At 39.5% G+C, this 61,848-nt stretch overlaps 1 protein-coding gene across 2 annotated transcripts; it reads right to left on the reverse strand.

Annotated features, from left to right (window-relative positions):
- Positions 1–584: 584 nt before the first annotated feature.
- ELOVL4 (ELOVL fatty acid elongase 4) lies at positions 585–36,303 on the reverse strand. 2 transcript variants are annotated; one of them, XM_048934906.1, is made up of 6 exons: positions 35,999–36,303; positions 17,822–18,009; positions 15,070–15,150; positions 7,662–7,833; positions 5,788–5,915; positions 585–5,081 (listed from the first exon to the last, which is right to left on the reverse strand). In XM_048934906.1, exons 1-6 carry the CDS (start codon positions 36,096–36,098, stop codon positions 4,806–4,808), a joined length of 945 nt encoding a protein of 314 aa, XP_048790863.1. In that variant the 5' UTR covers positions 36,099–36,303; the 3' UTR covers positions 585–4,805. The 2 variants fall into 2 exon arrangements, with proteins under 2 accessions (XP_048790863.1, XP_048790865.1); XM_048934908.1 differs by lacking the exon at positions 35,999–36,303 and adding an exon at positions 35,372–35,848.
- Positions 36,304–61,848: the final 25,545 nt, after the last annotated feature.

Consider the following 61,848-nt stretch of genomic DNA (forward strand, 5'->3'; position numbering starts at 1 on the left):
TTAAATTGAGTGCATTTTCACTTACCACCACCTTCTTAAATCAGATGTAAGACTGACTGGGACTTTACAGAAAGAACCATTTATGCCTATGTGTCCAGGTGTTGCACCCACCTTGCACCTTGCTGATTGTTCTTCCCCTCTCCTGCACACCCAGAGCAGGAGCCCGGCACTGCATGATGCTGGGAGCATAAGAGAAACACCTTTCACCCAACCTTCTGTTTCTCCCTGACTGGAAAGAACACATAGACCACAACTGAAGCTGATACATGTGCTGCAAAGACAGAATATACCCCAGGAGACACGTAGGATAAGTGGACATCCTGTTTTCAGCTAGTTCTGCCAAGGGACTGCAGAGCCAGTATGCTATCCTTTCAGGGAGACATCCAACAGTAGAGAATCTCCAAACTTCAAATGAGAAGGGATGTATCAGAAAAACGTCCCTTGAACCTTTGGGCTATCTGACAGACACCATCAATGCAAAGCTTTGAAATTAGCATGTAATTTAAAGATGGGACAGAATGTTCTGGGGGATGTATTAAATCAAACTCCAGACAGCATGAAAAAAAAAAGTAATGTTTATTTTTCTTGTTTACAAAAGCATTAACACCTTATGCAAAAGCAGCATTCTGACCCATATATTTCCCTCATCCTCATGGGATATTGGCAGAAAGCAAGTATTTTTTTTCTGTTCTTTAGGGTTAAACACACTCTGGTGATGTAAACAGGAGCCACCCTGATTTCCAGAGCTCTGACTGCTTACACTAGCAAAAGGGAGACCTGTCAGAGCACAACACACTGAAATGTCATGGTGGTGACTTGCTCCAAGTGCCAAAATGTCATAACCTGTGCTTCAAGCAGAGTGAACTATCCAGATTCTTCATGACCTCCCCATTCTCTTCAATTTCAAGTGAAACTGATCCAAGTTCTGTTTACACATGATGACTGATACCATGCTAACGTGACGTGAGGCTTAATTTTGTGTACCATGAACAATTTTTCTCAAGTTTTTAAAGGACAGCAAGTGTGCTCAAAAACATTTTTAAGAGTGAGTTCTTTGAGCACAGCAGTTTTTTACTCTTTTCTTACCTGTCTCCCCCACATCTGGATGTCAAATGCTTACTCTAGAGAAACAAGATTAACCCAAAAAATGCGCAGTATTTTTATTTTGCCTTCATCTTTTCCTCTTGATCTGGTAATGGTCATATACTCAAATAGTCCATGCTTTTGAATCTGTAGATAAACTTTTATTTATTTATTAAGGGTTCTCGTAAAGTATGTGATTGCAATGACTTCAGAGACTTACCTGGAGCAGATTACTCACACTGCTTCCCACTAGAAGACAGCATCATTCCTCAGCTCCTCTGAGGAATTGCTACCTCAATTTATTACACTGGGAGAAACAGCTCTGGCTTGTCCACCACTCTACATCTAAAATGACTGACAAATACTATCCATGTATATAAGACTGATATTGGATCTATAGATCAATGAAAATTGCTTTATTTCAGTGCTCGAGTTGTAGGAACTATGCTATTAGTTCCTGCCAACCTCACGCCAAAGAAATATAATTTACTTCACACTCTGAAAGAACCTGCTAAGAACTCATGTATACATACATAGATACACACATGTATGCACACATACTATATGTGTGTGTATGTGTATACACGCAGAATTTGTTTTATCTTTGTACACTGAGCAAAGTGCTAAAAGAATCCAACAACTGTCACCACTAGAGATGAGGATAAGTGAATTGGTATCACTTATATGGCATCAAATAATTGTATGGTTGGTCCAAGAGTTTTGAAACTGTTAGCAAATAATTATAATTTCAATTTCAATTCTGCGTACAGCAGAAACATTTTTACACATACACGTACTTTTGTGGCAAAATTCTGTGGAGCCTTGGACTAAGTGATGACTTTAGCAGAACTGGCAGTATCTCACATATGCAAATCTTGAGAGAGAGAAATCTGCATAGTCAGAAACAGTGTAGCAGGAGAAGGACTCAAAACAGCAGCGTTGCAGAAACTCAGTGTGATTTTTTTTCCCCATAGAACTGCCAATCTCTCAAGCTGGTTTTATTCACATGTCCAGACATGATGTGCATCTATGCATGCATTCTCCCCAAGCATTGTCTGTCTCTTTTTTTTTTTTTTGTATCAAATGACCCAGAATTTGAGGGCAGGATTCCATGTGCGCTGAGGGGAAGAGAGGATTTGACTTTCAACTCTTTTAAGTATTTGCCAACATGCAAGACACAATTCTTACTTTATGAAGTGCAGCAAATGTAGTCAAACTTGTACTACAATATTTCTTGGTACGCTCTTTTTGGAGCCAGATCACATTAAACCTATCAGGTTATCCAATCTGGCTTACAGAAAGAAAGACAAAGTAAACAACCAATTTAACACAAGACAAGGAATGATACAAACTTAATGGTTAGCTGTCCACATCCCATATCAAACAGAAAGAAGCTACTCTTTATCAAAGTGGAGTAAGCTACCTGGAATTAACACTAGGGTGAGAGTACCCACACCAGCCATTAACCTGGAATGGCAGGTGTGCTGTAAATCTGCTGTCCAACTTGCTTTGTAGTTATTTGCTCCATTAGCCATTCCAGAGCCAGCCAACTTTTTGGCTTGTAGTGGCATCTGTGCAAGAAAGAAGAATAGAGCATGTTCCCTCTTCCTCATGCCATATTGCATAAATGCATAAGAATCATAGAAATGAAAAAAAAATATAAAATAAAAGCATCGTTACAAAGGCTGGAAGGAAAATCATGAGACATAACACGTAGGAAAACGAATGGTCACGTTACAGCTCAGCACAGGCATTCTCTCCGAATCCTATATTCTGCCATAAAATCCACAGCAGCGGATATTACTGATGAACCACTCTGGCAGTCGAATGAACTCCAGCACTAGGAATTATTTCCCAGTAGAACAGATCATAACCAGCCCTTTTTTTCCTACAACCCATTTTTTAGGCTTAGATAGTTTTCATCAAAGTGACAAGCTACAAACCCAGGACAGAAAAAACGTCCATATTGTGCAAAATAGGTCACAACAGACAAAATGGGTATTCGAGATGCATGAATGCGTGCCACGTGTGTAACTCTCTATACCTAGAGCTGTGTGTTCTTTTGTCCCTCAATAACGTCACCACTTCCTCCATGTAAGTTCATCACTGACAATGAGCGTTTCTGGACAGAGCTGGGCAAAGTGCATTTCAACAGCAACAGTGCAGCTCCTGCAGTGATGAATAAGGACCCTGAGAGTTCAGGATGTGGTTTCTAACTCCACTTGCATTATACTCACCACATCTGCAGCAACACAAAAACTCTGTCAAAATTTTCATTTTGTGTGGAAGGGAATTAACTTGTATCCATGTTTACTTCACCAAAGGAGTAGGAAGAAGTCCATTAATGCATCAAGTAAGATGAAAAGCTACTAAAAGAGGCTTGTAGTAGCAGTTATGACTAAAATCTGATTAGCAGAATCACTTTGTCAATCAGGTTGAGAAGAACCAAGAATATTTAGGGACCAGATTTTCAGAAGCCCAACTCTGATATTCACATTAAAATGGTGGCCTGACTGCCAGCAATATTTTGCCTGCAAGTGTCTAGTAGGCAAATCATCAATCGAGTATCGATGGGCATCAAACAGTAGCAGCATTTTCAGCATTGTGTTTGCTGTATTTAGAACTTTATAATTAAATTCTCTTTCCCCCAGTAAAGTACCTGTCCTGTTGTTAGCATGACACTACATACTGTACTTTTGAACGGATGTCAATCTTGTTTTCTCTCCACCATAATGTTATCTTACAAGTTTCAATGTCAATCAGCACCACAGGGTTAATGTAGGTCACAGATAACAAAGCCACAGGCCTGTTTAAATTGCTTGCTTCACACAATGACCATCTCATATTTATAAATTCTTAAAATGTTTTCTTCACTTAGCCATGCTAAGCACACCACTCCAAAACTTGAGTTCACATCAAATGAAAATATTGATGATTTGACCCAAAATACCTGGAAATAAAATCTCTTTTACTCTGAAGGAAAAATTTCCTCCTCAATTATGTTAATGGATATTTATATTAGAAGACTCTGTATTTCAGAAATCAGTTATTTAATGCTCAATATTCTTTTCAGCAGATGAAGAGGTAGGTATATTTCCACACAAGGAAAAAACAAAAACAAAATAAAAAAAAAATCAAAAAAAGAAATAAAAAAAAAAAAAAACAAAATAAACCTGTAACAGACACTAAATTAAATCAAGTAATTTCTGAAAAGTCAAACACTGTTCTGACAATACATAAACATGATGTTTCTGAAGATACTCTTCAAGGAGGACAAGAAAAGTTGCGCGTTCTGGTTAGATAATACACTGTAAATTGAAATTTAATAAATTTCTGGAAAGAAAACACAAGTATTCAAACGCTACTTCCTTCCCCCCTCCCTTCCCCAGAGAAATGTGGGTGCCAACAAAGCTGGTTGCATCAATGGTAGTTTTAACTTTTGGACTGCTAAACATAGAATTAACTGCAATTCTTCCTTACATTCACCAACACCAGCAGTCTACAAGTTTACACAGAGATCATATGCATGATAATTACATAATTACAATAGAAATTCAACTTTAAGTTTTGTTCTTAAAACAATCTTCATAAATAATGAAAATATCTGTGTTCTAGCTCTTCAGTAACCTAAGGTTAATTGGTACAGATAGTGTTTTTTTCTTCCTTTTATAAACCAAACTGTAGGTTCCTCACAGCCAACAATGGTTAAGGCCTGGATCAAGTTACTCTCCTTTTGCTTTTCCCTTTTTCTGCTTTTTTCCATTTTCCACCACTGGATTATTTTCTGGTTTGCTTACTCCATTTGCAACAGCACCGTTTGCTACTTTGCCATTCTTTACAGGTTCCTTGGGCAGCTTATATGTCCGATAGTAGAAGTTACCAAACAAGAAAATGAAGGTGATAGCATAGAAAATTACACCCCAGTGCATCCATTTAGGAAAAGGACAATCAATATAAATAGACAAAGCTGTGTGGCCGATAGTCACATGGAACTGCACCTGAAAGACAGAAAGCACGTAATCAAAAAGGTTTGGATATATTTTGTAGGTCTGCACCCGTGCATGCTAATGTATTAACTCATGAAAACTGAGAAACAGTGAAGCAGGGGGAAACCATATTTGGCTGTCACAATACGCAACCTACTAGCTCTAAAGTGGATTTGAAAACTCAAAGAAACAAACAAACAAATAAATAAAAACATGCAGAGATATATTCAATTGTAATAGATATTCCTTTAGATTTTTCCTTAAAACACAGTGGTGATTTCATGGTACTCAGAATAGGATAACCACATGCTTGGTAACTGACTGCTTGCAGATATGAGTGTTGAGGAGAGTTGTTAATGCCAGTCTGAGGTTGAGCTGTGAAGTCATCTTTAGCCCTTTTCCAGTCTCATAATGACTCTTATTATGCCATTAATAAATAAGTCATTGTTTGTTGAAAATAAAAACCTCTTAGAGCTTAAAAATGCCCATGATCAGTAATAAGTATTTAAGAAGACTTCTTCACACAACAATGGTTGTATACTTAAGCAATTACTTTAACTGCTTAATTACATTTAAGAATATAATCATTTCTAACTAGAATTGTGAGTATAGGACAGCTAAGAACTTTAGATAGGGACAGCACCTGTTCCAAAGCTGTACAGAAGCAAATCTACTCAGAGGCAATAGCTCCTCAAACGAATGGAGAAATTTTACTTACCAACTGCAATATAGTCAAGTACCGTTTCCACCACAGATATTTCTGAACTTTAGGGCCACAGGCAGCTAATCCGTAATACATGTACATAATAACATGAATAAATGAATTCATCTGAGCTCCAAAAAAAGCTGTCCAGAAACAGAAGGAAGATTTCCATGTAATTAAAAAAAAAAAAAAAAGAATCTATTCTAGTATTATTCACGCGATAGTAAGCATCACAAAGCACAGGGCATGCTGGACTTCCATCTTTGAAACATTCGGTTGTGTAGTGCAGACCTCACTGATGACATGCATTGAAATAGCTGTTTGTGCAAGTAGGTGTCACTGCTCTCATGGAATTACTTAAGCAAAAGCTTTTTATAATGTTTTTGTTGAATAGATTGAAGTCATGCATTACACGTTAGTTATTGCAGTGTAAATGCAATGGCTTTGCTAAGGGAGCTATTAAAAGCAGTATTCAACAGTGTAAAGTATAAAGCAGTTGCATCTGAACTTCAGTTTGTTAAGCTGTAATGAAATGTGTAAAGTTAACATCTCAGCAAGACATCAAGAAACCCACATGGAAGTTTGAATAAAGAGGCCAAAAAACAACACAAAGCAAAACCTCACTTGTGGCTGTAAGACTTTTAAGAGAGTTGCAAAATTAGTTTGTTTAGATAGCTCATCTCTGGTTTTTTTTGTTTATGACTTACAAAATCCAGCATTCTTACATAAAAGTATAGTACTTTTTCCAGGATGATCCATGCTGGAAACAAAGATCAGTGTTCATGTTTGCATTAAGATCTCTTTGCTCTTTGCATTGAACAGTGACAAACTAGATCATTTTCAGGTCTTGTTACTCTACCAGAGAGGCTAAAAAGGGAGGTGATGTATAAGATCAAGATAATGCAAAGAGTAGCTGCTGAAATCAGACAACTTGGATACTCATCTGTGGCAAACTACTAGGATAATCTAAATGTTTGATAATTTATAACAGCTCTATCTAGGCATACAATATCTCATCTACAAGCATGAGATATTTATAGTAAATGAGAGCCATAAAGTTTTAGGGTGGTTTGACAAAAAGTTACGTATGGAGTTTACTGTATGTTATTCTAAGTATCTTAAGCCTAAAAGCACATTAGTAACAGAATTGGGTATTTTCCCCAAACCATCAGCTCTGTAGAGCATATAATTTGAGACAAACAACAACAAAAAAACCCCACAACAAAAAAAAATGGCAAAGAAGGTACAATTTAGGAAAGAGAGGATGTGGCAGGAACAATGGAATAAAATTCATTGACATAGGTCTTAGAAGGTAAGGACAAAAAAAAGGCTGATAATGAAATACAGACTTGTGTCATGAATAGGTTTTAGAAGTTAATTGATGGATTTATTGGTTCACCTTCAAGGGAAGGTTTCAGAACTTTATATGTCTCTTTTTACAAAAAGATAGCAAACCCCAAACTCAGACATAATGACAAAATAACATCTCTGTTAACTTCATTACATTTGCACACAGATTGTTGTTCATAATTAGATTTTGCAGTTCTTTGTATCTGCAAAAATTGAAGTTAGGCAAGACACATTCATCTTTCTATTTCATACAGAACAAAGACAGTTTTGAAAACAGAACTTCATGCTTGCAGTTGATGCCCACGAGGAAAAAAAAAGAAGTTTTGCAATTCATTAGACTATGGGCCCTGGTATCTTTTCCTCCCCCACATTTCCCACAGAGGAAGATGATACACATTAAAGTTACTGCACTTCTTCAATGCTATTTAAACAGCCTTCTACATAATAATCCTAAGTCCAGTAGAACTTTTTTCCATTGGTTATAAACAACAATAATTCTGTTATACGTCCACTCAAAATACGGGAGGATGGAAACTCACCTTGTCCACCTGCAACCCACTTAATACCAATCCACCACAAAGTGAACATGGTGAAATGGTGATAGACATGAAGAAAACTAATTTGGTTGAATTTCTTCCTCAGGATGAAGAACACTGTATCTAGGTATTCAATTCCTTTCGAGACATAATACCACCATAAAGCAGCAGCTATCTGTAATGAGAAAATAAATAAATAAATCAGTGGTTTCAATTTACAGTTTGAATGGAATTAAATTATCTCCAGCTATCTAATGTAAGAGAAGAACATCTCTTCCATCTCCCCAAATCCTGGAAAGTGTTGCTGTAGAATCATCAAACATCTGAAAGTACAAGAAAGAACAAAACCATACTCCATTCATCTACTCTGGATGTAGTAGTAGTATTCTGAGTGCACTGCTCACAAATCATTACCACAAAAAAGAACTAAAAGTATTAAGAACATTACTATCTCTGAACAGTTCACCCAAGGAGTCTGAGTCCTCATTCTGAATCTTGAGCTTTGTGGGAGACTACCACAGAGCTTCCCATACTTACAGAGCAACACTGATACAGTCAGAACAATGAGGCTGAAAATTCATGGTGAAATGAGCTGCAAAGGCTGAAACTTCATATTAAGTTTTTCAATGTCACAAGTACATGGATGGGAGGACACCAAATCATTCAACAAGCTAGGCTGAGGTAAAGATTTCACATCTGTTAGGGAAATACTCTACTTAGTTTCTTCTGGTCTATTCAATAACACTCTTTGGAAATCAACATTCCCCTAGTGGCTGTATTCCATTCAGGGAATGGAAGAAATGAGATCATGGCAGTCACACAAGCCACACATATAACCCATCTATCCAATACAGTAGTGTAGCACACCTAAACTTCCCCCACTCTCAGTCCACCAATTGCAGCAGATAAAACATGAACACGGCCTCCTGTTGAAACCAGAATATTGCTATACCAGGTTTAGCACAGAAGTTCTGTGTAGTAATTTGCTAATACAGTGATGTTGGAGTACATTGTTTGTGGGGACTCCCTTCCAGATCATGAAGCATAGCAATGACTGTAGTTCCTGGCACTGCAAGTCGACTAGTTTGATATGCAAGGGTGGGACCAGAATGTATCCCAGATGGTGACTCATAAATAGAATTTCAAAACAAACAAACAAACAAACAAAAAAGATGGAAATGGCACCACCTGCAAGAAAAGCAGGCAATGTCATAACACACCTATTTGCAAGAAGCGTACATCATTTTTCAGGACTCATCTGAAGGCAAATCACGCTTTCTTACCTTAACGTGTGAAATAACTCCACCACCCACTCAGTCCCCAGGGAAGATAGATAAAAGAAAAAAATTAATAAGAGGGCAGCAGCTTCCCTGATGGGGATATTTAAGAGTATGGCTGAGTGAGACAATAGAAACTGGAAGAATAAGCAGCAGAGAACAATCACAGAAACATGAACGATACAGCCCTATCTGCTGTTTTCCTTTATGTCTCCAAAAGAGCCAGAAAGAAATATATCTCTCCTCAGAATAAGCTTGTCACAACCATAAGTGGACTGGGAACATTTTAAGAAATCACAGCAGAAGCCCAAAAAAAAAAAAAGAAGGCAGAAGAGTGCCGCAGTTCTGCATTGCAGACTGCAGTTTCCCAAAGGGACTGCACAACTTACCGATGCCAAACTGCAGACTTCTGTGTAACTGTTACTCTACACCCTTCTCCCTAGCAGACCCAGTACAGCTCAGATCTCAGGAAGAAGACACAAATGTTGTCAATTTTGTATCAAAAGATACATGGCAAAGTTGAAGAGATGCTTGATGAGAGAGAAAGGACGCCCACAGATAGTGGAGCTCCCAGACGTGCATGCAAGTCGCAAGAACTATCAATACATGTTACCCAATACCCAGTACAGTTCTGCCTCTGGGACAAATAGGCATGTGTACAACAACACCCACATCAAGGCTTTGTCTCACACCCATGGATTAGCATTATAGCACAGCATCTTTTACAGATCTTTGCTAAAGCTGCATCTTTTAAATAAATTAAGATAAACATCTTTACATCTCATGAGTTGACAGTAAACACTTTGGACTGTATCCATGGACAGACCAGCACTCACACTCGTTGGAAGTGCTGCCTTCTGAGAAAACTGCAAAGAATCAATAGGTCAGCTACAAGCAAACTGCCTGAAAAGCTCAAAGCTGCTGTGTATTTTGTTAAAGAAACTGTGGAATAACTGGTAAATTTACTGCATGACATACAGCAAAATGTATGAGAAAAATCCAACATTAAACTACTTTATGTCCAGGATGTTTCTGGAAAGTCATTTAGCACTTTATTTCTCCTCTTTTTAATTCTAACTGTCTTGCAGAGAAAGCAATCACAGCACGTGGATCGAAGTCGGCTTAACTTTTTATCAAAATGCTTCCCATTACTTAAGAATAAAAATAGCCTCCTTTTCTCCACAGGATAATAACTGCTGATTATTATGTTTATATAGATTTTTTGCCTGAAAGCTCTTTTTTTTTGTCCTCCTGCTTTCCATTCTGAGGTTTTACTACTATTTATTCTTACAATGGACAGGTTTCAGGTACTGATCTAATCTCAGAGCTCCCAAAGTTTTATGAAGGCATTTTGATCATTAGCTTACAAATGCAGAAAAAAATCAAACGGATGTTACATTTGTTCCCCAAAGACGTGCAAGCTAGCAGTGACAGAAGGTGGAAAGTAGAACAATAACTGACATGTAAGCTATTTAAGGAGTGGATGGTTACTGTAAAACTTGTCCTCTAAAGCATCAAAAGTTATGACCTAATCCATAGTCTTTCTTTGGACATAGCATGAAAGAAAGATATAGCTTAAGAGAAAAATATGCATTAAAACAGATGTACTCCTGTAATGAATAATACTATTTATGACCATACAATTTCTGTCAGTTTTCAGACGCATCAAATGTAAATCTATTAAAACACCAGATGGCACAAAAGATTACACTATAGCCTAGGATTAAGGGAGTCAACAAGAGGTCCAATCCTATGAACTCTGCTTGCTGCAGGGTTTTTGAACAGAGGGCTGTTTTAACATGGAACTCTGCTCCTGAACCCTCTTTTCTCGTTTGAGGTTGAGGCAGCCATCCAGAAAGGGGGTGTAGGGAACAGGACTTCTTTTTTAAAGAGAAGTCATATTCCTTCTGCTTCATTTATTAGAATTTTATTTATAGAACCACGGGGCTTATTTTATTAAAATTGAAGTTCTCTTTTCACAGAAATTTAGAGGAAACTACTCAATCTGTAGACTCATTTAAAGAATGCAAGTAAAAGCAAGCAGACTACAGTTACAACCACAACTCATCATTGCGATTATGATTAGCACACTTAAAACTAAAAACTAATTCACTGCAGATTCTGACTTTTAATTCTCATCTCTCCAGAAATACCAACAGAAGATATCAACCTATTCTGCAAAACAAGAACATGCATGCATAAGCAGAGGGTGCAAGTGACTATTCACAGACATTAAAACATCTTAATTCACACAGAATTACGAAATCCTTTACACCAAATACTGGAGCATCTAAAGGAGAACTCCTTGCCTGGATTTACAAGGGCTGCTCTGAAATTAATGTCTCCTATGTTATTACGTTGGGCCACAATGTCAGAGGCAAGCGTTGGTGGGATGGCAGTAGAGGTTGAGCCTTTTCGCCAATATTCCATTACATTTTGTTGCTGTGCAACAGATGGCAGCAGAGGGGCAGTCTGACAGAATGGCATCTGACATGGAAGTGCATAAGAAGCAAGTGAGTACCACTGAATTTCTCCATGAAGAAAAAATGACACCCATTCACTGAACGTTTATGGAGACGAAACAGTGGAGGTTAACAAAGTGAGGCAGTAGATGGTGCATTTCAGCAGTGGTAACATGAAAGACAAACCATGTTCTGGATGGCCATACAGAGCTGTCATACCATGAAATATCATACCATGTCTCCATCAGCTCATCTGTGCAGATTGGTAGATTACGAACAGGGAACTGTACACTGAGCTTAATATTGACTTCAATGCCTTGGAAACAATGGTGACAAAGTTTATGCCAGGTGAGTCCCACAAACACTCACACAGGAACAGAAAGAATACTATATGCAAGTCTGTCAGGACCTACTGAACCAATATTAGGCTGAAGGTGATGGTTTCCTGAATCACTGTCATTAACAGGGACGAGAAACGGTGTTACCACTACCAGCTGGATCAAAACTGCAGTTCACAGAGTGGCAACATGTGAATTCCCCATTGAAGGAAAAGTTCAAGACATAGCCCTCTGGGGGTAAAATAATGTGCACTGTCTTTTGGGATAGGAAAGGGATGATCTTTCTGGATTTCTCAAAATATGGACAAACCATCAACTCTGATTGCTACGTTGCAATGCTGACTAAGCTGAAGGCTCAAACATCCAGTGTCAGGTCAGAGAAGACAACCTTTCCCTTGCAACACAATAATGCCAGGCTCTATATCAGTTTGAAGACCATGGAGCACACTGCCAAACTTGGCTGGACTGTTTTATCACACCCACCACATAGTCCTTATTTGATACCTTCTGAGTTAAATCTCTTTGGACTGATGAAAGATTGACTGTATGCACAGCATTTTCCTAGCAATGAAGTCATCATAGCAGCTGTGAAACAGTGGGTCACCTTTGCTGGTGCATATGTTTATGAGCATGGTATGGGTATGCAGGATCCTGTTCATTGCTGGCAAAAATGCAGAGCTAATTGTGGTGAATATATTGACATTCAGTGCTTTGTAGCTGAGAATGTGCTCTATCAAATGGTGTTATCTTGCTCTTTGTACTTGGTGTATTTTCATAAATAGGAAATAAATAGGAGGCATTGCTTTCAGAGTGAGCTACATCTCACCTTTTTGCTTTTATTTACTCTGAAATTATAATCAAAATATTCCTCTAAGATGCAGCTCCATCAAAAGCCCCTGTTGAGGATTTTTCCCCATTTTTTCTTGAATGCTGTTTTTTTAAAAAAACGAATAATGAAACACAGTCCTCAACAACCCACCAGCACAGTAAGATGGCTATCCACTATATCCAGAAGATATTTCTGCACTTTTGAAGTCTAGTTTCCATCCCCTGCTAGCTCCAATTGCCCACTCCCTCTTGTAGGACAAGAGCCAGTCGAACTCAGATGAGATTACAGTATAGATAGAGGTTCAAAACACTAAGTAGTGGACCAACTTCTTCACACTATGTGTAAACTAACTGAAGAATTAACTGTCAGTGGATGTCAGAAGCCTGGTAAAGTTAAAGAAAACATACAGACTAATTCATGGAAGCACACCCCCTGAAGAATCAGGGAAACAAAGAGACTATCTCTGCCTCAGGAGGTCTGTAAGCTGTGGATTGCTGGCACTGCACTCCACAGGGCAAGTGCCACCACATGTCCTGTCTTACACTGCTCCCTTGAAATAACCTCTGGTTATTTGTCTTAAGACAAAAGTGGTTTGGAGAGGAGAAACAAAATATCCCTCTGTCATCCAAGACTGCCAAATCTTTGCTTTGGAACCGCTAACCAGCTCTCTGGACTCCCTGTAGGCAAAAAAGATCCTTTGAGCAGGCCACTACATGGCGACTTCGTATTTGCACTTTATCCAGAAATGATAAAGATACAGAGAAGATATCAGGACTTCTAAATTTCCATTCAGATTGCCACATGCAATTAGTTTGACAGTATTTGTTCCAGCTTCCCAGCCTCTGTAATAAAGCATGATACTCTGAGAAGTTGGCCAGATGCTTACTTTAGACTCCTTGGTTAAATTCAGTACAAGTGTAGAAGTATAGTTTTCTACTCACTGCTTATTGCCTTAAATTGAGAATTTACTCAGAACTACGAGATTATGATCATGACAAGGGTCTTGTCCAATAGCAGATTAAACAACTACTGAAACACTTCAGAAAACTCAGCATTTTTCCCAACTCATCATTGCAAATTGAGCATATTACAACCTAGAAGTTTAGAAATGAAGTTTATGCAAATCCACAAAGTTGCGAAATCTTAAAAAGCTGAGAAATAAAAAGAATCTTGGCCACACATACCATAGGCAATTAATATATTGTACTGGTCATTTTGTCTTCATTATTTAATAATCCTTTGTTCCTCATAATAAACAAATTAGAAGACAATTCTGTTGATCGGGTCTCATATCTGTACAGCCTGTCTACGCATACACCTGAAAGTGAAGCTATTAAATAGCTTTCATGTACAAACTGCTACATCTTTTCTGCTTAACTATAATAAAAATGCCTTTAATTTATTTCACCACAGTCCCTCGCTATCATTCAGCTGAGTATCAGGGCATTCTATTTTGCTTGTCTATTGGAAAAAGAAAAAAAACACAAATAAACAACAACAACAAAAACCCTCAAGCATTTTTTACACTTCAATTATTTGCTTTTAAACAACAGAAGTATTTAAGTGAACAACACAATGAATCCACAATACTGGTAAAGACAAAAGACAAGTGACTATCACTGCTGTTCTTCAATATCAGCCATTATACAGAAGTTTTAAGACACCAAGTTGTCTTTCTCACTACCACTCCTGCCACTTACACAGGTGTTTGAGTACCCATGAACAGTCATTTTGTTGAAACAGTTTTTTCAAGATGTGCTATAGCCATCCAAGGTTCTTAGATCACAACACGCTTCCATTGCATTTTTAGGAACATGTTATAATCTGTAGTGGATGAAACTTGCAATGACAGCTGCAAGATTCTCAAGAGTCAGCTCTGCTGGAAGATAAGGTTTAACACATGAGCTAGTCAACAGAATTACTTAAGCTAACAAGCATCCGCACTTTGATTTTAATTTGAATGCTTTCCAAAATACACGCATTTGAAATCTAAGCTTCTGCAACAAAATATACTGATAAAACATTTGCCAGAAGCTAGCAAGAGTTCATGAAGCCAAACACAATAAAGAAGACAAAAAGTTGCCTCACCAGTATCAGTGAAGTGCAACCACAGTATGTGCTGACAAATCTTACCTGCTTTGATCTAGAACTACACCTTTACTGTGGTTACACTGCATCATAAACTGCAGCATAGGCTGGCAACCAAAGCACGCACACAAAATTTATCCTGGCTCATGCAACAGGGGCTGAGGCCAGGGATGGTATCTTTAAGGCTACGCTTCCTTGCAGCAGTCAGATGAAAGTTAATGCAAACACACTGATGTTTGTGATTAACCCAGCTATGTGTAACCTAATCAAGCCTGAAGCAGTCTGAGAATGTAACGGGATACAGTATGGCTGACAGCACGAGTTTGGAAACTGTATTTTCAGACAAAACTTATAAGATGGTGTTATATATTACACACACACACACACCAATAATAATAATAATAAAGAAATACTCACCCTAACTTCGTAAACATTATCTGAATAATCCACAGTCTGGCAGACATAGCTGTACCCTCGAGCTCTTGATGATAAAAACAGCTGAAAATATTAAAGCCATGCATGAGGAGGAAGATACTATATAAACCAGGTTCAAAACAGTTAACAAGTTTCTTGCTGCAACAAACTTACCTGTATATAGTACTTCAACTGTCCTAATTTGTCTTAATAATGAAGAAAAACAGTATTTAGTTTTAACAATCTAACACTGAGAATTTTTTCCCTATTATATTAAAAGTACTAATTTCCTTGCATGTATTTCACCAGATAATTAGAGACCTGAACAAATACAACCTTAAGATACTCAAACATGATTCTTCTCTTAGAGGGCTGTCGATTCAGAAACAAAAGACACCTAGTTGCTTTCATGAAGAATGACAGAAACACAAATGCTGTGACAGCTCAGAGAAAAAAGAATTCTTTCCAACAGACAGGGATTAGACAATCTGCATCTACCATTCTTAGAACAATGTACCAATCAAAATCCAGAAAAAAATCCCTGAAAAGCCAATGCTGAGCACCCGTAAAACATATTTAGAGACACTGCATGAAGAGAACTGCCCCAGTTTGTGGCAAGTTTGGAATGGCCTAAAGCATATCATGTGCTCCTGTAGAGCCATGCCAAATAAAGTGTATTGCAATAATCAAAGCAGGAAAAGATAAACTTGACATTTGAGCAAGTTTTCATTGGAAAGAAGAGCACTTGCCTAGAGCTGTACAAGGTTCAAGTAATACTTTTAATTTTGATGTTTGCATATGCCATGATCCAAGATTGTTTATAGCCGGGTAATTCCACTCTGTTAAGGTGCAAAAAGATAACATAACTTGTAAACTGGGAACTGTTACAGTAAAGAAAATTAATGCAAGAACATCTCCAAAACAATCAAAGATCTCAAGAAAGAAATTCAACTATTTCTGTGTCACCAAAGCTTGTTTACAAGCTACTGCAAAACCACTACTCTTCCTGTGGTTCCACATGGGCATGAGCACATCTGAACATATGAGAGAACTACAGAATAGCTTTGTGTGCATCGTTACAGAAACTAACCATTTTCTACTGTGGTCTGTGATAATTAGGTAATTTCTCCAAAGTTCACTTGGCAAAGGCAATAATAAATTTACTTCCCTAGCCTGAAGCTACTTCTTCAAAATGGAGTAAGAAATACATGATTTTGTGGCAAAATGGGGCTCTGCGCCAGAGACTTCTGAGTGTTTGAAGATAAATTTGCATCTAAATCTCAATCTAAAGTTGAGACCAATATATGAGAGTTTTGGACTGAAAAATCTAGCAGCATTTTAGGATTCATCATTTTAATCTATGTTATCAAATTGAACAATGCACTTAGTAACCAGGATGAATATTTAAATAACATTTAAATTTAAAAACAAAATCTATGGATCTTATCAAAAGCACTTCACATTCAAATCCTATTCTTAGCAATACACAGAAACTTCAGCCATTCACAAAATACAAATAGAGTGTCATTTTAGCTGTATCAACTACATTACTCATGACAATTACAACAGGAGCACATAGGTAATGTGAACCTCATATGGACTGAAGTAGAAGTTGCCTGGCTAAAGACAACATTTGAAACTTGGATACTTGTATCAGTCCCTAAGACTGAGAAAAGTCACTTCTTATTACAAGCGTTGTATGAACAGCTTGCTTGGTTTAACATCCATTGAATAACCAATTGGACCCATTTGAAATAGCAGGAAATTAGAACCTCTGTCTGCAGCTGGGCAGTTACATTCATTTCTATATGAATTCAGTGGTTTGGCAATGCTACACAAATACATTTATTATCTTAAAAGCAACAGAGCTTTGAATATGAACTGACCATAAGCTTGGTGTAATTCAGCTTATGGATAATACAGACTCATTAAGAAAAAAGTGAAAGGAAAAAAAAAAAAAGCAGTGAACTCATTTCAGAGGAATTTCAGTTTTAACCTGCCAAGACGCCTCATCAATTTTATCCATTTTCACAATTATCTTTAGGTGACAGCACTAAATTCTGGGTTATCTGCAATATCTTATTACACATCTGAATAGTGCAAGGGGACAATTTAGAGGAAATTATGACTGAGGTGTTACGGCAAAGAATTATGACTTAAAAAAATCAACTAGTACGAGGATTTGGAGAAAGGTCAATATAAAGAAAAATCCCATTTTCCTGGCAAAAGTGTTGAACAGGCCATCTTGAAAAGAAATTCTGTAATTTTAACCATGTTATCTGTTTCCTTATTTCTGGAAATACATCTTGTAAATCCACAATCTTTCAGGATCCACAGTCTTTCAGGAAGGCCCTTAACCCACATGAGCAAAATCACAGTAACAAAAACTACTTCTTAGGATCATATGTATTCTGAATCAGTATTCTAGAAAAAATGATTTCCAAAACTGTTAAATAATTCCCCTTAAATCTTTATGGATTCCATTTATTCTCCCCAGTATTTACGTTAACATAAATCTAAGAAAATCTTGGTCTAGATAGTGTACAAATTCTTTATATATATCCATCTAGGTATTTTATTCAAATCACAATGTACCTAACTACCTAAATGCTCACGTGAAACACAAATTCCGTTTTAAAAATCTGGGCCAAACCCCTTACAACAGACATAAAACGCATAAGATTATTTTAATTTTGCATCTGTAGATGCCTTCAAACCTTAGTAGGAACTCCGTCCTGTAAGAGTGCATACACACCTCTTTGAAAATGAAGAAGTTGAGTAGAACCATTCCAAAGTTGTAAACAACCAACAGGAAACGTAACTGGAAGGGCTCTCTTGTCTTCATCCATTTGGGGCCCAGCCAAACAGTGAGGAGATAAATAGTGCTTATAGTCAGTGTTGGAAATGGAGACTGCATCAAGGGCCAATCATCGACACGTTTGTCTGGGGAGGATGAAGCAAACAGAAGGAGTCAAACTCTAAACAAATTTCATCATCATTTTAGGCATTGCATTCATTAAATATTATTTTCTCCTAGAATACCTGCATCACATAGCAGAAACACAATATATTCATTCTAAAGGACTTAAAGAAAATAGTTTAAAAAAATCACATTACTTCGTATAGAGATTCATTAAGCTAAACAAGTTCATTCCAGTTCTACAATCCAAAACAGTAAAAAAAAACATATCAGGTAGCCCAAACTCAATCCAGTAATCCCCCCAAAAGCATTTTACTTACAATGATCGGTGACCGCAGCAGCAATATAACCAAATATTCAACACCATTCATTGAATCATAGAATATTCAAAGTTAGAAGGGACCCACAAGGATCACTGAGTCCAACTCTCAGCTCCTCACAGCACCATCCAAAATTCAAACCCTATGTCTGAGGCCACTGTCCAAATGACCCTTGGACTCCAGCAGCTTGGGGCCATGTCCAGTGCCCTGGGCAGCCAGTTCCAGGGCTCGACTACCCTCTGGTGCAGAACATTTTCCTAACCTGACCCTCCCCTGCCACAGCACTATACCATTCTGTCAGGTCCTGCTGCACTCACAGAGAGCAGAGCTCAGCGCTGCCCATCCGCTCCCTGTGAGGAGCTGCAGCCACTATGAGGCCTCCTCCCAGCCTTATCTTTTCTAAATTGAAGATATCTAAGGGACCTCAGCTGCTCCTCAGAGATCTTACCCTCCAGATCCTTCATCTAAATCCTTTGGATGCTCTTTAACAGTTTCGCATCCTTCTTATATCTTGGTGCCCAAACCTGCACCCAGTGCTGGAGGTGAGGCCACACAGCACAGAGCAGAACAGGACAAAACCCTTCCCCTCACCTGTTGGCAGTGCCTGATACACTCCAGGGTATGGTTGGCCCTTTTGGCTTCCAGGGCACACTGCTGGCTCATGTTCAACTTTCTCTCAGCCAGAACTACCAGACTTCTTTTCCCATGGGGCTGCTCTCCTGCATCCTCCAGGGCTATACATAGAGACTGCCCTGTCCCAAATGCAGAATCCAGCACTGCTCTTGTTAAACTTCGTGTGGTTGCTGATTGCCCAGCCCTCCAATCATAGAATCATTGAGGCTAGAAAGGACCACTAAGGTCATCTAGTCCAGCAGTAGGTCTGTCACCGTAACATCCAATAACCATGTCACTATGTTTCTCAAGAACACTCTGCAAGATTTCTCTACTCTCAAGGGAAACAACTGCTCCTCCCAATTTAGTATCACCTGCAAACCTACTTTGTACACATTTGAGTCTTGAGACTAGATTGTTTGTAAAAACACTTTTAAGAAGTGTTTTAAAAAGAAGAGAACTTCTGCAAATGAAAGACACATAAATTTGGCAAATGCTGATAAAGTTAACAGATTTCTTATTTTAAATTTTGGCATAAAAATCTCCCACTATATATACTTTATATAGAGTATATGGTGTGAAATAACTTTCCTATTTGACGCATATCTGTCTGACGTGTTTCAGACAAAAAAAAAAAAAGTAATAACATTATTGAAAAAATACTAGATAGAACAGTGCAGAATGCTCAGCTTAGAGTAGTCTATGCTTCTGTACTGGAGACAACAGGGTTTTTTTAAACTGCCTTAGAGTCACTCTTGGGATCTAGCATTGCACATACTCTAGGGCCCAGAATTTGCTATATAAAGTCCTGGATCTATGTCAAAAGAAGCATTCAGCCTGAGGAACCAGTGAAATTCAGGATTAAAAGATGTCTTTGCCACAGAGGAAGGATGGAAGTGACTACAGTAATGTCTCTTTCCTCATTTTCTCAGTGTTTTCTTCTGCCCTTCTTATGAAGGGTAATCTCTGGCTATAGCAATAGATAGAAAGTAACTGTTCCATTACTAACAGCCTGGCAGATGCTGAAGTCGGTGCAGAAGGAGAGCAAGAGGTGTTCCAGGCACCCACAAGCACCACATGGAGTGGATCTCCACATGCAGTCACAGAGGAGCCCACAGTGCAGTGGTGGATGAGGCCCAAAGGAGCCACAGGCATGGATACCCCCAGAGAAGCAGCCAGACCAGAGCTGCAACCTGTGGGGAGCAGCCTGTAGTGGGGTGGGAGAGCTGGGGGAGCTGCACTCCTGGGGAGCAGTGCCCAAAGGGTGGGCCCTGTGGCATGGAGCCGTGTTGGCGCAGTGCTAAGAGAGCTGTAGCCCATGGGAAGTCCACGCAGGATCAGTTTGGGAAGGACAACATCCCATGGGAGGAACCTTGTGGAACATGGGCAGAGAGTGACCATGAGGGAGTGGCAGAAACCAAACACTACAGACAGATTTCAGTCCCCATTTCCCATTCCCATGTGTCACCTGTGGGGAGAAGGTAGGTAAGGGTGGATAGGAGGAAGGTGTCTGTAGTTTGCTTTTAGTTCTCACAGCTCTGCTATATTATCAGTAGGTAATAAATCACACGAATCTCTCTAGACTGAGTCTGTTTTGCACAGAACTCTGGGGCAATGAGGTAGGAACAGAACAGCACTGCCATTCCTTCTCATTCCATTCTCCAGCCACCTTGCCTTGGTGGTTAAGAACATACATTAGAACCATATTTTTAGAAGCAGATGTCAGGAGACTTTCTGTATTTCTAATAAATCCCACACATTGTAGTCTACAGGAAGACAGCATGTACGGCACTGACTCATCTCGCTTCCTGTTGATTTTACAATATTTAACCTGCAAATTGCAAATACAGTGCTTTTTAGGACTGAAGCCATCAGTCTTAATAAGAAGCGGAAAAGGAGAAATAGAAACTAGCCTAGCTGCTTCCATTATGACTGTTAACAAAAGAGACAAACAAGAGAGAGGCAGCGTTGTTTTTGTGCATGGAAACCTGCAGTGAGCTGGATGCTGCCAGAGTGATAGCAGTCAGACTTGGCACTGCAGCCCCTGACAGAAGCCACAGGCAAACAGAGCAAGGAGCATGGGGAGGACTGGCAAAAAAAAAAAAATCTGGCTGTGAAAATAGAGGCAGTTAAATACAATGGAAGAAAAAAAGAAAAGTTGCCTTTTACACTTCAGCAAGTCCCTGGGGCAGACAATTCTATTGCAATATAATGTACTCTGTGTAAAATAACTGCTGTCCAGTATAGTACAGTGAGTTGACACAGAAAGAACTGCCCCATTTTCCACACCTCATAGAATATTACCTACTGAAACTGAAATGACACTGCTGTGTTGCAATTATTACACTATGATCTCCCTTTTAATTCAATTTCCTCTTGCTTTTAGTGATCACCCAACAAAACTTTGCTAAAAAACAACAGTTTTTTTTAAAGACCATTAAAAAAAAAAAACATAGTAAAGGAGATTGTCATTTCCACATGATATGAGGCAGTGGGCAGAGATTTATTTCTGCCAAGTAAGGAGAAAGATTTCACTTCTTAATTAAGACAGTTCAGGAATAGTCAACGTGACAAGCTTTAACAAATCTGCATCTTGCTTCAGACACTACAGTGCACAAAATGTAAAGAGCAAGAAATGCAAGAGGCTTTCCCAGTCTCCTTATATTGTCTAAGCAGTATAAAAAGTCAGGGACACAGTGGCTTCTATTTTCTGACCTGGCATTTCATTGCATCCTAACTGCTAAAGTGATGACTCTGAAGACATGAAAGTGGAAGATTTGAGATGAACAGGAGATGAACATTATTGCCCACTGCCCAAAACAAGAAAGCATAATCTATCTCAGATCTCTTTCTGTGTCAGGAGGCAAAGATTATGCCTGTAGGTGAAAGGAAGGGAAACAATGAAATCTTTTATGAAAGCCCACTCGCAAGTCGGGTCCTCCTCACGCTTCATCAGAACTGTCAACCAATATTTCACCCACTTTGCTGGAGAAAAAAACCCTAAGAAATATATAAGTACATCTCCCAGCATAGAAGCGGATGGTATACTTCCATACCTGCATGTTTTCTTGTTACCTTCCCTCTACATGGGGTTCCTGGTCTGTGAACCGCTACAGCTCAAATACCAGCCTTTACAAAGCACAGATTGCACATCCCATTGCCCTGGGAAGGCACCTGACTAGCATTTGAGCCTGACCTCTCCTAGGATAACTAAAAACATTCTCAGCATAACACACCCGTTTGAAGAGAAGACTCAATATTACAATAGTCAGTTCACTTCTGAAGCGTATCATAGATAATCAAAACAGAAACACTGCATTTATTTTAAGGGCATTTGAAAGACTCTATATCTGACTACTTTTGATTAACTTGATGGTGTTAGAAAACATGGTAATTTTTATCCCAGAAATTCTAGATATAAACAAACAGACATACAAACAAAACAACGTGAAACAATACAAATTATTCATCCTACTATCTTGCCTGGACAATACAAAGTAACTAGTTAACTTTTAGATCAGCTGAATATATCATTCTTGTTGCACAGAAAGCATTACAAACACAGTTTCCTTTCAGTTTACTGGGCAAGACTTCCTACCCAAGATCTATGCAGAAAACAGTTACACACACAGCTTTTCCCCAGATTTCCTTTCAGGATAGTAAGATAAACTCTTTCAAATCAAGAGAAATTAAATCATCTGTTTAAAGTGACAAATCTTCCAACTTACTCAAAATAATAATAACCTCACCCCACCCTTGTTTTAGCAAAAACAGCAGAATTTTGTGTCCCATTTATTCTCTGGTACAGACGGCCACAAAGGATTTCTGCAAATTACAGAGAACTGTGATAGTTTGAAAGGACATACAAGGGTGCCAAATCCTGCATTATTTTACATGTAATAGGTGCATTATTACCTGAAAAACAAAATAAATGAAAAAATAAACAAAAACAAAATAAACAAAACCAAAAAGCCCAGCTCCCCATATTAAAAAACAAAGAAACAAACAAACAACAACAACAAAAACAAAAAAAACCCAACCCCTCCAATTGCCTGGAAGCAAAATGAGCAATGCCTTCACCTGATTAGAATTGACAGAGAGTGACTGCATCTTTCAGGGGATTAATGCGTTTGTCTTTCAAATCCTAAGACCCAGATTCTAATTTGATCACAAATGAAATGATTGTTGTGATGGTACAACCTGTAGTACAGTGCTTTGTTGTAAGGTGGTACAAGCTTTGTAGACCAGACATTTAAAGCAGTACTCAATTGCAAAGTGAATCCAGAATAAAGGAAGGCATCTTTTAACAGCACTTTTCTAACAGGAACGTGTTATGTAAGGCAAGAATCTTCACATGCATGAGATTTACCTGCCATTTTGCATATACACATTTTTAAGTCTCACATTGCAAAGGCAACACAAGAGAGAGGAGAACACACATATTTGAAATTGCCTCAAGGCATCTAATTTTTTCAGGATTTATATCTTTATTGTGTGAGGCAATCAACAGGAAATATATGCAAGGTTGAGAGTAGAACCATTAAAAGGACTGAATATTCTACCATCCACTGTTTGAACAGGATGTAATTGCCCTATATACCTATACTGAAATATAGCAGGCAAAAGAAGATGAACTTCACAAGCAAGGCTGTACTGACAGAGACCTGAATTTAAAATCATTAGAAATGTCTATGAAGAGCACTGTATGTGTTTTAATAAGCAAATGCTTCTATTATGTGTGATTCAGCCTTTCCTTGTCAATCGAGACGGATTTAGGTCATCACATTTTCTGTATGTTACTGAGCCTATGATTTTTTTTCCCCCCAATGAAGAAGTACAAACTTTAAAAGTAAGCAAAAAATGCACAGCACAGTAACTTGAACACCCATCAGGAGAAATCCTGAACCGATACAATGGTGACTACCTCTGCATTTAATATTAGCTTTAGAGGAAATACAACTAAAAGATGTGACTTCTGAAATTCCTTGCACTCACATTTGTTTTATAAAAATAAAAACAATAAAATCAATGCAAGTTTTTAGCTCAACGACATGTGTACTCCTTAGCTATGAGGTTGCTACTCACTAATTTATCTGGAGAGCCTTTCGAAGTTATTAATAGCTATTGATACTATTCTCAGCGCAAAGACACTTACAGTGCCAATCCAGCACATCCATCTGTCCAATCACATTTCTAAAGACACTGCAGAAATGACGGTGGCTGTTTAAAAGTGCTTCTTAGCAGTGAGAGTTCTCTGCAGATCAGGCTGTTTATTTCAAATGAGAAGCCCTCCCAAAGCCCCATCACATGTTTGAAAAAGAGTTCCTCAAAGAAGTTAAATTTAGGCTCTGCAAGGTAAGGAAGGCAAACCAGTAAGCAGTATTTAATTGTTCTATGAAAAACTCTGTGGTATTAATCAAACAATTTCGCTTGTCAGCTCCAGTAGCACTACAATTCAGAGTTCTGATCTGTGTTTTCATTTTGTATGAAAACACGTGAGAAACACCTTCGTGCACCTTGTAACATAATGCATACAAAGTTACAGGATTAAATTCCTTCATAGTATTCCAGCGTTCTTCTCTACTTTTTATTTCTGGTGATGATTAATAATGTCCTATACTACATATTTCTCTTCCTACTTTTGTGTTAAAACCACTGGCTCAGCCCCTTAAATGCTTACAAATGAATAAAATACTCACTGTGGCTACACAACCACTTGCAGACTAGTTCAGCTCAAGTAAACATCTCTGTGGTTAGAGCCCAGGCTTTTTAAATTAATTGGAGTAACACATCAGAACCACTGAGCAGTGCATTTATCATTACCAGTTTGTGGAGATTCCAAGTAAATACAAATAAGCAAAAACCACTACTTCAGTCTGACAAACTGAAGCCACAGAACACACAAATGAAACAGCTGAAGCTACAAATGTAAGCTATACAATGGTAGAACTGCGTGGGCTCCATAACCTGAGACTGCAAATTGCACACTCAAAACAGGTTGATTGAATACCAACAGAAATAAAAGATTTGTATGCATTTATTTATTGTAATTTCAAGAAAGCATCTATACAGTTTGAAATTAAATATTCTTTTAAAGTCCTCCAGCTCTTGAATTAGCTTGTCTGTTCTGATGCAGATTACTTATTACACATATTCATTGCGCTCCAGTCCTCAAATGCCTCAGGTTATCAACCTTCCTCATGGAAAATCCTACAATAAAGGACCAAAGCCAGAGCACAAACATGCCCATACCACATCTGATTCATCAAAAACTCTGTATAGATTCCCAGGTGGGGAAGTGCAAGAAAGCAGAAGGGCTGGGACACCGGGAATGCCTAGTTTATGCTTCTTGCCTTTATCTCACCCATCATATTCAGTGATGTCTGCAGTCTGCAGGCACTACAGGTATTTCTAAAGGAGTCTGACAGGTCGAAGATACCTGTATTTGTTGAGGAACACAGATATGCACTATTCTTTACAAAACAAAGGCCTTCCAATCTCCTTTAACTCATTTGTTCTAGCTTAGATACCTCCCTGAGAAAAATTTCTCATTTTACTTTCCAGTATGTATTTCCAGAGGCAGAGAACCCTAAAAAAATCTATTGTTATAAACTGTCAATTACACCTACTGCAAAAATTAGAATTAAGCTTGAAGCAGTCAATTAATCATAATTTTCCATGTTGACTGAAGACTCATCATTTTTCCTCTCATTAGTGTACTTACAAGCAGTTTTCATCTTGCTCGCATTTTTCCCCCTGTTCACTGAAAGGCATATTCTCAGATCTTTAACCATTCTCATAGCTCTACTCTGGCTAGTCTCCAAACACTGAAATTAGCCTAGCACCTGTTTGATGGGAAAATGGCCACTGTGCCAATCAAGTTTGAGCCACTTTCCCTCACAGTAGAGCTCTGTATCATCATGCACACGTGCATGGTCAGAGAATTGTTTGAGTTGGACGTGACCTTTAAAGGTCACCTAGTTCACCTCCCCTGCAATGAACGGGACACCTTCAGCTAGATCAGGTTGCTCAGAGCCCCATCCAGTCTGACTTTGAATGCCTCCAAAGGATGGAGAATCCACCACCTCTCTGGAAACCTGTTCCAGTGCTTCCTTACCCATGCTGTAAAATATTTGTTTTCTTAGACCCAATCGTTATTTCCCCTTTTTCCGTTTGAAAACATTTCCCTTTGTCCTATCACAACAGATCCTGCTAAAGAGTCTGTTGCTGTATGGACAACACTTCCAACAAGGGAGCACAACAGCAGGCTTCACTTTGGTCCCTTTTTAGCACACAACGGTACAACAAAGATGTCACATTCACTTAGATCTTAGAGAATAAACAGGAATATGCGAGTCAAGTATTTCATCTATGCTCAAGCTTTAACAAGAACAATTTAATCTCATAGAATCAAAGAATAATTAAAGTTGGAGAAGACCACTAGGGTCATCTAGTTCAATCACTGAATTTGGTTGGGTTGAGAATAAAGAAGCATCACAATTTCATGGTCAAGTGTTATCGTTATAACAAGCTTTGAAACACCAAGATGCAAGAAGAAAAAAACGTTCTTCTGTAGCACAACAAATAATAAAAATATATACTCCAAAACAAAACAATCTCTCCTCCTTCTCCTCCCCCCTCCCCCCCCAAAAAAAAAACACCAACAAAAATAGATTTTAGAAATTTGCAGGCAAAACTGAATACTGTTTCATCCAGAAATTAGAGGTGCCTGCCCAAACCAAAAGAGGTATAGACAAGACTAACAGGTACTGCACGCAACAAACTGTGGTTTTCCTTTGTACTTCAGGGCTTTGCAATTGACTACTTATCCTAATATAAAACTATACACAGCAATACATAAACCTAATATAAAATCAAGATACCACACAGGTATGAAGAACATCTCCTGCAGCTACTAAACATCAGGGCAACATGCATATTTCATAAACTCCCATTAAAGTAACAGGACGCATAATCCCATTTTGTTGTTATAAGGTCAGGTGTGGTGTAACTGGTATTGTAAGTAGCATCCTAGTCTTCTTGGGACTCCTATAACTCAGCTGCTAGTATCATACCACCTTTGAGCCTGTGCACAGCAATTACAGGATGCACTTCTCTCGAGGCAAAGATTGAAATGAAATTAAGCTCAGGAGTCACATCAGTTCAGCATTTCATCAGGATTTTCAAGTCAACAAGACTGCCTTGTTCCAATTATTTTTTATTTACCTCCTCCATTGATTATGATTACTCGTGGGGACTACAAAAACTCTGCTTCAAGGAATAATAAAAATGTAATCCTTGCAAAAGCTTACACAAGATGCGCAAGATAATAAGCCCTCAAGGCTTGTTTTCATTCATTTGTCAAATCTGACTTTCCCAACCATCACAAAAGCAAGATACATTCCCAACACAGTGACACCTGCATGCCTTTCCTGAAAGGTTACAAGATACAGATGCAAACAGAACAAAAAACAAAATAGACAAACAAAAAACACAGGCTGCAATTTTATGAACTAGGTACACAGTGCTGTGATCAAGCATGTCTCTCTATTTCTACAGAAATATGTGCAGCATGAAATATACTTTGAAAAGATCTTCTTCTGCAATGTTTTCCTTATCAGAACTTCTCTTTAAACCATGTTCTATCTTTTAGTACAATTAAAATACCTGCATGAGTATTAGAGTATTAGTAAGCAGTCATACAAACATACGATGTACACACATTCAGTGTTGCAATAGCAGACTGGAGTATTGGCCCACCTCGTACAAACTGGGGCTTTTGTAATGGCAAAGGGTAGATGACCGCAGAACAGATTTTCTCCATAGACAGATCTATATTAGATTCCCTCAGATAGAAGCTAACATCCTTGAAAATTAACTGTTATTAATAATCCTTTAAATTAAAATCTCTGCAAGGCCTTACCCACTGTAGAGAGAAGTTACATACTCAGCACTAATGGGACATTAAGTGCAGCACTGAAATATCTTGCTGATATGCTAACACAGCAGAAGCATACAGTTGCTTAACTACACAGCGACTGCAAACAACTTACAGTGTTGTTCTCATAACTAAGAATGATTTGGGATTTCAGATGAGTATTTAGAGACTCCTAGATGCAGTGCGCAAACATGTCGGAGGACCAGGAATGGCAAATGAAATCTATTTAAAAAAAAACAACGAAAGAAAACAGATACCAGAGAACATTTGCAAGGAGCTGCACAATAAATCCTGCTGATAAAACTGCCTGCTTTTGTTTGCATCAGCACGAGGGTGCTGCTAACTAACTTGGTTGTAGAAGGATAAACAAGGTCAAAAGTTTGTTTGGAGTACAACTGCATAAGAAGATATTAAAATGCATCAGCTCTTATCTTCCAAATTCAAGGGCAGAAGTAAAATTTACAGTAGTGAGGTATAGCAGGTCTTCCGTTGGTACATCTGCCTCCACAAAAGAATCCCTCACAGAACAATAACACTATAAGCCTCAACACGCTTTCAATATCAGCAATGACAAATCCAGGGGAAAAAAATAACAATTCTGGAAAAGTTGTTTTTGAAAATGTAAACTGAACAAGAAAGTGTTCTCCTGCCTAAAGATGTTCAGAACAATTATAAATATCGGAGTCTTTCACTAAGTATACGAGTAGAAAAAACAATGAGTTTGGCTGCTATGTAATGCCATATCCAAATGACTGCCACAGTTCAGTCTCTCTGCTTTTCATGGTTATCTTTCACGGTCACATATGGTCCCCAGATCTAAACTTTGATGATTTCTGAAATACTTTCTCACCCTTGATCAAAAATTCATAGATCACTGACACAGTGGTTAGACAGTATATAAAAGAAAATTTGGCCTAAGTATCAAAGTCCATCAGGGCACTCTGCATGAAGTACTTCAAAGGGATGCATTTGTTCCTAGCAAAATATTAAGTATTACATGCAAACCCAGAAAATGCAATAAAACGGTCTCTTATTTTCAGCCCAGCTATTCAAGTTAGCACCTGTATTTCTTTTTTATTTTTTCCTATAGAGTGGTATTTTAAACCATCTTAAAAGGAAGTATTATAATTATGATATAGGAATAGAAGGACACAATAAATTTTTTTTTGCAAAGACAAGATTTACTGGCTCAACAGATGAGATGAAAGAAATGGGCTATAAATGTCTTCTTCCAGCAATATTTTATAACCATCAACAGAGCAATCACTCACACTTGCTGTAACTGGCAGTGGGATATGAGGAAATTATATTCACATTCAGGAAAAAAAATAAATAACCCAGAGGAAAATATTCTCAGTGTTCTCAGACAGAATATCTGAAGCATAATACGTACAAGACACAGAAAAAGGCACTTTTGAGAAATGCAGGAAGAGATAAAGGGAAGAGGAAAACAAGATGGATATAAACCAAACTGACAGAACTCAAGGTTATGATGAAACAGAGAAATGCATGTGGGAGGTGGATGGAAGGAGTGAACCAGGTGAGGAGCTCACCGTACAAGCCGACACAATGCCACCAAGAGAGAACATTCACAGGCAGGACTTATGGATCAGGCCACTAAAACCAAGTGCATGAAGAAAAGAGCTGAGCACTAGGCACGTAAGTCAGTAGCTCACCACAACCCAGAGCAGTCAGTGCCCATAGGCCTGACACTGTTTTGCAATAAACGCAAGCCAAATTGACATAGTTTGTTACCTCACACCTTCTGTGAAAGAAAGGTAAACTACCTCATGTTTATCTTGAGATCCAAGCTCACACAGTGGGATTTAATACAAAGCACATAGCGCACTGTAGCTCTAGGCTTGCCTTGCAGCTATATATCACTTTTCCTGCTCTACTGGGTGCAGTCTTGGGAATTCTCATAGGGCTGCTTTCTGACCATCAGCAGGATGAGCCTCATACCCACCTTAATTTCTGCCTAAAAAATGCCAAAATTCCTTGCAGTCCATATGCTCAAAAGCACACACGTCTTGACAAAATCAAGCACAGTTACACATCACACCTAAATAAGATCAAGAAACTAGCTATTATCTGTCTATATCTTGCCAAGGAGGTCAGTCTGTATCACACACTAAAGTGAATTCCTTATTAAATGTCATGGTAGCTTCAGCTTTGTTTTAAATAAAATACAGGCTGAAAGCCCCATAGCACAGCAGTTTACTGTCCAAAGCCCTTTCAAGCACACTGTCCCAACTTCTACGCTCCAGGCACGCTCTGATCACACCAACATTCTCTAGAAGCCAGACCGCTTGTTCTCTCTGTGGCCAGTTCTTTTTAGCTAAATGAATTATCATTCAGCCCGTTTTTCCCAGTTCAAAAGCTCTACAGCACACACTACAACCATTTCCCCCTAGTGTTGCATCCTAGCAAATTCTTCCTCACAAAGTTTTCCCAATGTCTGCTTGGAGCCTTTTCACTCATCCATCTTTCATCTCAACGCTCCTTATTCTTTCCATGTGAATCTAATGACTCCAAAAACCTGTCTGGACTGGCAAAAGTAGAATCTTGCCTCACCCACATCTCATGGCCCTTGATCTTCAAGTCCTTAGAAGCATCTCTAACCTACCTCTTCCTCTACTGGTTGTCCTTAAGTTGCCTTTGACAGTCTTTCCTGGTTTCAACACAGAGCTGTGTTCGATACCACCTCTTCTGAATGCCATCACGATAACTATAACCCTGAGCACAGCATAAATATAGAATGACTACCACAATCAATCTGTAGTCAAGTTCCACTAATCAGAGACAACCACCTACAAACAACACTTCAATTCCTGGGCTCCATCAATGTACGCAACCAGTGCTGTCCCCAGGATGAACGACTCTGCTTCACACCACAGATATTTCAACTGCTTGAGAGCTCCCTCCCTCCTGTTGCAGTGTAAGGCTCCTGCACAATGTTCTGATTTGCACCTCACTTATGGCACATGGCCTCAGCTGAGAAATGTGATCTGCCAAGAGCTCCATAACAGTGGTTCATGGTGTGCGGTAATTTTAAATGTCATTTGGATTAGCTACAGTAGATACCAAGGTCATGCAATCAGCTTGGTTAAATTCTGTTTAGTTTTTCAGCCATTTTTAAGGAAACTGCTTTAGCAGTATTGTCTTATTTAACACTAACTTCATAAAGTTCAAACAGAACTTTGTATCACATTCTTACAGGTGCTCTGAAGGCCTTTTTCTTGTTTCATCTCTCTGCTGGAGCTGAGACTTGCAGTTTATCACTTCTTCATTTTATGAAAGAGGAGTCTTCCTTTTACAACTCAGCTTCTTGCTCACATCGTTAGCCTTGCTTCAGGCTACTCCCTAAGGCTCCACTTCTTCAAGGTTGGTGATCCAAAACCTCTGAATGGGAGCTTCCACTTCAGGAACGCACCTTTCTGAATTATGCTTCATTTCCAAATGTTCTTGCACCTGTTTTGCTCTGATTAGCTCTCCTTTGAGTTCTGCAACTTGATATCTTCCGGTGATGAAACATGGGTGAAACTTCCCTCAAACACCCAGCAAAAAACTCCCCCCCCCCCAAAAAAAAAACAGTAGCTGTTTTTTTTACATCAAATAAGTTCCTTCACTGGCAGTTAAGAAGGATGCTTAATGAAATGCAAATGAAGCAAATTGGGATGCTCCTATTCTTTGGTTTGGTTGACAGTGGATTCACGTGTTCTAGCCTTCAGCATTCTTTACTTCTGCAATCAACTACTCTAAGTGCTGCTTCTGCCCCAAGGCAGCCAAACACAATTACACTTACCCAGTTCTATAGTTTCTGGCATTGGTCTTCCCTGTTTTACAAGGAAGTCTAAGTCTTCCCACGCCTAATCCTTGTTTTACAGTCATGGTCACAGATCAAAAAACTGTTTATTTGAGAAGAAAATTGCATTTGCAAATCAAGTATTGTCCAAATCACCAAGTCTGATGCTCCAAAAACTTAGGAGCACATTCTGTTTCCCTTCTGTGAAGCAGACTGCAAGAATTTTTGTCTCATTCTTCTATCTCTCCCCCCACCTTCAGTTTCTGAAGAACTTTCATCAGGATGCTTCTGGCCTCCAGCTCTGGCGCAAATACTCCAATACAACAATATACTGCTTTCACTCAGATAAATCCACTGTTCTGCCAACCACCTCAATGAACTTTCTCCAGGCATAAATATCCAGGATCATTTGGCCATTTTCACTTTCTCCATGGGGTAAAGAATAAGGGAAGAAGAAGAAACGTGCTTTCTTCCAGTTCTTTTCCATGGGCTGAAAAACAAACTAGGATAGATTCCTCACATAAAGCTGTAGTCTCAAGACCTTCCCAGCACAAGACTTTACAGCAGAGTTCCATGAGAGCAGCTCCACCAGATCACTGTAAATGCAAGTAGCTGTGAGTTTCCCCCATATTCCCTATCCTCATGCCCTTACACTTCTGGCCCAACTGATACAGTTGATGTCACTCCTGAATAAGATGTAAACTTCCACTTCAGTGGTAGGATGGTTCTCTAAGCAGCATCTTTTGCCTCTCTTTCCTCTTGACGGAAAAACTCTAATCTTATTAACTGCAACAGCTGTAAATAAGTGCTGTTCCAAAGCAGTCGCACATGGCCTGGGCTAGCCCTGCCTTCTTTTAACTTGGAGTTCCAAGAACAATAATTCTCACCCAAAGTCCATAAATCCTTCTGTTATTTAGCTCAGCACATTCAAATTAACTCATTCCCCTAAAATACCTCTTTTTGATAATGGGTTTCACACACTTCCTTTTCAGGCCAGTCTCCTACTCCTCCTCCTTAAGTGTCAACAGTCTCTTCATCCATGTTTTGAGATTTCCACATTCTTTCTTGGATTTTGTCCTGAGTTATTCATCTTAATAGTTCTCCTGGACTCAGCCTGGAACCTCCCTTTAAGTCATTTGCTCAGTCATCTAATCATACCCTTAATCCTTCCTGCCCAGATCTAACCCCAACCAGCTATCTGAGCCAGAAGAAAGAAGAAGCCCTGCCCTATCTATTACACATTCCTGCTCCCATGCCCTTACAGGAATAATGGCATGGAATTTCCTAGATCATCTTTCCTGATAATAATTGCTCCCCCAACAACCTTTTTTTATCCCTTGGTAATGTTGATAATGTTTTTGCCATTTCTGCCCCCCTTAAAATGTATGGCTTCCTAAATGATCTCCTTCAGCCTTCTCAGATGAAGATACGCTGACAATGGATTTTAGGTTTTCATGAAGAGGTGTTTAAAAAGACTGTCAAAGAAGAGAAGAAGAAAATATGTATTTTAAATAAATTAGCAAGAGTAAAAACACATTTAAGTATTGCTAAGGCTGAAAATATATTTGAATAATAAATATGGAGGAAAAGACAGACTGTTGTTAACCATACAAGATTAAACACAAAGCCAAAAAGAAGAAAAAAAACTCCAAGCCCAATGGCAATTGCTTTGGATAGAATGCTTAATACTAAAATCTGTGACATATTAAAAAACAAGCAAACAAAAGAAACAGGATTTATCAGATGTCTTTTTGACCTCAGAAAGGGTTGGTTGTTTTTTAAACATCACAGAGCAAGGTGGAAAAAGACCAAATCTTTACTGCATAAAACTGAAGGAACACAGTACTCAGTGGGATATTCTGGCAGTTACATACAGTCCCATCACAGGAGTATGGGACAACAGAGGAAAACCTCTGCTGGCAAGACAATCTATTTGTGCATTGAAGTCAGAAAGACAGATCTAGGCATCCAACAGAAGATGGAAGCAAGTATTGGAGAACAAATAATTTTGGTTTTATATGAATGAGAAGCCTTTGTGTAGGAGTTGTAGTGGGAATAAAATTTCTTCACATTTCATTGTGTAATTTTGCTGTGTAGTAGTGTTTCAGTATGATTTATTGTGTAATGCTATTGCATGGCATCATTTCTTGAGCAACTTTGCTGCGTGGTATAGTTTTTTATTTAATGATATTGAATGTTAGGCAATGGTCTTGCATGCCATAATTTGTGTTGGCTGTTGAGCAACATCACTGCCACTCTTGACACAAAGGTGAATTCACACAACAGCGTGAAATTCATGATCTTAGCGCACATTCACTCAAAGATGACAAATGGATACAATATCTTGTTCTGAATGAAGACGCATGCAGAAAAGCTGCAAACTGAGAGAGTATTTTAGCCAAACCTTGACATTAAAAGATTATTTTATTAGATAGCAATAATGGCACTTTCTTATCCAGAGCTACATGGTAATTGCATGGTATGATGCTACATTTCACATACCCACACCTGGTCGTAAGTACAGCAGGACCTTGTTTTTACAGACTGCTGGGTATAAACAAGGGTGGTAATATGAGTACAATGTGACTTAGGCTCTGTCCAAAACTGTCCTTGCATGGAACCACGAAATTCAGAACATGAACAAAAACTTTCAGTCCCTTATGCCAAATGCAGTTAATGCACTTCATTATAGAGGACTCCTGCATTAACAGCAACGCTACTGATCTTAGTGTAATAACTTAAAAGTTTTGCATAGGATTAGCAAGGACTTGAGCATGCTCTACAAGCATCACAAGAACATCCTACCACTTAAGGTGCTCTTAAGTAGCGAAAGAGGAAACAAAAGTTTGCTCAACATGTAGTGCCAATGTAAGTAACTTATCTTTACCTTCCTTAGACAAACTTCATTTTTTTTCATACTTCCCTTCTTTTCCTTACAACAAACATAGTCTGTATACAGATTTAAATAAAGCATTTGAAGTTCAGGAAATATACGAGAACTTGAAACTCTCTTCCAAACAAAGCAAGTAAGGATATAAGGATATCAACTTAGTAACCATATTTGTATTTATGTCCACCCAAAAATGCTCTTAATGGGCTGGAATGCATTACCTGGGAACCTACAAAAACTGTATGCAGCAAGAGGCAGAGCAGGCACTGACAGCTGACAACTTACTGCTGCTGCAAGCATTTTCATTTGATCTCATATTCTCACAGGCTGCAAGTAAAGACGAAACGAATATGTATATAGGTTTAATAATTTTTAAAATACGGTAGGACCCAGTGGATAGACTGGGAAGGCAGCTCACGAGAAAAAAAGCAAGCCTCTGCACCTCTGACATAAGATCAGTTTGTTATTTGGCAGATGGCAAAACAGAGGGGGGCAGAGAAGCAACGACTGCTGATGCAGTATGAGCTCCCGGCCCAAACCAAGGCTGCACGCTTCCCCTTAGCAGCCTCCCACAAACATTTGCTCCGGAGTGCTCCATGCAATTGTAGGCTTACATCTAACTAGTCTAGAGCTCATCACTGTGCAGTCAACTAAAACACGATGGAAACATCCAGAGAGGTGCTATTGTTCTGTCAGCTGCGCAGGCCCACTCATGGCAGCAATGAACAGAAACTCTACCCCACTCGTTTCACTGACCAGCTTGAGGCCGCCATTGACACGCAGCAGTACCTGCGGAGCTACCTGTCAGCGGGTGACTTACTGCCTCATCTGCTGTCCCCATACCGACTCTCAAGGCATTTCCTCTTCCTTCAGCATCTTCCATGCTGGGTGTCAATACGAAAACTGAGCACACTGAAATCGGAATACAGCAGAACGACCCCCGACGCACTTAATACAAAGCGAAACGCTGCCGCAGCGATGGTAACAGCCATTTCCTCGCCGAATCGCTGAACTCCACCATTTGCAAAGCGCGAGGGATGCTGTCACAGGGATCCCGGCTGCCGCGCAGGTCCCGGGCCGCCAGAGCTCCGGAGGGAACCGAGGGACCCCAGAAGAACGCGGCCGCCCGGGGAGGCTCCGCTGCAAGGGTCGAGGCCAGAGAAGCGGTACCCCCGGCCCGCGGGCAGCCCTTCACCTCGCGGCTCCGAGACAGCCCGTGCCTCGGGGGATTAAAGCGGATCGCGAACCCCCGCGCCTCGAGAGGACGCGCCCGGGCACCCCGGCAGGAGCCGGTCCCGACCCCTCGGCCGCGCCGCGTCGCCGTGGCAACGGAGCCATTTTGAGCGCGGCAGTGCCCGCGGGCGGGGGGCGCGGGGCGTCGATAGCGACGGCGGCGCTGCGGCGGGGGCGCGGGGCGGTGGGCGCGGGACACGGCCTGGCGCGTTACCTCGGATGCTCCAGGTCCAGCGGTAGAACTCGAGCGTGTCGTTCAGCACGCTGGACACCAGGCCCGCAGCGCGGGGGGGCTCGGCGGCGGCGGCACCCATGGCGAGCAGCAGCAGCAGCGGCGGAGCCGGCAGACCTGTCCTCGGTGCTTGCGTCCGTGCCTCTGCGCCGGGGCTGCTGCTGCTGCTGCCCTTCTACAGCCGGGGATGTGATTTAAATCTCTATCTCTCGGTATCTTCCCTCCAGACTCCGCCTCACTCCCGTCACCGGCTCCCGTGCCCCGCGGGCAGGGAGGAGGGCGCGGAGGCGGAGGCGGGCGGGGAGGAGGCGGGGGGGGCGCGGCGCGGCGGCCGCGGAGCATCGGTCCCTGCGCGCAGGCGCACGGCGGCCCCCGGCTGCGGGGAGCAGGTGCAGGGCTGGGACGGCTGGCCGCGTCTTGTCTTGCCTTTCTTTTTCTTTCTCTAATCGATCGTTTTTTTAACTGGTCGGAGGAATAAATATGTCATTCAGCTTTTACTTTCTTTATCCTGTCTTTCTCCTCTTAGGATCATAAAGCCGTTAATGTTGGAAAAGACTGCTAAGATCGTCTACTTCAACAGTCAGCCCTCCTCCACCGTGCCCGCTAACGATGTCCCTCAGTGCCACATCCACGCATTTCTTGCTTAGGGGCAGTGACTCCACCACCTCCCTGTGCAGCCTGTTCCAATACTCCTTACTGAGGCACTCGTGTGAGCCGTACCCACTCCACCTCAGGTTGCTGGTATGAAGGTGCGGGCCTTACAGCTTTCCCCAAGAAATCTCAGCTCACCATTACTCCAAGAAACCTCACCATCATCCCATCCACTGCTGATGGGCTGTTGGTGGCACTGCCGTAACAAAGCAGCACACCCACACTTCTCTGCCTGCCATCAAAGCATGTCTTCCACCCACATGCCTCCTCCACCTCTTCCCTTCATTTCCTCTTCATAAAAGCTCTTGGCTTTTATGGTTATTTCTTGGCTCAGAGGGGTTTGCCCACCCAGTCTATCTCTGAAGGCTGCAGAAGAAGCTCCTATGGCAAAGGCTGGTGAGACTGTTCTGCACCCAACACTTCAGCCCAAACAAACAAGCTCTCTGCCTGATGTGGGTGCACCAGATGTTCCTGACACCCTTTCCTTCTTATCTCCTGCCAACTTGTCTCTCTCTCTCCTATGATCCACGTAGCGTAGATGACATGCTTGGGAATGGTTTCCTCACTGAGGGACTGGAGGAGAGCTTCTCCGCCCGTGTTGCGAGCTTTTCCTTCTGGCAGACAGTAGATCAGATGGTATCTACCTCTTCCTCCCCCAGTACACTGGTACCGTGTGTCACTTGTCGCTTGGTCTCTGTGAGCATGGTTTGCACTCCTGCTGCCTGGGTGAGTCACCATCAACTTGGTTCCTGTACTGCCTTGGCAGCTGTGGTCCCAGTGTTATGGATGAGAGAGGCACGCTAGCCATTGCTGTCTTCCCCATGATGAGGTCTGTTGCCTTTGCAGCTTGAATGCCAGCAGCTGTTTGAGAGTTGGGACTGCGTGCTCTGGAGAGAGAAAGAAGAGACATGTCAACTCCTGGAGGTCTGGATCGTGATGGCAGCCTGGTTTATCCCACTGCTGCTTGAAAGTTGGAGCTGAAGCAATGTTGCCATATACCAACCTGTATGGACAGCTACTTTTCTCACGTGGGAAGAGTCAATCAAAATTCTGCATAGACGATACTGACTTTGATTATGTTCTATTCTGATGGTGCTGATCTCTGCAGCAGGCCTGGTGGAAGCTTTGAAGTGGATCTGTCACTGAGTAGGGCACAGAAAACACCAACCTGCTTCCCAGCTTGCAGGAAGGCAGCAAAGTGTTTGCTGTTGTTCCTGTGCCGCCTTCAGGTGAAACTGCTGCAGCTTATTGTCGAACAGTTAGAAACTTGTGTGTTGGGCATCACCTAAAGCAAGGATTTGGATTTTCTTTAATGTTATCTCTTAAATCAAAAGGAAACCAGAAGAGCAAGTTGTGATCCTCACACTGGCATTTATCTTGAATGAGTGTTTGAAACAGAATGGGCTACTGAATTACTCAGCATCCCAAAGATCCTACTATCCCTACTATCCCTGATATCAGGCAAGATGTGAATTGAGCACAGTGCACTGGCACAGAGAGTTAAGAACCACAGCCTACCAAGGAATAAAAAGGAACAAGGCATATTAGCAATATTAATACATGTTCATAATAGCTATTATTTGTATTATAATATAGATATGCCTACTTTGTTATTAGAATGGTTATATATTTATTCCATGAATGTATTTTTGCACAGTTAATATGAAAAAATAATTATAATATAAGAAATATTTATATGATACATTTTAGAGCTTCATCTATTTAATTTTAAATGCATTTTAATTTGTTGCAATTGCTTTCTTTATATTAGCAATATGATTGCACATACACAACTTTACAAGGCAATTAAGCCTTGAAAAACAGCAACAACAGAACTACAGAGAATGGACAGCAGCGAGAAGATGATCAGTCTGATCAGAGTAACTTCCCTTGTGCTTGAAGGACTGACACTGGCTAAAAAATGTAATTTCATATATGGCTAACTATTCTCACTAGTTTAACTTTCAACCTGAGAGAATGCAAACACGGTTTTAAAATTAGATCTGGGTCTGAAGGCATCCAAACACACCTCAGCTTGTTTCCTGTGTTTGTGCACCCAGCTAGATGTGCTGGCTGTAACACAGGTGAGAACAATGTCCTCTCCTTAGAGGAGAAGGAGGAAGGCAACCAAAGTCAGAGCATCAAAGTAACATGCAAGGAAATCTGCAAAATGGTAGTCAGAAAAAGATGGCTTTTTAATACTATTAATTGGCCAGTTCTGTCATCTTCTACTTGGTACCTATGTAATCCACACATTCCTAAAACCTGACATCTCAGATGAGCAAATTTCTTCTTGGAAAAGGAAGGCCTGTTTCACTCAACCCCAAAGGATGGATGAATGCCCAGCTAAGCTCCAGCCACTTGTCCAGCACTTCAGGATACTTGTGCTGACAGCAGGAGAGCCAGATTGCTTCAGGAAAGGTGCAAAAGGTGACAGGAAGTTGTGGGATAGCTAGCTCCAAGGAAAGTCTCCTCCCAGCTGCTATTAGAGGCATGCTTATACCCCAAGACACAAACTTTTTATTCCTTCCAGACCTTTCTGCTAAAAAAAACCAATGTGATATTTCAGAACTTTCAAGCCATTTTCTCCTTCTTCATGATAAAAATAAAGAACAATATAAATGTTACCTTGGGAGAAACACCAGAAACATCTGGGGAGGAACATTGTCAGGCACCAGTATGTGCTGTGGACCACGCAGCTGAAAAAAAGCTCTATGAAAAAGCCTGGCAGACACCAAGCTAAACATGAACCAGCATTGTCACAAAGAAAGTTAGTGGCATTATGGACTTCATTAGGCAAAGCATTGCTAGCATGTCAGAGAAGGTGATCCTTCACTTCTGCTCGGCACTGGAAAGGCTAGACATGATGTGCTGTGGCCAGTTCTGGGCTCCCCAGTAATACAGAGACATGGACATACTGAAGAGAATCCAATGTATGTCCACTAAGATGATGAAGAGACTGGAGAATCTCTCCTACAAGAAAAGGCAGAAAGAGCAGGACTGCTCAGCATGAAGGAGACCCAGAATCTCATAAATGCCTGTAAATACCTAAGGGAGGGTGCAGACAAAATGCTCTTTTCAGTGGTACCCAGGGATAGGAAAAGAGGCAAATGGGAATACAGGAGGTTCCCTCTAAATGTCTGCAAACACTTCTGCACTGTCCAGGTGACTGAGCACAGGTTGTACTTTTTGGAGATCTTCATAAACTACCTGGACATGGTCCTGGACACCCTGCTTGAACAGGCCTTAGACCAGATGGACCCAGAGGTCCCTGCCAATGCAAAACCTTCTGGGATTCTGAGATTCTGTTTCAAAGTCCAGACGATCAGTACAGTGATCATGAAAAAGCATTTATTCATGAATTTCAGGGAAGTATGTCCTATTACAGTATTTGATGAATGAGCAAATGCTGTGGCAATTATCAAATGTTTTCAGACTTGAGGTTCACTTCAGGTTAGCAGTGAGGTTGTTGTGAGGGGAAAGTGACATACAGATGTGCTGGATAATCTTTATGAGGTATATGAGGAAGAATGCAGATGGAACTTCGTGCGTTGTCACCAGTGATTTCCTCCAGATAGCTCACCAAAAGATACAAACAGAAGTGAAGATCTTTCCTTAGCTACAAAGAAAATCATAATAACCAAGAATTTTCCCAGTGGGGAAAAGAGTCATAAGAGTCATTGAATCAATTTTGATATATCTACATGTTAGGCCATGCGCAGGATACAACTCACTCATTTACCAATAAAGAATGTATACAAAATATTTTATGTGTAAAGCATAGCCAAACTAAAATCGTTCAAAAAACCTTAACTTCAGAAATATGTGTGATTTACATATTTTAAATACTGAACTGTCATATTTCTCCTTTGATTTCATAAGTGTTTTAAGAGGGAAAAACTGAAATAAATCAGCAAATATAGAATTTCCATACAAAGCCTGTTAATTTGTATGCTCCTTGCATCAAAGCCTTCTTGTGAAGATGACTAGCTATGCCAAATAAGCCTGTCTGATCTTTGAATCAACAAGTACAGAATTCAATATTTGCTTATGCAATAGCACAGCTGCTATCTGCTTCAATACAGAGGCTGGTTTAAGGCCTTTTTTATACTATACAAGTTTAAAGAGACAATTTTAAAACAACCATAATTTTTAAAAATAACATTAATACCAACAATGTCTCTTTCAACACTAATTAATTTTGTTTGTTAATTAATAACAAACATTGCTACATCTATAATTTGAGGTGGGGTAACAGGGATTTCACAGCTTTTATGAAGGGAATCGTCAGTTTCAGGATCTGAAATGTGTTCAGCTTTTTGTGTTCTAAAGTCTGCTTAATGCCATCTGCCCTCTTGCAGATTTTACTGCTTCAAAACAGATTTTTCCAAAGCAAATATATTGGAGTGATGTATTGGAGAAAGTATCAATAGATGTTAGTACTCACTGAGGACTTTGGCCAAAATTAACCTTTGATGTAAGTTCCCATTGAGTTCTGCCTAACTTGCATCTGCCCGCAGCAACAATGAATTTATTTTCTGGCCTGTACCAACTGTAAGTTTTACATCTTAACCATTTTTGCTGTGGCTGTATCTGGAATCAGAATTTAAATATATTCGATATTGCAGCTTAATCACTGAATGGCCAGATCCAACAGAAAGAATTCCTAGTGACAGAAATACAATTTTGTTTTGTAGAGGATGTGGTATACACACAGACATTTCTTCTCCTCCTTTCTGCCCAATGAGGGCAGAACTCTGCAGGTTCACACTGCAGAGCTAAGCCTGTTGTCTGCAAATCTGGACTGTGAGTAGAGGTTCTGGCCCACAGTTCTGGGCTGTGTTCTGCTCAAGCTGTTCCTGCTCTGTGCTGTTCTGGAAGAGGAGACATTAGGTCAATGCTTCCCAGCCCCATTCTAAGAGATTTACGTATAATTATTTCCTCTGTGGGAGATTTCTCCCCAACCACAAAGCCGATGTGTAATGCACAGTATATGAGATGCACTGTATACTTGACAGGTATAAGTTCATAACTTTATTTTAAAAAGAAGTGTTCTGTGGGCAAAAGGATGATAAAACCCTGTCTGCATACTATCTCACATTCTGCCCTACTGATACTTTTCTACAGGGTTTCTCATACTTTTACACAGCTAAGATTTTTATCTGCAGTGATATCTGTCACAGCATCTATCATTTGTGAGGTGTGGCAAACACACTTTTGCAATGAAGGATTCATATGTGTACATGCCGTAGAATGGTGATGCCCAACTATCAGCTGATGTTTTGAGGGCACTATGTTGAAACGACAGCAACATGTATAGTCAGATCTGCAGCACCTCGCTAACTACCAAATCCAGCCTTTTCCATAGGTGTGTGTCACTGCTACTGCTCCCACTCTGCTGGGTGTGTCAGCCACCTGAAGGCGTGTAGCTGTTTGTAGGGATGATTTTGCATCTTTGCTTCTGTACTAGTAATGGCCTGAAATGTAGGGCACAGTCCCCTGCAGAAGCCTCTTAGAGCAATGTCGTTAGGCGGAGGGGTGCTGATTGCACAAGATATGCACTATTACACCGAGTTTGGCTGCTTCTGTAACTCGGAGTATGGGTGGTAAGCCTGGTGCTGGGCATACCCCTTATCTGTGTGATGTGAAAAGAACAAAATTGTGGTGAATGAGTTACATAAAGGAAGTGTCAGTCTCTGGGTCTCTTAAGCTGCACAACCTAGCGCACATTCAAGCTCTTGCTCTGGAATAGGGGTATTCTGAACACCCAAACGTTCTTGGTAGAGAGGCAGAGAGCCAGTCCTCATTAGAGGCTCACTGTGCTCTGTCTCCAGAAGATCACGGGAAGTATTCACCATAGGAGAATACCATTTTGTTAACAATGGTTTAACCATTGCTTTATAGCACCCTAGTGAGACAAGTGGGTATCATTATTAACATCATTTTTTTGTATGGTGAAATCAAGCCTAGAGAAAAGCAGTGTCAATCCCAGCTCTTTGGAATGGAATCAAGAAAAAATGGTGGGATTTCCCTTAGGTTAACTAAATCTGGTACACTCACTCATCTAAGCTCATGGCTCACCTATCCTGCCAGTGCGATATTCAGACATTGTCAATTAGGGCATTGGTCACAGCACCCTGTTTTGAAAGAGCCTGGACACCCACTAAGCAGTTCTAGGCAAGCCATACACATAAAAATGTAACATTTCCTATACTGGATAATGCAATTTCGGATTTCTTATAAAAGTGCAAGAGTTTTCCTGTATGTTTCATGCAGTGGCAGCTCTAAAGCGTTTCAGTTGGCTGGGCTCTCAACAGAACATACAGTGGACGGGTGCCTGCGTAACAATGCTGTTTTAAGAGAACAGCGTTGTACAAAACAAAAGCAGAAAAAGCCATTACAACATGAGGATTTTTAGCTGCTAAATGCTGGGAGACAGAAAAACAGCCATTACCTTGTAGAGGACCTTGAGGTTGTCTTCTAAGAGCCCCTGTACATGCTCACTGATGTTGCCACACAGCCATCTCTCTGGTGTGAGGACAGGCAGGGAAATCCCCAACAAGGGCTGCGGTTCAGGTATGCTGAGCTTCCTTGCTTGGGTTTGTAATGCTTGGCCAAGGGTGTTGTGGTGCTGGGCTTGGTGTTAGCCTGTGAGCAATTCATTCTTACAACAAGATGCAATTAATATCCAGGAAGATTTTACGAAGGTTGTAAAGCTCTGGTGGGAGTGAAGTCACCTGTCTGTAGGGTAGGAGTCATAGCTCAACCTGGCAGCTAAATAGAGTCCCAGAAGGGAAGGTAACACCCTAAACTGTTGAGCTTTCATAAAGGCAGCTATTAAATATGAATAGGTGGACATAATATATATATTTTATTTGCTGTGAACTGTGCTGGTCCCCAGTCAATTTTGTGTCTTGCCACAAACCTTTATTTTCCCTTAGTTCTTAGAGTTCTAGGTCATATCTACATAGCAGAGAAGGACACTTAAAAACAAAACTTGGAAAGCATGACACTGGAAGAGGATCTATCCTCCAATGTCAACATATGCCCCCAAAACAAAGATCAAGCAGATACCAAGCAGCCCCAAAATAATAGGAGAAAATGCTACTGTGGACATTGGACACAGAAATCTTCAATGAGTCTCTGTTCACTGAACCACAAGATCAAAATGGTTGGGAAGGGACCTCTGGATCCATGTGTCCCAGTCTCTGCTTGAGCAGGGGCACCCAGAGCAGGGCACCAGAGAGAGGACCATGTCCATGTAGCTTCTGAAGAGCTCCAAGACAGAGACTTATCTCAAGAATTCACGAAGCAACATTCAGACAAGATTCTCAGCTTGTACAAATGAATACTATGTCAAATTCAGTGGAGTCTTTTGGGTACATATTTTATGAAATATACAGAAAGAAACACCAACAGAAACATACTACTTGCCTTTTCATTAATGAAGTGTCAATTGAAAGTGTGAAGGAAGCCAAAGAAACTGCGCTAAATGAGCACAGTAAAATTTATATAATTAAATCAACATCAATTCAGGATCGGTTTAACTAATACAGATCAAAATGAAAAAATCCTTTTAAAAAAAAATAAATTTGTTGAATCACATACATTTGTTTTTATTTCTTCCTATCTGATTCTAATCAGTTCTAATCTAATCTAATATTGATATAATTGGGCTTGTCTGGTTTACTCCTAAGGAAGTCATATGATTTGAAGATGGGAAGAAAAAAGGGCACATAGCAGAATAGTGATTCAGAGTGTCAATAGAGGCTCTCAATGGAGACCTCAGGACAATTTCTGGTGGGTTAGTTTTCAAGGGCTGCCACTCTGAAAGACAGGGGAGCTCAGGAGAGCTGCTTGATGTACAGTGACAACACCCTCAAAGTGCAGGAAGCTTCCACTCGTGTCTGCAGGACATGATGCAGGTGTGAAGAGGCCACACCAGCTGAATAGGAAACTTCAGAGCTCAGTTGCAGAAATGAAGCATATGGGGGGTGAAAGCAGGGATGAGCTACTCAGCAGGAATAAAAGAGAAATGCCCAGGCATGCAGGGATTCAATTGGGAAATTCAAAGATTGGACAGAGTATAAACAGGTAAAAGACATGCAGGAATTCAGAAGCAGCTTCTATAGGAGCAGAACAGGGAAAAGGAAGACTGAGGCTGACCTAGTGATGATGGAAACAGAAAGGCTGAAGTTTTTATGCCCAGCCCACACTGGCAAGGTCTGTTTTCAATCCTTCCACGTGTTTAGTGGAATGCAACTGATGTTAGAGAAAGAGTGGATTAGGGATTACTTAAGAAACCTGAACACAAAGCCAAACGGTATGTATAGCTGATATCATGCCCGTGATATCGTATTGTGTCAGAGAATATAGGGGCTTCAAGAATGTAATAATGTAACTAAAAGTTAAGACAAGCCAATCAAAAGCTTTTTTAGCTGTGACTGTAGTGAAAGAACCTTTTAGACAGCATCTTTCCATCTGCTCCCCTATTCTCTGGGACGTGGCTGCACAGACCTGTGTTATATACTGCTTCAGTGAAAAGAAAAAGGTGAGGAAATGCAATAAGGTAGCAAAGGCAGGTGCCCATTCCTGGGAGGGACAAGCTCCTTAAGTAGCTTGTTAACTGTCACAGTTCTGGAAGGAATCAAACAGTGAAGATTTGACAACGTGGAGAAGTGGTTCCTGGTGGAGCCTGTGAGAGCAGTGCACCCAGTATTATCTTAGCTCAGAAGTGGGGGATTGGAAACACAGACTGCTAACTTTCAGTTGTAAGGCTGTTCTCTGTCTCTCCAACAGCTTGTGGTGTTTGGAAGTTCCTGTGACCACAGCAGCAAATGTCATACCTGTCTTGCAGAAAGCCAAGAAGAGAAATCTGGGGAAAGCCAGGCCAGCTGATTGTACTTCATTCCCTGTGAAGATTATTACAGAAGGAGCAAATCCTTCTGTAAGCTGTGTCCAAGCATATGATGGAGAAAAAGGTGGATGGGAGAAAACAGCATGGATTTGCCAAGTACAGATTGGCAGAAAAAGTGACCAACCTAATTACGTTTACAAATAAAATGACTGAATTTTTGGATGAAAGCAGAGCAGTGGATTTCTTTCACCTTCACTTAGGCAAGATTTTGACTTTGTCTCCTGCAGCTTCTCTGTAGCTAAACTGCAGAGATATGGACTATCTGCATGAATTACAAGGTTAAAAAGAAAAAAAAGGCTGGAACAAGAGGTTGAAAATGTGATGGTTATTTAAGAGTGGCATCCCTTTGGTACTCATACCGGGACAACACTGCTTAACAGCCCCATTAATGGCTTTGGCAGTGGAAGGGGATGCATCCTTCACAAGTTCACAGATGATATCAGATCAGTGCCGGATGGGGCTGCTATCCGAGATACCTTGACATGTTGGAGAAATGTGCTAACAAAAATTATATGAAATTCAGAGAGGAAAAAGTGAGTCCTGCATGTTGGATGGCATAATGTCTTGTAACAGTACACAGTAGAAACTGAGAAATTAAGCAACTCTTCAGAAAAAGACCTGGGAGTCCTGAATGGTGAGCTAGCTATGAGTCACAGGTGAAGAAGGTCAACCACTCCTGGGCTTTAAAAATGAAGCCAATGGGACAAGGGAGGCTCTTCTTTCCTCTGTTCGACTCTCGTGAGACGGCATCTGCAGTACTGTGCACAGCTTTGGGTTCTCATACAAGAGAAGTATGGATATAATAGTGTGAGCCTGTGTGAGGACCACCCAGATGGACAGGCACTGGAGCATCCATCTCAGCAAAAGGGGTGGGGTGGGTGTTTGGTCAGTGTGGAGAAGAGAGAGCTTCAGGAAGAACTTACACTGTCTACAGGTACCTCCAGGGAAGGGACACAAATGTCAGAGTCAGGCTCTCCATAGAGGTGCACAGGGAAAGGATTGAAGACAAGAGACAGAAGCTGCAGCTTAGAAAAAGTTGTTCTGAACCCAATCTGTCCCAAAGTCAAAGATGTCCCAGCTTCAAACAGAGGGTTGGATTTAATGAATTCATGGGATCCCTTCTAACACAATATCTCTGTTCTGTAATCTCTTGATTTTTGATCGTATGGAAAAAGATTAATCTTATTTGGTATGTTAACATCAGGCATATATTACAGATGTTACGTTGTTCACCAAAGGTTTTACATATTTTCAGTAGGTTTTTTAGAAATGTGAATGTCAGATCTGACCACAGTACTTTAGAAATAGCCTTAATCCTTAGAGCTGAATGGCAATACATTTGCATTTACCCATTTTTTTTTTCTGTCACTACTACTTGTTAATCCATATAATTTGAGGAAATTTATACTTCCCTATTTTTTCACAAGCTTGTACAATTTAGGCGCCTACAAAAGCTTTTTCTTACTTATTAGCACCATTACCTTGTTAAATCCAACTTTTGATCTTCAAATAGCAAGCCTAGCTGAAGAAATCCACATTTCATAACACCAGGTTGATGGACATTAACTGTCCACATATTTTATTTTCTTTCTTATGGCATCCTTTTGCTACCTTTTTAGGTGAGTCCTGAATATTTGTTTACTTTATGCCTTACAAATTTTTAAAATCAACCAGTTTAACATTTGGATGTCTTTATCATAATGAACTGAACATGAACTTTTCAAGATTAGAGAAAAATCAACTTTAATCTTTCAGATAGCTTTTTGACCATTTTCCTACTTTAATACTCTTCAAGACTGTTTCTTCATTCCTGTATGTATTTGCATTTTTAATTTATAGAACTACTAATGAAACAAGAGATCTGTATCCAGTAATTATATTACTTCCATTCTTTCAGGTGTGACAGCTTCACATAGTGGCTTGTGATGTGTGGCCAGCTGGGATGCAAGTTCCATTCTGTTCAAGGTATATTGCACTTGATGTGTCAGAAATTACAGTAAAGTTTTTGTAGGGTAACTAAAACTGAAATCCATATATAACTATATATATATATATATTTATATGTACAAATATCCTAGAAAACAGGTAGGATGCCCTGAGATGTACTTCCAGTATAGGACATATATGCCGTCTCACACTATGTCACAGTATTTATGGCCTGACAATGTTATTAACTCCAAATTTCCCCACATTCATGAATGATACAGATAAGACAAACTGTAAAGGAATATTTGTCAGCTGTGATAAGAATTACAAATATGCTACTGTTATGGAATTACAGTTCTGTAAGTATTAATAGTGGTAGTGACAGCAAATTTTATTGCCAGTTGATTACCTGTGAATATACAGGGTTTCTACATATTCAATGTCAGAACTGCATTTATTATTTCCTAAAGTATAAAATAAATTGCATTTATTATTTCCTGAAGTGTGAATAGTCAGCTTGTTGAATATACATATGAATGGAATTTGATCCCCAAGTGGAATATACCCAGCTATCACAGCTACAGATTATAGAGGTTTAAAAAAGACTTTATTATTTATGAATAATAGTAGCTTAACTATAATGCCATAGAAATAAGAAACTCTACAACTTGCATGCTAAAGATGACTTACACCTACAACAAGGGCACAGCCCTTTGGCATAAGGAACTTACAACATAGATTTGGATAAAAATATCCTAATGGCAAGTCTGATATGGCTGGTTTCAAAATGCTCTGACATGCTTGATGAAAAATGCTTTGACCATAGGAGGGGAAGCTAAGGAAAATGGTAGAGCAGAGACTGCCAAGAAAACACTTCTGTATAGGTATAGTGACCTCACATAATGATTCACTGATCTTACTGCTGTACCTGAGGTGTTTCTTCCTCCTTCACCTCTTCCCATTCCTCCTTTTCTTTTCTCAAACACGAGCTCACTTTGATGCTAAGTCTAAATAGATTCTTGCACCGTATTCAATTTCTGTGGTTTGGGCTTGTCATGTATTCAGTGAGGAAACCTGAGCTCATGCCTGCAGGACTTGGAGAACCCAGGTAGGTTCTCGTGTGTCACTCCTGTACACTAAGAGCACATCGTAATAATCACCTACTTGCAATGCTGGAGATATGAATGCATTTGTATGATTCTTGTAATGTGGTCCAGCTTGACTTAAAGGGTATGGAGAATTGTGGTGGGTAGAATGCATGTCATGATTTTTTATAGTTGAGATTTTAGCCATGTCATTCTTACGAGCATATTTGCTCAAAGTAGTTGAGTAAGCAAAATAGTAAGTCTGCAGTTAATCTCACTTTGTTTCCCTGGGTATCTTGTGAGAGCTAGTTTAGGTTTCATAGCTAATGGGGAGAAACAGACACTATAGAGGAACACGAATCCTTCTACTGTCAGGTAAAATAAGTCATAGCCTGAGGTTTTTTGCCTCTAGCAATAATGTAAATAGCTTAGAAGAGTGACTAAGCTATGATACCCAACTTCTGGATGGCTAAAGAAAAGGAATTGCACCTTTATATACATACAAGTTGAATGTGCTGTCCTGTTATGAACAATAAGAATACTTTTCACACATTTTATCATTCACCCCAGAATATTGTCTGTGTGCTCTATAAACATTAATTAATGTGGATTCATAACAATCTCATGAGGAAAGAATTAACCACAATTTAGAGATGAAGAAATACAGCCATAACATGTTTAAATAAGTTGTCCCAGGTTGCAGAGAAAACCAATTGGCATAAATGTAAATACCAGAGGATGCCTCACAGTCGTAGCCCAAAGATAAGGTAATAACAAGGTGTGGCTCACAAGTCAATACGGTGTAATATAGTGCTTGCTTCTGCCCTATTCAAAGTAAATAGGTTGAGGTGTGATGTGTGCAGGATAATTCCTGATGTGTTCACACCAAGCGCGCATTAACTTGGTATATATCTAGCCAGATTGACAAAGGACAGGGCAAGGGTCAGATTCCTATTCCAGATGCTTGAGATGTTTGTGTATCCAAATGACTGACATGTCTGGATTCTGCAGGACCCTTTAATCAAAGAAATACAGCATATGCTTCTTTTCCTTATCCTTCTACATGAATGCGTAAATGAAGTTATACTGGGTGATTGCGTGTCTACTGACAACAGAGGCTACATTTTATATCTGTAAATGGCATGTTCCCAGGAAGGTTCCCAAGTACTGAAATAAAGTGCACACAGAGAAGGCTGATAGATTCAGGCAGAAAACATGAAGGGACCATTTTAGTAGCTTGCTGGTGTAGATGACTTCAGTTCAGGATTATTGAACATCCTTGGCCATCAGTGTATTAGGACTGATACAGACTGGGCTTTGTTCACATCTTCAGTAAGTTTCATGTGATGACTTTAGTTATCTTAAATATGGATTTGTTGCATGTATCCACAGTACGGATTGTTGCATATTTTTGCCTAAATTACCCCTCTCCTCTCCTGACTTTACTCCCTACTGGCATGCTTGCCGAACAGCTCTTATGTCTTAGAAAGGCCCTGGAGCATGTCTAAATGGCAGCAAAGCTGGTAAATGTTCTGGAGCACGAGTTTTAAGAACAGTTGAACAAACTGGGATTATTTAGTCTAGAGAAGAGGAGGCTACAACTGCCTGAAAGGAAGTGGTAGTGAGGTGGGTAGCAGTGATAGAATGAGAGGTAGTGGCCTAAGTTGCACCAGGAAAGATTCGAGCTGCATATTTGGAAAAAATGTTCTCAGAAAGAGTGGTGAGCACGGGAATGGGCTGCCCAGGAAAGTGATGGAGTCACCGTACATGGAGGTGTTCAAAAAAGGTGTAGATGTGGCACTGAGGGACATGGTTAGTGGGCATGGTAGGGATGAATTGATGCTTGAAGTAGATGATCTTAGAGGTCTTTTCCAACTTAAATGATTGGATGATTCTATGATTCATGTGCTGAGCTTACCTTTCTGCTTTGCCACACGGAAGCAATAAAATCACGGTTACCTCAAATGCAAATATTCACACAATTCGCTTCATGTTTTCCCTGCTTCTTTTCATGTCACTCTCTCATGTGCCAGATAATTTCCTAATGACATTTGTATAGTGTTTAACTCTCCTTTTCCATATGATCCTCTCCATTGCCACACAGTTCATTTCAGCTGTGCCAGCTAACAGAATGCCAAGTCACTTTTCCTGCTGCTATCTGGGTCATGGTATGGCTTGAGTTAAATGCTGGTGTGAGCAACCAACAGCTGATTCCTTCAGACACCATCATCTGCTATGACATAACTGAACAAAGGCTCTCACATCCTTTTCCTGGAGGATACAAGTGAAAGTAATGGAGAGGTTATGTGGTAATGACAAAGAGGAATGATACACGACCACAAAGACCATGGGGATCCTGTACTGGACTTATGAGGCAAGGTTTTGGTAGGGGTGATGTTGCAGGGATGGCTTCTGTGAGCAGATCTCAGCACTACCCCATGTCAGATCAGAGCTCCAGCTGCTCCAAAAGGGACCCGCTGCTGCCAGAGCTGAGCCATGAGTGGTGCTGCGGGTGCTCTGGGAGGGTAGATTTAAGAGAGGGAAAAACTGCTGTGCAACAGCAGCTGGGGGATGGGAGTAGGAAATGTGATAGAAATGGTCTGCAGCCATCAAGATCAAGGCAACCTCTACAGCTGCTACATACTGTAGTTCATAGTACATTGAGTCCTCAGGTAATGAAGAAATCTCCTTCACTTGAAGAGGTGGAATTACACCTATCTTTTCCATGCTTTTCTCTTTCTAGAATCTCCAAAAATAGTGTACTCAAGACTTACCGAGTACGAAGTAACAGTGAAACTAATTCTTTTAACAAGACCATGATGTGGTATTGTGTTGTATTACTATTTTCACTAGCAAATTCTCCTTCACTTTCCCAGTTGCTATAAGTTTTCATTTGTTAATAAATAAAGAAATAAAGAAAATGAGCATAAATAAAGTCCTAAATATAGTTTCTGTTTGTTTATTTTGGCAGCTTTTGATTCAAATATTTCAAAATGCACAGTATTTCAGATGGGAATAAGTGCGAGTCACGTTGATAAAATGTCCTTGCTGGGCTTTTGGTTTTGCCTGGATAAAAGAAAGACATTTTATCACTTTTTTTTAAAAGTATTTTCAGTTGTTCTGCGCATGCTTGTGGTTTTCGACATGCTTTTATTATTTTGTTTTGTTTTGATATATTGTGTGGGTACCCTACAATTGGGATTATGTTCTTGACAGGTGAAGGAGAAGGAAGTTGTAGCACCCCAGTCTTAACAGTAAGTCTATTCAAGTTCAGTGAAACCAAAATATCTTATGCACAAAATCAAAGCAGTCCATAACAGAAAATAAGATATGCATTCCACAACAATGCACAACGCCCCACATGCCCCATGTTTGCCTGGCATTCTTTCATTCCTGAGCCACATCACACTGCAATAAAGTATGTGGGAGCATGAGGCATCGCTCATTTTCCTTCAGTGCCTCCCCTTAGCCTCAAAGGGAGGAGATATGATTTTTGTCTGTACCAGATCTACAAGCTAAATGTATACAGAGCCTGCCATTACCTCCTCAGGTAATGAGAGGATAATGTAAGAAGTATGTAGGTGCTCTCTGCATAAGCTGCAGCATACTGCAATGATATGGCCAGGAGAGCATCCAGGTGTTTCCTTAAGTAATGACAGCCTGCACATTCGATTATCATCCTGCAATCACTTGGCATCGTGGTTGGAGCAGGTCAGTGGGATTCCTTGAAGCAATGGTGAAAACACATGTGTTACTGACTACCTTATTGGTAAGATTCTTGTTTTTCCAGAAAAGAAATGGAAAATCTCTTCCACAAGTTGAAAATATATGCCTGTGCCTATGCTTCTTATATATACATATATGCATAGGCACAGGCACACATACAAGCATGTTAAAAGACAACATGAGAATGGTGGGATAGCAGTTTCAGTTATAGACCTTCCATACGTTCTTCCAATGGAGATGAGTGCCCCAAAGTACCTGGAGATTTTGGTAAATCCAATTTCAAATAGCTGCTACTTTAGCCATACCTGAAGCATTTGTCTACAATGTGTCATTTCAATGCCATTTTTACTGACTTCACATAGTGTCACTAACAAATGAATTAAAAGAGGCAATAGCAATGATGTATATGGCTGTAGGGCTAGATTTTGAGGCAAATAAGAAGACTGATGTGGATGAGGAAGGGCGTGGATCTTCCCGTTTGGGAAAAAATACATGAAGGTAGAGAGAGTAAGAGTATAGTTTTATCATGCGGAATTAGGAAGGACTTCACCCAGATAGGATTGTTTTTTTTAAGAAGATGTATAAATACAGTAATGCCAAAATGATGTGAAGTGATAGGGCTGTCACTTATGAGTGTGCATGGAAAGCGGATGAGAATTTGGAGTGGAAAAAGGGGAAAAGGTGAATTAATGGCTAAGTGGGACCAGGCTACAGCTTTTTTTTATAAAACATGCATACATGTTGCGTTCCCAAAGAAAGGGAAAAAATCTATGAACACTTCCATTTCAGTGGCTTTCAGAAGCTTGCTAAACAGCCAGAAGTATTTGCATGTGGTAGTCTTAAGACAAAAAGTAAAATAAACATGGCCATGTAATTTATAGCTCCAGGACATTTATTTGCAACAAAATCTGCTCTATAGTTAATGCTGCGTTGGGAAGAAAATGGAATAAGGTAGTTACAGAGATAATGAGCTGATACTGATAAAAATTGGCATAATTCCATGGCAATTTCATTAGTACAAAAAGTCGTTTTGAATACTGTTGAGTAGGAGTTCCAAAATGTTCAGTGTTTAGTGAAATCTGGTGAAATGGACTTCTGCTTACCAGACAGTTTTCTTTTCTTTTTCCTTATCTGTCTTTCATTGTGTGGCAGGTTTTCAGTGCCAGTGTAATTTTGAAATCATGCTTCAATAGTGACCAGAGCTACCTTGTCCTGCTTGGAATTGTTCAGGTGGACAGCTGACCTGCATACACAGTATTTTTTGCTGTATCACATTACAGTTGACTTTTAAACCCACTGTCAAGAAATCTCAAATCAGTTATTTCACAGAGTTTTAAATCACGTGGGACTATGAAATGAAAATCTGTGGTGACATGACTCACTGCATTGCATTTTATTTACACTTACATACAGCAAAATACATTTTTTACTACAATATACTTTCAGAAAGAATTTGATTAAAAGATTATTATTTGCCACTTTTAAAAGCTTTATTTCAACGGTAATGCTCATGCCATGCCTGGTTTCCATTTTAGATACATCCATTTTATCTTTCAGACATCATTTCCTTTGAACGTTTTCTCTACTACATTAGAGACCACTGCAGTGCCTATTTTTTGCTCCCAGTGAAGATACGTACATAAAATAACCAAGTTACCTCCTAAGCTTTATTTCTTTGCCTTTTCTTTAAATAACTAAGAAAGCATTTTGTTCACATCTGAAGTGCTTTTGTGATTCTTTTGTGAATTGTAATAACCTTTCTTTTAATGAATATTCTTTTGTCTAACATGAGATTCACCAGCACTGTATATGCAAATAAAATGGTTTACCACCTCCTACACTCTTATTACCTTATTTTTACATGAGACTTGATTTCTTTCTGCAGTAAAATCAGAACTTTGAGTTTTCTGTCCTTAAAATTCACACAAATTTCAGAGTTTTATAAGATAGAGCAAAGGTTTGTAGTTACAAGACAAATTATAGACTGTTTCATGGCAAAAGGTCTCATTTGGTCTACTATGTGATCCAGACTAGGATAAATATGAATGTCCTACACTGAACCTCATTCACCCTTACCACTTTGGTGACCTCTGTATCATCTCCACATTAATCTGTGGTCAATTGACAATCAAGAAAACTGATCTTAACAGATTATACCTTAACATTGATCCACAAAGAAACCAACTAGAGATAACAAGAAGCTCTCACCATGAGTCTTCAGTGCTATTTTTTTTTATCATGATCACATGCATTAGTCAATGAATTGTACATACATTGTATTTATGCACTTATTATCAAATAACTGTCCACCAAAGGGCATCAGGCTTGTTTAAGAGCATTTTATAAAGCCAGAATACTGATAATTTATTTCTATTTACCATCAGTTGATTAATAACACATTTTATTTTTCTTATGATTACTAATTGATTGACCATTCTGAAATTACTTCATTCTGGTTGCTTCTTGAGCACTGAAAAAATAGTATTACTTAATTTCTCCAGAATTTTCTGAAAATCATCAATAGAATGACATCATCTGTTTTACAACTTCAGATGCAAAATATTTGAGTTTACTGATTTTAAAAAAACTTATCTATGTGTTTTTTAATATTCCCCTTCATTGCTAATATATACCAGATATAATTTGGCTTGAATATGTGAATATGGGTATATAATTCTTTACTGAGTAGAAGAACCTATTTTAAAATATTTTCTTTTTATACATTCTTAGTTTATTGTCTCGGTCTTCTACTTTATCCACATACTTGCCATTTTGTCTGTACCTCAGGATCACAAGATAATTAAAGTTGGCAGGGATGTCAGGAGTTCTGCAGTCCAACATCTTGCTTAAAGGAGAAATGGAGAAATGTCAGCTTCTCCTTACCCCAATATATATTTCTTTACGTTTATTACTGGACTTGTTCCACAGTACAGACTGAGCAGACTTCTTGGATCCCAAAAGAAATTTGTCCCTTTGACATCGTCTGCAATTTATATAATTGAATCATATCTAAGGTACGAACATTTGTGGAATTTTGCAGAGTGATAGAATAGATTGGAATAAGTTGGAAGAGACCTTTAAGACCATTTAGTTCCAGCTTCCTTCTCATGGGCAGGGACACTTTCAATTAGACCAGTCTGCTAAAAGCCCCATCCAACCTGGCCTTGATCTACAGCTTCTCTTGGCAGCCTGCTCCAGAGCCTTGCCACTCTCGCTTTTCCAACTTTTCCTTATATTTCATATGGTGAACTATGCTCTTGTCATTTAAATGGTAAGCAGTTTTTAATGTAATTTCAAATCACTGTTCACAGAATCACAGCACTGTGGAGGTCAGAAACCTCTGAAGATCACCTCGTCCAATCTCCAATATTTCCTGAATGAAGGTAATTACTCTTCCCAAATGCAGTTACTGTCCGTTACCAATAAGCAACACAATTAACCACAGGTGGACAAAATGCCGGGTGGTATTTGAGGGATTTGACCTGCCTATGTGTTGACAGGTCATTGCTATCTGCTTATATGCCCATTCAAACCTTATGTTCAAAGGGAGGTCGCTGAGGGATGATATATTAGCCACATTCTTCAGAGATTAAATCAGATAGAAGTGCATGGTAATGTGGGCAATTGTGGAACAGCTGATTCGTCATAAATTCATACCCTATCTTAGCCCACAGTAAGTGTCTGATAAGTTTCTGTCTTCAATTAGCTTGCCTCGTATTAATATGAGACCACACTTGGTTTCTTTTCAGAAAATGTGTAACATAAAAACTAAGGTGGGAAAAAAAAAAGAAAAAGAAAAAGAAAAAGATGCAATATTATTGGTTGCTGTGACAGTTTAAAATATTTTGGGATTTTTAGGCATGGCAATTCGGATTTCAATCTAACAGCCAACAAGGAGTGTAATGGTGTAGTATGGTGAGAAGAATTTAGTAGATCTGTCTAAAGTTGGGTGAGAACTCAAAGCAGACATTTTTAAGGTACTTCATAGTTTCAAGGAAGAAGTGGTATAAACCAAATAGTCAGCTGCCATAGACTTCAGGAAGACAACAGAGTTTTTGGGGACAAAATAGGAAAAATGGAATTTTCACAGCAGATTAACATAAACTGTAAGGCATTAGATTTGTTCCACTAGGAATGTTGTTTTTTTCAATTTAACACAAAGAATAAAGATTTACTTCCTCATGTATTTTCATAGAATCATAGAACAGCTTGTGTTGGAAAGGAACTTAAAAAGAACATTAAATTCCAACCCCTGCCACTCAACAGCTCAGGCTGCCCAGGGCCCCATCCAATCTTGCCTTGAACTCCTTCAGGGATGGGGCATCCACAGCTTCTCTGGGCAACCTGTGCCAGTGTCTCATCAGCCACTGTGCAAAAAATCTCCTCCTAGCATCTAATCTAATCTAATCTAAATGTCTCTTTTAGTCTAAATGTCTCTTTTAGTTTAAAACTATTTTGCCTTTTCCTACCACTATCAGATTTTGCAAAAAGCCAGTCTCGATTCTGTTTATAAGCTCTTCCTAAGTATTGGAAGGCCACCATGACGTCTCTCAGGAGCCTTTTTTCTCCAGGCTGAACAAGTTGAGCTCTCACAGCCTTTCATTGTAAGGAGAGGTGCTCCAGCCTTCTGATCACCTTTGTGGCCCTCCTGTGGGACCTCATCCAACAGCTCCACATCCCTCCTGTGCTGGGAGCCCTAGGTCTGGATGCAGTATTCCAGATTGGGCCTCACAAGGGCAGAGTAGAGGATTATAACCTCCTTACCCTGCTGGCCACCCCTTTTTTGTCTAACCTAGGATACTGTTGGCCTTCTGGGCTGCAAGCAAACACTGTTGGCTCATGTGCAGACTTTCATCTACCAGAAACCCCAGCTCCTTTGAGTATGTTGGATTTGAAGGGTAAAGTGAATAATTACTATTCATGCTCTGATAAGTTTTATTAATTTACCTTCTATCATCTTAAGTTATCATTTATTTTTTGGAATGAATAACTTTGGTTAAGACAACTTTTACTTGTAAACTGTCTTTCTAAGGCATCTTGAAAATACTGTTAGGCAGTTCTACGTGAAGGAGTTAGTAGGAAGGTTTGAGACTTGCCTGTATTGGTTAGTGGCTTTATAAGTAGGAGTACCCATAAACACCAAGGACCTTTGTTTTATCTCTATTCACAGAAATGATAGAGATCATCTGCTGAAACCACCTTTAATATCTGTGGAGTAGTTTACATCATTCACTGATAGGTCAGATTAAGTGCTAACTCAAACATATTCCAGTCATCTCCTCTTTTAGCTCAGTCCTCAGTCTTTGCTGATGCCTTACTCAACACCCAGACTATCTCTAGAGTGTTCAATATTTTCTTAACATAAAGTGGAATTTCAGATACTAACAGTTTAAATTTTCCAATAACATTCATATTACAGTGTTAAGCTTAAAAGGTTTCTGATGTGTCTTTATTCAGAAGGCAGTCCTTTCATTGTTTTTTGGTCTGAAAGCATCTTCCTTTGTAATAATCAAGGAATTTCATTTCATCATAATTAAATTCCCTTCTTTCTATAGTGAAAAGGCACGAGTTTTTCAAACTAGTTATAAACCAGTCTACATAAGCATACTCTACAGCTTCCTTTGGCGATATCAGTGCAGGGAATCCTTAGCTGAGAATGAAGCCAAGTGCTAACATTCTGTTGAGTGGCTACTGTTGCTAACCATCAAATTATATTCCCCTATAGGAACTGGCTGGCATAGGTAAGATCAAAATGTCAACCACTTTGCTTTACCTACCTGAGATGGTACTTCAGTTTTGACAGATATGATATTAGAAGTTTCAAGATCACTTAAGGTTCCCTGAGGTCTCTTAATCACTGAATTTCAGCATTTCCAGAGCATGAAGTTAAAAAAGAAAAGGACAGCTGGAGCGTTTTTCTCCTAGATAGCATCAGAAATCTGCACTCCCATGATGGCTCATTTTCTTTGGTTCTTCTATTTTTCTCCCTTGAAAGAAATCCTCTTGTGATGAAATCTCTTAAGTACTGAATAACTGGTTATTCTCATGTCTTTGATTAAATAAATAAATGAGGTTAGGTTTGTCTTATTTCTGGCTACCTGATTTGCTTTGCTAAACCCAGGTTTAGCTCCCTGGATTGCAGACTGTAACATCTCAGTTGGCCTTTTCACGTCTGCCCACAAATGGGATGCCCAATGGCAGCACTGCTAAACATTACATGTAAGGTATAATCTGGCTAGCTCAGTTAACTGTAGCAGTGATAACTAACATCAGCAGTAGCAGGAGTTATGCAATGAAAATAAAATACATTGATTATTTGCTCACACTGTGCTTTCCATGTCTTAACAGCTAATTTTACCTCTGCTGATTAAATTGTAGCTAAGTCATGCATGCCTATTCAAGGCTGCTCACACTTGCTCTGAAAGCAGAGAGAACAAAACTTTCTCACTTCTTTTTATGAGTGCAATGTGTCTGGACATCTTCTAATTATTAATTTTAGATCTCAGACCTTCCATTACATCATTCTTGGTGGTTGATTCCTTTGTTCTATTTATCTGTGAGTTACCTTCTGAGTAAACTTCTTTCTTGAAAAACCTTGGGAGAAGGCATTGCTTCAGTGAGTTAACAGTAGTACATTTTGCTACTCAAGCAATGGTTCCTTTCCTAACTTTCAGCTGCTTTCATACCCCACCAAGTAGAGAAGTGTGCAGCTTGGCATGCAAGATTTGATTCCTAAGGAAGTGACCTGATTTTTTTCATTATCTGCATTTCTGCAGATCTGTCAGGACAGAATAGAGGAACAGGCTCTGCAAAAAATCAGGATCATATCTTAAGTTACAGGCAGATTTCCACTGAGCAAGCAATACTTTCTGTCAGTCTATTTAGCCTATACAGTGTCATATATTGTAGATATTCCTTAAAAAATGCTATTTAGGTACCAAAAGCAACAGTGAGAGCATGGAGAAGCACGTGGGATAGAGCACAGCCTCACAACTCAACAGTTCTGGGCTGAGTGTGGGAGTCCACGTTGATCTCTGTTGCTGCCCTTGGACTGCTTTCAATAACCAGGCTAGCTCATTTAAGATGAGCTAAAATTAAGAGCTCTAACAAAGATGTCCTGAGGTGGATGTTTTGGCTCTCTTGCCACTATTTACACCTGTGATAAAAATCAGTTACACATTTATTCCTAGTAATAAGATCTTAAAAAGCACCTCACTTTTGGCAGGCTTATTTTATTTATTTTTTTTTCTTTTAAGAAGCTCCTGAAGCTCAGTTCTGGGCAATCTGCCTAACAGCAGCTTCCACTTTCTTCGTTTCATTGTGTCAGCTTGAATCACATTTTCAGCTGGGAGAATCAGGCCTTTTTATGGGAAAATATAATCCAGAATAATGATTTCAAACCTTTTAATAAGTCATTATCGAAGACCAGACTTTTTACTTGAGCTTGTATTTTAATGCTTTATAGAAACAGCATCTGAAGCAATTTTGCATTTTCAGTTTTCATTCCTTTTGCGTAAGTATTTTAATTCCAGCAATGTAAATACACACAGTATTTGATATTTCAAATCCTACTGTTCTTCACAGTTCACGTGGTCCCATATTATGAAAATAAAAATGCTTTTTGTTTCTGTTTAATTGAAGATATTCCAGAAATAACCAAGGAAGCTTTTAGTTCCCTTAAATGCTTACTTTCTAGTTGATCAGTTTTCTCTGTGCATGTTGTGAAGTGAAATGATGAAATTATCTGTCTGTGTTGAGAATTAAAAACCAACATACATTATTTCAGTTTAAGCAGTACTCACAAGCAGGTATTTTTCTGAGACAGCTCCACAGAGTTTATGTTTCAGAATAGTTTGCTCTCTGAAAAGGTCTGATTAATCTGTATACAGTATGTGATTAGAAATAACAGGGTCCACTTTCTCAACCATACTAATGAGTAGTAATTACTGTGTACCTCCACAGAACACTCAAGACGTTATCACCAAGATGATGCAACACAAACCTGACCTATCTGCACAGCATTTGAATCTTTACAAATAAAACTCATTCAGTTTTAATCCTTTTTTTTTTTTACCAACTCTGATTTTTTAATGCTTTTCTGAATGATTTCCAATTTGTAAGTGATTTGTATGATAAGTTGAAATGTAATAAAGAGAAGCAGCACTAATCTTTTTGATGCAGTCTATCTAGAGCTGTTAAGAAAAAGAAAACAGGCATGTCTGATCTGCTAGTTTTGGCAGCAAAGGAATTTGTGTCCCCACTGTCCTGAGTAAATTGACATGTTTCTCTGGTAATAGATCATTATTTTGCTGTAGACTTACAGTTTATGTATGCTAACAGTTCATCTACCACATCAAAATCCTACTGAAGTGAGCAGATAAATGCTTAGCCCAGTTGGAGCCTCCCATAAATGTGAGACAAATGCCAAACATTGCATGTTGTTAGTATTTGAGTTGTTTTCACAAGATTATTGGCAAACACAGTGAGAACTTCGAAGATAGGAACAAATCTATCCATTAACAGGGATAGGATATGATTTTGACACTAATTGACCTGAATGTTTTGATCATGTTATTGAGATAAGAAGTAAACCAGTCTGAAAAAATCACTTCATCCCACTGCCAGAAGATACACTCTCTTAAAACAGAATAAAATATTTGAGCTGCATCATTTCAGCTGAGCATTCCATGTTCACTGGTATTTAAGAGGTACCCTACATTCTTCACCTATGTTACAAAGATAGTGACCTCCAACAGAAGAGTAAGAAAATAGGTAAGGGGTGAAAAGCAGTATAAGCAGTATCTATGAGACCTTGCCTGTCAGAGTACTTAATTACTTAAAATGGTGATTTGGAGTGGCAGTTATGACACATTTATATCCTTGTGTAACATCATCTATATTTCCCTTGCAATACTATTGATTACCCACTTAGTTCTTTTTGAATGTTTCTACTTTTTCTTTTTTTTTTTAAATCATTTTCTTTTCTGTTTTGTATCCATCTAAGCTTGTTGTATTTTACTTCTGTTCCAACTCCTCCCATTCACTTCCAGTTTTGCTAATATTTTATTTACTACCTTCTTAAGGTCACCAGTAAGGATGAGAATTGGTCAGAATGCAATCTCTGTAGCATAATAATACATTGTTTGGATCTATTGATAATTCAGAGGGTGGAGCACTAATGATTGGCTGCTTAAGTAAATTCTGAATCCTATTTCTTCCAGTCATGAGGGGGCTCTACATTCCAGTACAAATATATTATTATTTATGCAATGATGACAATAACTACATTTGCATGCTTATAACAGTATCTTTCACATGCAGATCTACTGTAATTAAAAATACATTATTATAATCACTTTTCATAGATAAGAAAGAGGAGAGAAAGCAAAGCCCAGAGATTTAGCAAAATGTCAGTTAGATAGTCAGATAGAAGACTCGTAAAGAAAAGGAAAGGAAAAAAGACTTTAATCAGCTTGGTTTTTATAATATTGTTGAGGGATGCTGGGAAAGGAGGCAGTTGGCAAGTC

This window comes from Lagopus muta, chromosome 2, assembly GCF_023343835.1.
Source record: "Lagopus muta isolate bLagMut1 chromosome 2, bLagMut1 primary, whole genome shotgun sequence".
In the NCBI taxonomy this organism is placed as follows: domain Eukaryota; kingdom Metazoa; phylum Chordata; class Aves; order Galliformes; family Phasianidae; genus Lagopus; species Lagopus muta.

Excerpts from the sequence above, each read along its gene's own strand:
- ELOVL4 (XM_048934906.1), bottom strand. The coding sequence starts at position 36,098 with ATGGGTGCCGCCGCCGCCGAGCCCCCCCGCGCTGCGGGCCTGGTGTCC. Across the intron at positions 18,010-35,998 it reads CTGGACCTGGAGCATCCGAG|ACAAACGTGTCGATGATTGG; the intron begins GTAACGCGCCAG and ends CATCCTCCCCAG. Across the intron at positions 5,916-7,661 it reads GTGGGTTGCAGGTGGACAAG|CTTTTTTTGGAGCTCAGATG; the intron begins GTGAGTTTCCAT and ends GTTTCTGGACAG.